Source organism: Capra hircus, chromosome 9 (assembly GCF_001704415.2).
Source record: "Capra hircus breed San Clemente chromosome 9, ASM170441v1, whole genome shotgun sequence".
NCBI classification, from domain to species: domain Eukaryota; kingdom Metazoa; phylum Chordata; class Mammalia; order Artiodactyla; family Bovidae; genus Capra; species Capra hircus.
The window spans coordinates 6,088,748-6,160,836 of NC_030816.1; the positions used below are offsets into that span (position 1 = coordinate 6,088,748).

Consider the following 72,089-nt stretch of genomic DNA (forward strand, 5'->3'; position numbering starts at 1 on the left):
ATACTTCCTGAACACCTATTTTATATCATTTCACACTTTTAACACCCAATCAAGTGTACTATTTTAATTCTCGTTTATAGACAGGAACTCTTAAGATACACAGAGTATAGAGAGACTAAGTAACCTGTCCATGGTTATATGGAGAGTAAGAAATAAAGACAGGACTTGAACCTAGGGAGTCTGGTTTCAGAGTTTACAAGTTTAACCACTATATTATATTGCCTTTGATATGAAGCACAGTTTTTCCTTTTGCACACCTATGACAGATACACCTGATGTATGCACCAGCCCACACCTACAAGGCCCATTCGTATTCATCCAATTTCCATTCAGTTTTATGGAAAATCCACTGCATTTTAGGCACTGCATTACGTGATTTCATAGTAACTACCTCATTCACCACTAACAGCTTTGTTGAACAGATATTCTATTTTAGGGATGAGAAGTTGAGAAGCAGAAGTTAAATGACCTGGCTGGCTTAACACAGGTGAGCAATGGTGACCTCCTGAAGTCCCGTGCTTTTAGTAGCCTCATAAATGTCATTTTTAACGGTGTACAGTCAGTGGATTTTAGTATAGTTACAAGGATGTACAACCATTTTTAAATTCCAGAACCGTTTCATTATCTTCCCCAAAGGAAACTGTTTCCACTATCAGTCAGTTCCCACTCTCCCCTCCCACTACCTACCATGAGTCTATTTTCTGTCATTATAAATTTGTCAGTTTTGGACATTTTGCATGCATGAAATCATACAATTGTTTTTTTGTGACAGCCTTCTTTCACTGAGCAGGATGTTTTCAAGGTTCATCCTTGGGAGAGTATGTATCAGAACTTCATCCTTTTATGTGGTTGAATAATATTCCACCACGAGGCACACTTTGTTCATTCATTCATCAGTGAATGGACATCTACACGGCTTCCACTTTGGGGAAAATAAAAAATACTGCTATAAACATATCATGCATCAGTTTTTGAGTGAATATTTTTCAGTTTTCTTGGGTATATACAGAACTCCTGGGTCATTTGGTAACTCTTTCATTTTCTGAGGAGCTTCCAAACTGTTCCCCAAAGATGCTGTACCATTTTACATTCCCACCAGCAACAAATGAAGGCTTCCATTTCACCAGGTGCTCTCCAACACTTATCTTCAGTTTTAAAAGTTATCCTAGTGACTGTAAAGTATTGTCTCCTTATGAGTTTCACTTGCATTTCCCTAATTATTTTGAGCACTCCTTCATTTAAATATTGGCTATTGATACAAGCTGGAGAAGTGTCTATTAAAATCCTTTGCACATTTAAAAATTTAAAATTGTTTATTGTTGGGTTTTAAATTTTTATTATATGTTCTGGATAATAGGTCCTTATCAGATGTATTATTTGTAAAAATATTCACCCATTCTGTGGATTGTACCTTTACTTTCTTGACGCTTTAAATTTTGATGTACAATTTATCTAGTTTTTTATTTGGCTGCTGTGCTTTGGATCTCATAGTTAAGAAACTGCTGCCTAACCAAGGTCATGAAGCTTACTCATAAATATAATCCTAAAATCGGCTTTCACTTTCTCTTCTCATACAAGGGAGAGATGTATAATCCCAAATTCCCTTTGCAGTTTTAAAAGAGCCTGAACCTCCACTTGGCACTGGAAAAAAAGGCTCATTTTTACTGAGGCATAGCAGCATCATATTAATATATTTGAAGAATTCACAAATTTTCTCCCAAATTAATTTATGAAAAGTGCTTATTACAGGGTAGTAAATAAATTGTGGCTACTTATAATTATTATCCTAATCATTATAATTATTGCAAGATATTTTATATCAGTGTCCTGGATAAAATAATAGAAAATAATAGAAGTTCAGAGCTCACAATTGAGAGAGGCATTCAAAGAGACACAGGAGCACAGGTGACGGCTAAAAATTGCGATGGCCTCCTTCTATCTGCCGGGATCGGAAACCCGAAGGGCAGCATTTATACCTCTAGCTGGGAAAAACATCTCCTAAAATTTGAGGAGAGGGGAAAAAAACTTTCGTTTCGTAAACCTGTTTCAAACTTAATCATTTTAACGTCCACCAAAGATGTTATAGAACAGCTCACCTGTCAGGCTGCTGTATCTGATGTATCTTTTCAGTTCACACGATCTTTTCACAGAACATAAAAATGGGAATCACAGAGCCACTTACTTCTCAAAGCCCACTCTTACTCCACCGCAATCCATGGGCCGGCCTCAGGGAGAATTTTAGGATTACCCCTTACGACTGAACAAGCAGTGCACTGCTCAACCACAAGGCCATGCCATTTGACTCAGAGTCACTGTAGATCCAAAGAGTTATGATTTTCCAGCAGCTGAGGCAGACAAGTGGGCTTTCCAGGTGGCTCAGTGGTAAGGAATCCGCCTGCCAAGGCAGGAGATGCAAGAGACAGAGGTTCAATTCCTTGATCAGGAATGGCAACCAGCTCCAGCACTCTCGCCTGGGAAAATGGGTTGCCATTCTCCCTGGAGTAGGAACTGGTGACCCACTCCAGTGTTCTTTCCTGGGAACCCCCATGGACAGGGGAGGCTGGTCAGAGTCCATGGGGTCACAAAGAGCTGGACACAACTGAGCACAGCACAGCAGAACACAAGCTGACAAGTGTTTTGGACAACACACATTTTTCTAACAGGTGTCCATTCACTGAAGGGGTAAGCAATGTGGCAGTGGATGGGATTCCCAAACCTTCACTGCATTTGCTGGCAGCGCACTCATCCCCTTGGCAGCACACCCTTTGGTCAAGTTCTTGGGGAGCAATGCGGGCTTCCTATTTGGGTAGCTGTCTGCTCGACAGTACTCCCTTGCTTTGTCAATGTGGCAGTAATAATACCCAGAACTTTAAGAGACGTAAACCAGGGGCCTACAGAACCCCTGATCTTTGTGTTTGAATAAAAAGTAACGACAGCAGCGGCCATGGCAAATAAGGACTTAAAACACACTGATTCCCTCAGAGAAAAACACCACAATTCATAGAAAAAATTGAAGCGACACTAAACATAGGAAAAGCTGTTTTACTGGTAATAAACTAAAAACTAAAACAGTACAGCGTATGTTTCATTCATGAGACTAACCAAAATAAGGGTGTTGACAAATCCAGGAAGAAATGGCATTTATACCCTGTTGATGGAAGTGGATAGGGGCCATTTTTTTGGCCACAGCAAGAACATCGAATGTATATTCCCTTTGATTCAGACATTCCATTCCTAGGAAATTATTTGAGTTGAAATATGTAAGTAGGCAAAACTTTGTGTACAAGAATGTTTACTGCAGTACTACTGGCGATACTGCACTGTTAGAGATAATCTTTATACCCAGTACAATTTATTGGTTGAATTCAATTCCAAATAGAATGCATAGTATGATTCCTTCTTTTAAAATTATATGCACATATGTACACATGCACACACAAGTGCTTATATATGCACATATACACAGTAAAATAGAGAAAATCATGGGACAGTGATTATCTCTGGGAGATATGAAGGGGAAAAAGGAGGAGTTTGACTTTATGTATCTTTGTAATCTTCTTTTTTAAAAGAAAGATCACCAGCAGCACTTTAGAAATTAAATGTAAACCTATGAACTTTCTACTTCACTTTGGAACTGGAAGCTAGCCAGAAATGTACTTCAACTGTGTATTAACTGCCATGATGAAAATATTTTTGTCAAGTGATCATAGGATACCAGCTATTTTCCTTTGGGGTAAAAGTTCTTGGCATATCTAACACTCATCAGTCAAGGTACATTTCATAATCAGAAACCAAAGAAACTATACATGAGATTATCCTCCATATAATACGGTTCCTACCTGCAGGAGATTTAATGCCAAACTTGGGACAACAACACAGGTGTAAATTCTGAGTCCTGAAATTATACCTTGGAGGAGGGAGCTTGTTTTTGTTGATGAGAAAAGCATGGAGGGCCCTAGGAACAACAGCCTTTGAGCAAGAGTCCCAGAGCAGCCCAGGCAATAACTATTCTCCATTTCTTCATCCAAGAGGAATCCGCAGATTTCAGCCTTTCTGGAGGTGTTCATGCAGTTACCCAACTTCTTAGGAATGCAAACAAATTTGCATTTAGAAAACAGCTCTTCTGCACCTCTGTCCTTCCAGAAACAAAAAGACATTGCTATGGCCTGAATGCCTGTGTCCCCCTCAAGTTCCTATGCTGAAGTTTCAACTCTCAAAGATGCTGGTAGTAGGAGGGGAGGCTTAATTCATGAGGCTGGAGCCCCTGTGAATGGCATCAGTGCTTATAAAAGAGAGATCCCCAGCACCTTGCCCCATGTGTGGACACAGTGAGAAGTCTCAGATCTGAGGGGGGCCTCACTCAATCCTGCTGGCACTTGATCTGACTTCCAGCCTCCAGAACTGTGAGAAAGAAATTTCTGCTGTTTATAAGCCACCCAATCAGTGGTATTTTGTTACAGCAGCTTGAACAGACTAAGACAGATGCTATTCAAAGATCACGTTTAACTCCTTTCCCAGAAGTGGCCACTTGGGTAAAGAGCGTCCAAAACTGTGAAATTCTCAATGAATGGGGAAGTATTTCAACATGAATGTAACTTAGTACTGGCTTCCCAGGTGGCACTAGTGGTAAAGAGCCTGCCTGTCAATGCAGGATATCTAAGTAACATGGGTTCCATTCCTGGGTTAGGAAGATCCCCTGGAGCAGAAAATGACAACCCATTCCAGTGTTCTTGCCTGGAGAATCCATAGGGACAGAGGAGCCCGGTGGGCTACTGTCCCTAGGGTCACAGAGTTGGACACGACTGAAGTGACTTAGCACAACACAGCACGACTTAGTTTTTTTTGAAAGTGGGAACATTTTCAAGGATGAGGCTGAGTTTACGGTTTTTCACTAGTTCTGGTTTAGCAGAATGCCATTCTATTTATAAGGATTTCAACAAAACAATGTTGCGTTAAGTGTTATTATATGGTTGACTACTGCTGGCCACTTCTGGTATTAAGGATATTAGAAATAATTCTACACTGGCACTCACAGATGAGTCTATTAAAATAACATTTTTAAAGGCCAGAAAATTAAGAAACAACCCTATATGAATTATTAGAGGGACCAGCATGGGACAGACTGTACAAATTCTTTCCATCTTCTGCAACAAGAAAACGAAACTGCCTAAATTGAGCAAAGACACTACTAAGGCAGGTATTTTGCAGGCAGGAAAACCTTTTATTTTAAACCACAAATAATCAGCAGGTGGCCACAACTATCCATGTTTCATTAAAATCACATAAAACCTACGTACAAAAGCACCACTGATTATTGCTCTAGAAAAACGGCATGAAAAAATTCAAATATGCACAGTAAAAGCACCACAGAATGCACAGGACTAAAATTTTAAAGCGAGAGCATGGAATACTGAAATCAATTTTATAGACAGCTTCCAATATTAAACTGGTATTTATTTTACTCAAGGATGATGGAAATTTCCAAAAAGCACGACTATGAGAAGGTAAAATGTCCATCCTTATATATTTTTGTATGCCAACTAGTAGAGTCCTAAAAAATTAGCATTTACAAAATACTCGGTAAAAATAGCTTTTAAAAGTTGTCCCAAGAGGTACATAAAATCAACCCCAATTTTCATGACCATTCATTCTCCCTCGTTAGCTACAGATTCAGTTTTCTGTGCCTGTGAAAAAAAGAAAGGAAGACAAAAAAGACAGAGTTACTATTAAAACTACCATAAGCCAAAGAAGACTCCACCCGAGCAACATGCACAGTTTGGAACGTCTGCTTTTAGCGGCTCTACTGCAAAACCAAGTTCAACTCTGGGTGTAAAAACAGACAAGGCAGGGATATATGACACAAACACTTGGCTGCATTTGCTGCTTTCTGCTTTGCAAACGACCACAAAAGCTTTGCCTGCGGGGCTCCCGCGGTTCACGATTAAAGAAAAAGAACACCACACTACTATCTGACGCTAGTCACTGCAAACGTGCAGAACTGTCTACTGTACCCTTAACTCTCACTGTTTCAATCTGCCCCTTTACTGACAGTGTGCCGGGTGGGGTACCTCTGGAGGCTGAGACATTAACAGTTGAGCGAGAGATGCGGATCTGCAATCACATTACGGGCAGTAAAGAGACACATTATGAACGGGCGGCCACTGGCTGAAGGGTCCAGCGACTGCTTTCATGACACTGATTCAATCAGCGGGAGGTGTCTGGGGAAAGTACCTCTTCAGCTTTAGTGTCACCATTTTCAGACGGTGCTGCGGGACCTTCCTTTCCAGCGTCCTGCTTCTCCTCCTTCTTCCCTCTAACACCTTTGCTAACCTTTGCTGCCGGTTCTTTCTAACAGAGGATCAAAGCACAAGGAGACAGAGTGTGTGAGACAGGGTGGGAGGCTGCGTCAACTCAGCCGGCCTCCATCCAAACGCAAGGGGAAGCACAAACAAGGGGGAGGGCTGGCTCTCAGGGGAAAAAGGGGACCCGGTTCTGCTGAGCTTTGAGGGGGTTACATGGAGGCTCCCGTGAAAATGAAACAGGCAACTCAGGAAATCCACCGGACTTTGACCTCTCCTCAAGTGTGTGTCTGGTGAGCATCCTCTCTTGATGCAGTGAGAAGCGGTCCTGACGTGGGGAGAGCAGCTGCAGGGGGACACAGTGAAGTCAGGGCAGACCCAGCGAGAGGAACCGCTGCACGTGAGGACCTGGGGCTAAAAGCTGGGAGAGCCCCTGAGAAGGAAGGCCCAGAGGAAGAAAAAATCCCGATTTTAAGACCAAGCTGGGACTGCCCTGGTGGTCCAGTGGTTAAGACTCTAATGTGCTCCCAAAGCAGGGGGCCCAGGCTCCATCCCTGGTTTGGGAACTAAGATTCCAGATCCCACAGGCCATGAGGCGTGGATCCCCCCCAAAAAAGAGACCAAAGCCACAAAAATGAGTTCCGCTTCACAATCGCCTTTTCACACCTCGATACACATCATTTCAAACAATGCACACACAACAAGGGGTGACGCTCTGAAGGGCAAAGTAAAGAAAGGCCATTTGGGGGTACACTTCCTACCCCCGATAATTCTGCAACGTATCCCTACCTTAGTAGGACTGATGTGAGTGTCTATCCGTAAGATGAAAGTGAAAGGCACTCAGTCATGTCTGACTCTTTGTGACCCCATGGACTACACAGTCTATGGAATTCTCCAGGCCAGAATACTGGAGCGGGTAGCCTTTCCCTTCTCCAGGGCATCTTCCCAACCCAGGCCTCTTGCATTGCAGGGGGATTCTTTACCTGCTGAGCCACCAGGGAGGCCCATGCATAGGATGAGGGTCTGACATAGGACAAGAGGCTTTCCAGGTGGCTTAGTGGGTAAAGCATCTGCCTGCAATGGAGGAGCTGGAGGTGAATATGGATTCAACCCCTGGGTTGGGAGGATCCCTTGGAGAAGGAAATGGCAACCCACTCCAGTATTCTTGCCTGGAGAATCCCCCTGGACAGAGGAGTCTGGCAGGCTACAGTTCATGGGGTCACAAAGAGCTGGACACGACTGAAGCGACTGACCACACACGCACACACGACAAGGGCTATGTAACTGCTTGTATTCATTATTTGCTGTGTGTTGTTATTATTACTGTGTGTGTTAGGCGCTCAGTCATGTCTGACTCTGTATAACCCCGTGGGGTGTTGCCTGTCAGGCTCCTCTGTCCATGGGATTCTCCAGGCAAGAATACTGGAGTGGGTTGCCATTTCCTTCTCCAGGGGATCTTCCTAACCCAGGGATCAAACCCAGGTCTCCTGCTTCCCTGGTGGCACAGCTGATAAAGAATCCACCTGCAATGCAGGGGACCTGGGTTTGATCCCTGGGTTGGGAAGATCCCCTGGAGAAGGGCAAGGCTACCCACTCCATATTCTGGGCTGAAGAATTCCATGGACTGTATAGTCCATGGTGTCACAGAGTCAGACACGACTGAGCGCCTTTCACCGACACTTAGCTGCACTGCAGGCAGACTCTTTACCGTCTGAGCTACCAAGCAAGCCTTAATTATTTGGTAGTATTGATTAATTATTAGTCAGCAGACTGGCCTCCTAAGACCAGTTCTAGGAAGCCAGAAGCCCCCACAAGTCCTCCACCAGCTGTTGGCAGCAGGCCCAGGCTCACTGTTCCAGAGAACCATCTGAACTGCGTGTCTCATGAGGCAGCTACCAAACTCCACCTTGGACGTGAGGCTTCTCAGAGCAGCATACGCTCTGACTCCCTTTGCTGCACGGACCAAACGGAAAACAGACTCCCAGTAAAGTGTAAGAACTGTGCTCTCTGCTTTTTGAGAAAGCCTGTCTCCAGCTCGGGTGAGTTTTCTGGTCCAGGCACTGAGCCTGAATCATTAAATGTGATCTTTCCTTGGATGACTCTGGGATATGGAATTATAATTCATTCACTGTTGAAAAAGCGAAAGCGGGGGAGGGAGCACCTCTTACCTTAGCAGATGTTTTTCTTGGTTTAGGTTCAGGTTTGGGGGGAGCAGGTTTCTGCAAAGATAAATGAAGTTATACAAATACTGAAAAAGACAACCCTCAGCACCAAAAGAAAGAGCAACAAGACCGCCAAAGACAACAGTCCATTTTGACTATGACGTTCATTTCAAAAGAAAAAAATGTCCTATTTTCAGCACCAGCAAAAAGACCTCCGCATTTCATGACTAGTTTCATCCTGGGCTCTCAAGTCGACGACAGGTGAGATCTGGAAGTCAATTCACCATTCCCTGGGCCAGAATAACTCTCCGGGAACACGTTTAAGCTTCTGTCTGATGTCTCTTTATTTCCTTTTATCACAGCAATGCAGCAAGAGGAACGACTCAGGCCCTCGGCCAAATGACTCTGTGAATTTGGTTCACACCGGCCTTCCAAACAGTCTAGAAATCCTAGCACCGTCACAGGCGAAGCCCATGTGGGAACGGAGAGAGCCGCCCATGAAGTATTCCAAAACCAGTTCCAAATTCTCCCACCTCTGATGTGGGTTTCAAATGCCTGTCTGAGCTTGAGCTTCTTCCTACTTTTCTCTTCCAAGGCCAGTTCAAGGTGAACAGAATCTCCTGGCCACCCAGACCCTGGGCTCCCTAGAGTCTGTTGTTAGGAACACAATTATAATGATGCAATGTTCGGTGTGTGCACGCTCAGTCACTTCAGCCGTGTCCAACTCTTTGTGACCCTATGGACTGTAGCCCACCAGACTCCTCTGTTCGTGGAATTCTCCAGGCAAGAATACTGGAGTGGGTTGCTGCGTCCTCCTCCAGGGGATCTTCCCAACCCAGGGATCGAACCTGTGTCTCTTTTATCTCCTGCACTGGCAGGAGGGTTCTTTACCACTAGCGCCTCCTGGGAAGCCCACAAGGTATACTGTTAGCTCCCAAAGTTCAAGATCTTTCACAGACCTTATTAGCTAAAGGGCCCACCAGGCGACTTCTTTTTTTTCTTGCCTTGTGTGTTTCTCCCCATTCCTGGAAGCAGAGCCCCCCTGCCCTGGGGCCCCAGGCCCCTCCACACAAGCCTTCAGCCTGGCTGCTTCCTAAGGACCTGAGATGGGTACAAAGAGACCCGGGGGAAGTTTAAACCTGTGGTTTTTCTAAAGCTATCTTAGGGCAAATATTTCTCTCTCATGGAGCTAGGAAAAAATTATACCTCTCTCCTGGCACCAGGGAGCATGGTTTTTAAATAGAAAACACTGCCCAGAGTACCTCCTTCACTCCCCCACCCCACCCCCACCCCCCATGGAGAAAAACACTTGTTTCGCCAGTGCCTCCAGGTGTCCAGGACCATACCGAATCTGGCCCTTTCCATCAAGGTCATAAACTGAAATTATAATCACTTCAATTCCAGAAGACTGGTCGTTGGACATAACCTCTCAAATAAAAAAAGGAAATTGAGCTTGAAAAGCAGGGGCTGTTTTCCTTTATCTTCTGACCACCATAAATTTGCTCCCCAAATATATCAGCTTGCATAGATCCTAAATTTTCAGGATATAAAACATTTCACTTCAGGCTTTGATACACTGTACTAACATGTCCTTGTTTTCTCAATTTACAGCAAAATGGACCTTTTCCTCCTAAACTCAGTATTGGTGTTTTAATGGGACAGGAAATGGTGATGTTTTTGTAGTCTGTAATCCCACTGGCTTCCGAGGCTCTGCGTCAGCACCGCGGGCCATGATGTCAGTGGAAGGTATTATATTGCTGGACCCTGGTGCTCAGGAAAGGCCTTGTTTTATATTTTGGTTTTTAACTTAAAGGTCTGCCCCCTCGCCCTTGATAAGATAGATATCCATGCAATACAACAGCTTTCAGCATAATCTACAGTGAAATCTAAAAGAGTTAAGACATAGCTTTTCAACCACAGTGAAAATCACACCATTGGACAAGCATAACACCTTTTGTGTTGGTGTATTGTATTGGTATTGTAGCAGAATCTGGATTAACTACGTACACACACAAACACACCTCCCAGGTCTTAACCTTCCAGGTGACTCTGATGTTGCTTCTTAGGTTGGGCCTCATGTGGCGCTAGTGGTAAAGAACCTGCCTACCAACGCAGGAGACACAGGAGACGTGATCCTTGGGTCAGGAAGATCCCTTGGAGGAGAAAATGGCAACCTACTCCAGTGTTCTTGTCTGGAGCACCCGTGGACAGAGGAGCCTGGGGGGCTGCAGTCCACGGGGTCACAAAGAGTCAGACACGCCCGAAGTGACTTAGCACGCACACATGCGGAACACTGGCTCAACCCAACCTAAACCCGGCTATACTTCCCAACTTGAGAATGGTTCCAATACCTATTTCTTTCCTTTTCTTTTAAATTTGTGAAACAAGTTTAGCAAAAATATATTGAGAAGAAAAGCCAGAAACTGATATATATTTTTTTAATTTGTGAAAAGTTTCCAATATCCATTTCAGCTTGGATTCCCTGCATTGTGCCAGGCACAGGTGTGGGCTGAGAAGAAAGCCAGGCTCCCCTGAAGGTCCCAGTGCCATCTAGTATGGGCTGTGAGCCAAGAGGTCAATGCCTTTCCCCCTGCATCTCAGTGGGCAGCGCACGTCCCCTCCAGAGAGCCAGGCTGACCGGTCTCAGCAGGAGGAGGCAGGGCACACCAGCAGGCTGGGTGGGAGGAGCACCAGATTCAGCCAGGAGCACGGCAGGGTGAGGAGGGCTGGGGCACAGTCTTGTCAAGGCTTGATCACTGCCCATCCCAGCTTCAATGCTCTCAACCCACGACCCTTCCTTGGGCTTCGCCTGGAGAGGGAGACCCCAGGTGGCAGACTGGAAATGGTTCCTTTAAAAAAAAGATTCTCTGCTTCTGAAGTAAGGCGACAGTCTATGGATTCAGAGGACTTCCAGAACATTCTGACTAAGGTATGGATTTTCTCTTTCTCGTGGAGACAGAATCAAGACTTCTTGTCTCCTTTGGTACATCAGGTGTAGAATAGGAGATGAGGGCTTTGCTAATAACGTCACTCTTCATCGCACAGCTCCAGCCATATCAAACAACTTCCTGGGCTTCGTATGCTTGCTTGCTGGGCTGGCCACTGTTCTTCACCAGTCTATTTGATTAAGTGAATTGCTTGGCAACACTTGTCAAACCTGCTCGAAATTCTGACCCAGGTAATTTCCAAAAAGGAAATTAAACAAAGCTCAAAGGAAACACCACCTTAGTCTTCATTCTGCTGCCGCGGACAGAAGGAATGTGTGTGTAAGAGCTAACAACAGTGGGGCCCAAAGTACTCACCGCTGACAACCTGGCTGACCGTCTGGTGGGCTGCAAAGGAAAAGAAACACAAAACATAATTCTTCGTGATCTTGCACAATCAGGCTGATTTTTTAAAAAAATTCATTCTTACTGTCTTACTTTGTTGAAAGAATAGTACGCATGAGTCCTATTAATCCCCCACCTCAACCCCCCGTGAGCACAGTTAAACATACCCCAAGTGCCCTGCGCACTGGAACATTCCAGAAGAAGTGTCTGTAAAGAGGTGCAGGTGCACTGTTCAAAGAAATGGCCTCTCGCAGGGGAGGGCGCCATGGGCAAGGCCGGGAGGACGTGTTTAGGCTGCCACCCAAACCATCATCTACTGTGTGATAAAACGGGCTGCAGCAGCACCGAGGCGCTATTTCAGAACCAGTCCAGTCTGACGCGCATTCCTTACAAGCGGAACCGAAGCTTATACACTTATACAAAAAGAGACTTATATAATTGTGCAGAAACCGAAGTAGCAGGAGTCCCCTCCCTGGTTACTATGTTAGAAAAGAGAATGACTACAAATCTTAGGCAGTTAGCAACCACAGCTTCCTTTTACCTGTAACAAAATAAACACGATGACTGATCTATGAAATGCACATCGCTGAAAGATTTAAATAGAGTATAAAGCTCTTTTCATTTGGAAGTTTACAAATTTAGAGAATCTCTTGAGATCAGAATTTTTCAAGGAAATCTTCCCTAAGGATGGTGCAACTTCACAGCAAAGGAGATGGCAAAGAAAATTACTAAGAGCAGAAATGCTCTACATATTTCAGAAAAACGCACATACAACTGATACTCTGCTCCTCACCAGCCAAAGACAGAGCCTCAAGGGATTTCACTTTCTACAACTTCCTTTCTTTGTAAGTGTTCCAGGAGCAAATACTCCTCCCGTTCTCTTCGGTTCGTAGCTCTATTTCTACTAGAACCGTGTACCACCTCACATACAGTAGATATGCAAGAATACTCATTAAAAAAAAAAAAGGAACGCAAGCTTTTCCCTAATTTGCTGCCTTATGCGGACTCTGCCTCATGACAATAGCTTAAAGTTCTCAAATAATCTTTTTGACGGTCAGCGCAAATCATCAGCAGGAACCTGCGTCACAATTCCAAGGACATGGAATTCTCAAGTCAGTCTGGGTAAGCTGGTCAAGACCAAAGGGCCTTGGAGTGTTTCTTGCCATCTCGACACGGAAGAATTTTCTTGCTGAATATAGCCAGAAGAAGCTAAAGCCGTCTTTCTTTAAACTACATAAGGAAATGAAAGGCCAGAGCCTCCAGGAATAACTTTAACCTTGGTTTCGTGTGCACAGCTCAGAGCTGGACTTCAGGTAGGCGGGCAGAAGTGTCGAGCCAGAAGACTGTGCAGATACATCACTGCACAGGGTCAGGGGGTGCACAGCGCGACACACAACGTGGGCCCTCCCTCCTGCCCCTTGTCTGTGCCCCTTCTGCACGGAACCATCTTCTCTAGCACTTCTGAAGCTCTGATGCCTCGCGGGGGCCCTCAGCAAACATGGAAGTGATTGGACTGGGTGAGCACCAGACACGCACAGCAAGAATGAACTTGCAGGGAACAGTGCCAAGGCCACTGGCTACTTAGGATCCAGTCTGGAGCCTGAAAAGGGGCCAACAGGTTAACCATTATTTACAATTGCCTCCCTATCAACCAACGAGCTGTCCTGAGTAAGAGCTCACTGAAGGGAAGCCAGATCTTGTGAAAAATTCCCCAACTCGACGGTTCTCTGCCCCCTCCCTCTCCAAGCAAGAGGGAACACATGAAGAGGCAGAGTGATGTCACACCCCACCCCCACCCCGGGATTTCCAGAGGCGTTCCAACAGAGCACTGGCCTGCCAGCTGTTCCCATCCAAATGACTCACTACCTTTTCATAATTCAGGTCCAGCACAAGAGTTTCAAAATGAAAAGTCTAGAAAACGCATGCAAAACAAAGTCTGCCTTTCTAGGCTGTCTAAATGGAGCCATATTGAAAAAGCATATATTTTACAGTAAAATGGTTTTATGACTTCCTGCCTAAAATTTACCAGCTCTTCTTTCTATGTCAGGGAGGGGAAAAAAAAAACCCCAAACTTCTCTTAAATATTCTTCTCTTAAACCATCCTAAGAGATGCTCTTTCTCACTGCAGAGAGGGGAGGCTCAAACAAACTTGCGCTCACAGTCAGTAGTACTGACTTTGCAGCAGGTGTGTATACCTTCCTGCAAAGTTTCATCACATTTCACAAATCTCCCTATAAATGACTGGACTGTATTTACTGGATATATACTAGACCAGGCTGCTCTTCTCCCTTCTTTCAAACACTAGAATTCAAAGTATTCATTTGAGACTCACACTGTGGGGCAGAACTACTATTTTAAAAAAAGATTTAGGAATTTCTTTCAATAAACAAGGGTTTACTGCATAGCACAAGGAACTATATTCAATATCTTGTAATATAGTGGAAAGAATTTTAAAAAAGAATATTGACATATACATATATGTGTATCACCAAAGCATTTTGTTATGTGTCCGAAACACAATATGGTAAATCAACTATACGTCAATTAAAAAAAAAAAGTCTCTCCATTTGTTGATTGTGAATCCGCAGGAAAAGTGGCCGAAAGAGCAGTTCTCAGGGGAAAAAAGGCAGGCTTTTAGAATGATGGGTCGTTAAGAGTTATAGAAACCACGTGAAGGTTTGTTACTGTGGTACACAGGTGCTGGACAAAATGGAATTATTCAGTAGGCATTGACTGCTTACCTGACAAACTCCCTAGGCTGGACAAAATTATAGTGAGGGCTACTATGAAAGATACGGAGTCTTTAATGTCCTGCAAAAGCAACATAGAAGTCTGATCTCAATATGACAGAATTCCCTGGGAGAGCTAGGGACAAGTAGAATCACTGGACTTAGCTGAACACTGCTCAAAACATATGGGCCATTCCAGTGGAATTCAGAAGTACATTTACTTTTATGAGACTTCTTAATGCCTCTGTGCTTCACCATGCACTTCCAAGCAAAGCCCACAAGTCAAGTTGCTTTTAACTTTCAAAAACAAATGAAGAGCTAGGTCGAATTTCCCTTCTTTGCAGAATTGAGAAGTGGAGCAGGATGCGTATCAGGGTCTTGACTGGAGGACGGAGAAGACAGAGAAAAGGCACTGGGTGACCAGATTCGATTTTTTGGGGCCATGACGTGTGGCATTGCGGGATCTTATAGCTTCCTGACCAGGGACTGAACCCGGGCCCCCTGCACTGGACCACCACGAAGTCCCATGACCAGATTTACAATGACCCCAAAAGTGGCATGAGGACAGGGGATTTTGAGTCAGAAGACTCAGATGGCTTTCCTGGTGCCGCAACTGACAAAGTGAGGGAAAAGTATGTTATTTCTCTGAGAACCTTTTTCACTCTTGTTAAATGGGGATAATAACTTGTGCCTCTGTTGACCAAAACAGTGCTTCTCTGACATAAATTGCTCCCTCTGATTGCTTTCTTTTTCTTCATAGCAGATTTCTGATCATTTTATTTGCTCTCTCTTTCTCCCTTCTAAGTGGAAGCTCCATGAAGGCAGAGACTTTTGCTCCTTTGTCACTACGCAATCTGCACAGCCTGGTGCATCAAGTCTCCATACATCTTTCGGTTGCTTTGGTAGGAATGCTCTTGCTGTTGTTCGGTCATTAAGTCAGCCGTGTCTGACTCTTTGCAACCCCCTGGACTCCAGCACATCAGGCTTCCCTATTCTTTACCATCTCCCAGAGTCTGCTCAAACTCATGTCCACTGAGTCAGTGATGCCATTCAGCCACCTCATCCTCTGTCGCCCCCTTCCCCGCCTGCCCTCAATCTCCCCCAGCATCAGGATCTTTTCCAATGAGTCGGCTCTGTGCGTGGCCAACTAGCTCTATGGAAATCCCGAAGTGCTCTCTCCCCTTGTTCCAGGGTTAAATTAAGGGTCAGCTCAAACAATGGAGGTGAAAGGGCTTAGGAATCTGCCCAGTGTAATGACTGTAGCCTATCACTTTGGTCATTTATTGTCCAGATACTATACTCTGCACTATGACCTTCAAATACCACGGAGAAGATTTTCAAAAGGGGATCCTCCTTTGTAACTGATATTTATTGACTGTAGACTAGGTTGGGCACACTCAGTGACATAACTAGAAAACCCCATCAATTCAGCAGGGAAAATCAATCAATATATGATTAAACAGTTCTTATCCCAAAGCACTTCTAATTAACCAACGTTTTCACTTTTTAAACAATTGTGTTGGTGTCCTGAAGACAAATCGTAAGTTTTAATCTGATCCTGATTTAAATGATAGGAAGAGTCTTTTCTAGGAAAGATTTCTGATAGCAGCAAGATAATACATGCAATCAGATAAAACATTAAAAATAATAATGTAAAAATATAAGTAGTAAAAATTCTGAGGCTAAAAGAATATGCATAAGACAACTGTATGAGCAAGAATCTTGTCCATATATTCTAACCAGCTTGCTTCTAGTGTTGAAAGGAGGGAAAAGTTCTCACTGTCCACGATCTGTTGTATGTAATGGTTTCTAGGTTTTCTGACAGATCAATTTAAATAGCAGTCCCCAAGGAGAAACCCAACTGCATTTGTGCCAAAACCTAAAAACATTAAGGCGTATTACACTTAGTCAATTGTCCTACAGATTATATTTCACCATTTTCCAGAAAATTCAAGCACTGGAACTTTGGTATAACATTTTTTTGTTTGGTTCTACCATTTGTTTGGGCTTCCCTTGTGGCTCAGCTGGTAAAGACTCTGCCTGCAATGTGGGAGACCTGGGTTTGATCCCTGGGTTGGGAAGATCCCCTGAAGAAGGGAAAGGCTACCCACTCCAGCATTCTGGCCTAGAGAATTCCATGGACTGTACAGTCCATGGGGTTGCAAAGAGTTGAATACTACTGAGTGACTTGCATATGGCAGTCCACCCCAGCACTCTTGCCTGGAAAATCCCATGGACGGAGGAGCCTGACAGGCTACAGTCCATGCGGCCGCAAAGCGGCGGACACGACTTCTCTTTCACTTTCACCATTTGCTTAGTGACTTGACCTTGGATTGCCAGTTTTACCCCCCAAGCTCCGCTAGACACTGAAAACTGGGTAAATGCATGGCGGGGACTTGGCTATACGCAGCTCTGTTTGTTCTGCTTTTGAAGTATTTCTTTACAGATTCTGTTGAAGATTTTCCACTCGGCAGAACGAACTTCCTTTTACAAATCATGTGTAGGGGTTTTGCGCTCATGACAACCTCTGAATTATTAACACAATAAGAGTCACCCAATCAAAGACTCTGTAACTAGATAGTGTTTTCGTCTCTCTCCTGACCCCTTTGAGTTTGTAAGTTCAAGGGTTAAGAGCTGCAGTGTTTCTACACACTGTAAGGCTCTGTGCGAAAGGGAATGGCTATCATCACAGCTACCATCTCATTCTAGCTCGTCTCCTTTTAGAAGCTCATGATATTGCCATGGAAGGTCAAAGGCAAGTATCTCTTCCAAGCTCCTAGCCTTTTGGAGTTTTCTGTATTTTCACACAGAGCTTCTTTGACTTATTATCTAATTATCCCAAAACCTAAGAATTTTCCTGGTTAGAAGTAAAAAACTTCAAAATTCTGGCATTTTACATATCTTTTGTAGTTTTTGACTTTAAAAGACGACTGCTTTTAGGCAAATATTCAGAGCCCAAACGGTAATTTATAGTTCACTCACTGGAGTGGAGAATTTATTAAATCAACAGTCTTTCATTTCCTTACTGTGAAAGGCGGACTTTGTTCTCCTTGATGAATTTACCTATTATCTCACTCTTTGCCCAGAAGGAATTCTCAGTATCTGCTTTAACAGACAGCAGTACGGACAAGTAGAAACATAAACATGGTAAGTGGAAAACACCTCCTGAGTGCCCCTAACTGAAATCTGCCCGGGCCAAGGGCGGAAACACAGCCACACTTCTATCTCTGGTTTACGTAGTCTCAACAATCCAGTTTAGAAGAGCAGTCATTCAGATGCAGACAGTCATAACAATACTAGAAATTCCAGTTAATAATTGAATACAGGATGTCAAAGACACACTTACCTCCTGTTTAGTTACTTTGGATCCATCCTTGCCCTCTGTATTCTCTGGAGACTAAAAAGAAAATATTTGGGTGAATTGTATTTAAGTTGGAAAATGCATATTAAAAGACTACATAAGCCAATGATAATTTCCAGGGAAAAGTAAATTTGTAAAAGGATACGTTTTACACACACACAAACACACACACACACACACACACACACACACACACACAGCATTTATCTGCATAACTGCTCTAATATTACACCAGAATTGTTGCAAGAACTGATCTGAGCCCCTGTTCTCAATGTACATTCACTTGAAGCAATTTTCATTGATTTCTCTTGCCACCGGGGGGAAGAACAGGGAGCCAATAGTCACTTTGTTCCCTAAGATGAGAGCAGGAAAAGCCCAGGCCAAGCGCAAAATTGTTATTTTCACCCCATACTCAGCTAGCTTTGATTTCTAGCCCATTTCCTGATAAGACTTGACACATTTATCATGAATTCCCATTTTTCCATCAGTAACTCCAGGGTCTCTCCCACACTCCCAGCCCCAGCGGAACGGCCCAGCACCCAGCCACGCTAGCTGATTTCTTTCCAGAGTTTGATCCATCCCCCCGGGGAAGCATCTGCCCACTCTTGTGACAGCTCCTTTCCAGACTCCATAAATACACTTAGATTTATAAGACAAATCAATTATGTCAATATATTTTTATTGGCTAGACAATAAATAAGATGAAAACACTTCAAATAATCAGAAAATTAAAACTATTTGACACAACACAGGGATAGAGTGGGCTTCCCAAGTGGTGCTAGTGGTAAAGAACCTGCCTCCCAGTGCTGGAGACCTTAGGGACGAGGGTTCAAGAGCCCCTGAAGAAGGGAACGGCTACCCACTCCAGTATTCTTGCCTGGAGAATCCCATGGACAGAGGAGCCTAGTGGGCTACGGTCCATAGGGTCGCAAAGAGTTGGACACAACTGAAGTGACTTAGCAGAAAGCATGCAGAACAGAGGAGTGGCTCAGATGCTAAAGAATCTGCTTGCGATGCAGGAGAACCAGGTTTGACCCTTGAGTCGGGAGGACCTCCTGGAGAATGGAAGGGCTACCCACTTCAGTACTCGTCTGGAGAATTCCATGGACAGAGAAGCCTGGTGGGGCTACACTCCAAAGGGTCACAAGGAGTCGGACACAGCTGAGAGACTAACACACACAGGAAGAGTTCCCAGGACAAAAAAATACAGATAGCGAACTGACGTTTGACGCAACGCACGGCTTAGGAGAAGAAAACAGCTGTGTGGTAATGCCTAGTCTGATAAAATGAGAAAAACATTTAAAAGCTCCTGAAACCCACTGTTTGCTGGGGTTGGTGACACTGTAAATCAATATATTTTCAAAGAACAATCTGGCAATATAAAAAGGACACAGAGGACTAATCATGTAATGATGGAGTAATTCTGATTTTGGAACCAAGAGTCAGAGAAAGAAACAAGAAGCTTTGTAAAAATACCGTTTTATTTGTACTCTAATATGAAATAATTGGAAACAACTCACAGGATCAGTAAATCACAGACAAATGTTTAGATAAACAATGTAATTATTAATGTTATGGGATTAAAAATAGTTAAGCTATGTGAACATGTGGAAAGTCCACATAAAGTAAGATTAAATTTAAACACTTAGGTTACAGGAAAATCCCTGGCAGACCAGTGGTTAGGACTCCACACTTTCACTGCGGAGGGGCTGCGTTCAATCTCAGGTAGAGGAACTAAGATCACGTGAGCTGCACAGCGCGGCCAAAAAACTATTAATAAATAAACGCTTGGGTTATAAAGTAATATGTAAAAGTCAGGTCAGAAGTAGATAAAGTCTTTGAGAAAGACAAAACCTTTTCTTCAATGCAAACAACACAGTAAGCTCTTCTTCCCTGGGGCTACCTGTCAGCCAGTTTACGGATTTCTCTCTCTTCGGAACCTCCCAGATCCCTGGAGTTCTCTCCTGTTTCCACACCAACCCCTTTCCCCCTCATCCGTGCAATCCTCTCTATCATCAAGGAAAACAGAGCTGCTCTTTCCTCTCCCCACTCTCTGGCGCAGGATGTCTGGCTCACAGGCCTTGTGCTGCATCAGCCGGCTGAGTTAGAGACGGGGAAATCTTGAGAAAGTCTAACAGGCGAGCCATTTGGCTTTGCCCACTTCCCCAGGTACCAATGTGACCCGTGTGGCCACAACCAGACGCTGTGTTGTCTGAAGCGCTGGGCTCTCATCCTTACTTATCGGGCCACTCAGTAGATCTGATCTGGGCTACCCTCTACCTGTAACTGACAGGCTTCTAAAGCAGCAGCACATAGCTACTACTTGTTTTTTGGCCACGTGGGATGTTAAGTTTCTTGACCACGGATTGAATCCACCCTCCCTGCATTGAAAGCGCAGAGTCCTAACCACTGGACTTCCAGGGAAGTCTCTACACAGCTTCTACTGACATTAAATGACAGTAAATTTTTTTTTCCTGAAACTGATATTATCCACAATTTTTTTCCCTTAAACTGATATTAATGACATTATGTTCAATATGCTTCCAGGCAGTGGATTTGTGACAGCAATATGACTGATCACTCTCTAAACTGACCTAATATTGTTCGTCTTGGATGCCAATTATTGAAAAAGAGAAACCTGGAAACCTCCCCTCCACCCCCTAAAAAAGGCAGGTATAACTGAATATGTTAATACTTCCAGATGAATGAATGAGCCTAAGCCTGGAGACGGAAGAGACGCAACTGTAGCAAAGCTGGTTTCTCTGGCAACTACTCCCCGAGATCACTCTATACACAAGCACACAGCAAACTGGTAGGCAGGAACAACCCAGATGATCTTCACCCTGGCGCCAGCGGGGTTCCGCGGCACACACGCGGGTCCAGACGCCACTTCCCTCTCGGCTCCCTAGCTCGGAGCCGCGTGGTCTGGGACAGTGACCTGATCATGTGACTCCGTCTCTTTCTCTGGTCGATGATAGTGACACCTAACTCAAAGGGTCATCTTTACGATCAAGTGAGATACTGGGGAGAGCATTTCATAGACCGAATGGCTAGACAAATGTTATACAACAAAACACATAGCAGGATACTGGCTGCTTGGGGCCGGTGCACGGGGACAACCCAGAGGGATGGTACGGGGAGGGAGGAGGGAGGAGGGAGGAGGGAGGGCATTCAGGATGGGGAACACGTGCATACCTGCGGCGGATTCATGTTGATGTATGGCAAAACCAATACAATATTGTAAACTAGTTAACCTCCAATTAAAATAAATACGTTTATATTTAAAAAAATATATATAAGGCCTTAATGAGTCTTTTTATAGCAACAATTTTTATTTGAGTATAGAGGTAAAATAACCACCTTTTAATCCTGAAATTCTAGACTTCCATATTTGTGACTAATATCTATTCAGCCATATTTGTCATTATTAATGAGTCTGTAAATTATCAAATATGATATATTAAATTCAATGGAGCCGTGAGGTTGAACGCAATTCCTTATATCCAGATTCCCTGCAACCCTGGCATCTGCTTCTGTTACACAGAGTAACAGGCATACAATTTCAGAAGGACCCACCACCTTTCAGGCTGTCTTATCACACTGCTAACACTTAGCCATGAGGCTGGAGAGAGCAGGAGGTCATGGTATAAAGGAATCAAAAGAGAAGCCCAAAGCGTTCGTCCAAGATTTTGAGGAATAAAAATGAAGAAAAGGGAGAAATAAGGCTTGGGGGTGTACACAGATGATCTCAGATATACTTCAACCACCTTGTGAGCAGAAGGGAAGGATGAAGTGAGACAGACAGGCTGCAGGGGGTTCCAAGGCAGACGGGTTCTTGCCCACTCCCCTAGACAGGGCAGCCTCACGCTAATCTAGTTTGAATGCAGAATGGCCAAGAAGGCAGAGAACCATGGCTTAACAAAAAAGATCTTATTCACACATCTGAGGCTCCTTCAGCATCCAACTGGATGGGGGCTGAACTAAGCACCAGCAAGGGGTAGGGGACACATGTGGTGGCTTGATGGAAGGCACAGCGGGGATTCTGGGGGGTCACTGGGTGGCAGGCGACGCAAGTCAGCAGGCAGCTGGATCACCTGGTAACCCAATGGAAAAGGAGAACCAGCCGAGAGCACAAACCGTGCACGGCAAAAATCAACAGGTAGTTGAACTTTTTAAAACTGCAAGTTCTGAAAATGAAAGCAGGCTCCTTGAAATTAAAAAGAACTCAAAAGGTAAAGTCTAGACCAGGTACAGCAGAAGAAATTATGAATCGTCACGGAGTGCCGAGGAACTCGCCCAGAATGTACCAAACAGCAATAAGAGATAAACAGTGTGAAGGAGAGGTTAGGAGACACGGTGGCTAACTGCAGGATCCACATATGTTTACCAGACTTTCCGAAGCAGAGAACAGAGACACTGGGAGGAAGGCAAAGGCATAACGGGTGAGAAGTTTCCCAAACTGAAGTCATGAGTCTCCAGACGAAAAACTCACACCAAGGAGCAAACTGGAAACAAAGCAAAGCAAACATATACAACGAGACATGATGAAGCCACAGAAGGTCGAAGAAAATGAAGAAAGCCGTTAGAAGTCTCCAGGATTAAGAGATGGATTATTTTCAAAGAATTAACTTCTCACCAGAATCTGTAAACAGGAAACTCCAGAGAAATGTTCAAGGAGTCGAGGAAAACTGTCAGCCTAAAATTTTACACCCAGCTATCATTCAAGAGTAAAGATACATGAAGGTATGTCATAATATAAATACTAAGAGAGTTTACTGCCAGCAGAGTCTCTCTTTCAACAAGGATCTAAACCTAAAGGATCAAATTCAGCAAGAAGAAAAGTGACACGAAAGAAAAATGTATAAGAAAAAAGTATAAAATATATTGGCAAATCTAATATCTATTTTTTGTGTGTTTAAAATATTTCAATAGAAATCAGACTAGTGTTGCCCTATAAAATTATAAAATGTAACTTTAGATTTTCTAATAGCCACATGAAGAAAGTAAAAAGACAAAGGTGAAACTAATTTTGATAATATATTTAGCTGAAGATAACTAAAACTTTATCATTTCAACATGCTATCAAGATTCAAATTATTAATCAGATACGTGACAAACGTTCCTCACACTAAATCCTCAAAACTTGGCATGTATTTCACGTTTATAGCACACTTCCACTCAAGTGCCAAGTTTTCACTACGAATATCTGACCCACATTTAGAGGTCATAAACTATATTGTATTTTCACATATCCAGGTTGTTGCAAACATGTTTAAAACCTCCCAGTAACTGAATCGAATATCAGCTTTTAAATTTAAATTGATGAAATTAAAATTTTTTAAACTTGGCTCATTCTTTCTCATTGGCTAACAGCCTCGTGTAGTTAGTGGCTGCCATCCTGGGTGGCACAGGTCTAGACAATAACAGCCATAAAAGATGAGAAGAGGGGGAAGAGAGCATCTCCACCTCCAGCATGGGAGGGTCCTGGTTTTGTTCTGGAGGATTATACAGACACAGAATCATTTTAGATCACACTAAAATAAAAATTTAAAGACAGGCATTATGTTTTTTAAGAAAATAAAAAGAATCTATACACTTAACAAATCAGGAGGAGTGAAATAAAGCAAATTTTACAAATCAAAGGCAAGGAAGAAAAGAGGAAAACACATGATAAACATAAACCACAAAACAAGTCATTAGAAAAAGTCCACATATATTAGTTATCATAATATACCTAAACAGGCTACACTCATTCATTATAATGTCAAATAACAAAAGAAACAGAATGCAATACGTGATTACTTATAAATTTCATAACATGCACAAATCAATTATCATGGATTTACATATAACATACACATCATGAACATCTAAAATCATGACCTGCAAAGATATACAATCAATTCATGATCAAGGTTATCTTCAGGAAGGTTCACAAGGGAAGGGAATCAAGGAGGTGTTTTGAACTTAAACTTCATAACATTTTATTCTTAGAAAGATCTGAAGCAAAGAGGATTAAAAATGGTCAAATGTGTGAATTCTGAATGATGGGTTAATAGGCATGCCATATTATTTTCTGAATTTTTCTGTATTTAAAACTCCCAAAGTATTACCAATATTCAGGGGGAAGAGGGGTGGAAGTAAAGCCCAATGGCAGTGCCACACCCCCTGCCAACACAAATTCCACAACTATTAGTGTTTCTTGTGTTTCTTACAAGTCTGGGCAGACACCACCTCTTCCTCTTCTGGCCAAAACATATAATTCACAGTCATTTCATTTGTGCTGATATGAAGGAATCTGGAGTCGGGCAAGATGGGAAGCCAAGATCATCAGAAACCCGGATTCAGAGCTGTCCTCTTGAGCGGGCGTGGGAGGAGAGCTGGTGAAGGAAGCCAGGGTTCCTTCAGCAGCTAACCAACTTCACTTTCTCCACTCTCCCATCTTACAAAGATGCCGGAGTCCTGCATTTGAGGACACGAAAATGCACTGACGGGGACAAAATCGTACTTCCTTAAGACTGCAACAGGACGAGGAGTCCTTGGGAAACGAAGGAAATGAAATTTGGAATTTTCATTCTGCAGACCATCCACAGGAATCAACAGAACAAATGCCCATTTATTGAGATTCTCACTGAATAAACAGCAGTTACCACTTTACTTAGGGGTTCTTATGGGGACCATCAGCCCAGCTTTCTCTCTCCAAACTCAGGAAGGTATCTGCAGAGATGAGAGAATTATTACGGCCCTCAACAGTTGCTTGGAAACAGCGCTGGATGGTCCTAGCCTCCAAATTTGTCACTTCGAGAAAAATACTGAGGGTGTGGCAGGAAGCTGGGAAGAATAGTACCTCCTGGTGCCATCTTTTTCAGATGCAGAAGAAAGACAAGAGCTCGGGATTCTTAGCAACGAGTGCTGGACCCTGTGTTAAAGTTCCAAATAGTCTTTACCGGTTAAGTGCGGGCTCTCGGAGTTTTCCTTCCAAGACATTAAGTGACAAGGGTTATTGTTTTCTAACTTCAGTGAATTCACTGAAATCTTAAGAGTGTGTACACAATTCAAGTAACCCATTAGCCAGCTGCCATAGAACAAATCCAGACTCAACTCCTGGATTATCTATGCTGATGCAGGAAAGTTGGGAGCAGATATAACACTGCAAATAAACAAAATCACTTCTGGGGGAATGTATTACTTTGAGTGGACTCTTATTTAACTTGCTGGTCAGTATGTTTAAATTAGTAGCATTTCTCTTTCAAAATTAAATTTTAAACATTTTCTTTTGAAATTAATCTACATTTTCTGTTACAAATCTAAAGCTGGAGAAAATAAAGCAGTCCAATAGTGAGCTGGTTAGCAGAGGGAAACCATTTGATGACAAAAATCCAAATAACCCACCCCGAGAAAGACTGAAATGTGTCTGTAACTAAGCTTTCATGCTTCTGCTAAAACTGACACATAATTAAATTATTTAAGGCAGCATTAATTTCCCTCCACAAATGAGGGCACTGTCCATGAAATTCTCATGAAGTTTTCCAAACAACACATATTTCCCTTAAACTCAAATATGCACATATTTGAATTTGACATATGAAACAGATTCAAAGCCATAAGGACCACTGCTTAACATCACTATGGCAGTTTTCCGTTCATTCTCTGAGTGTGTGTTTGGGATCTTCCAATATGGTCATTTCCTTCTCCAGGTCTTCCCAACCCACGGATTGAACCCGGGTTTCCTGCATTGTAGGCAGACGCTTACTGTCTGAGCCACCAGGGAAGTCCAATACTGCCTTGCTTGTTAAAATAACCCTTAAAAAACCCAGTTATTTGGGAATGAGAGGTCACATGCAAATGACCTTCTTTAATAATGAAACCAATGTCAAAATTTTTTCTTACTTCCTCCTTGGCTTATGTCTATTAATTTCATCAACTTCTATAAACCCAAATAGCTTATTAAGGCCACGAGGCTAGTATGTCTTCCCAAAATAAAATCTTGTTGTTCACGATAAAAGTAATGGAGTAAGGACTCTGCTTTAAAAAGACTCTCAATGAACTGAAATAAACAGCAATTCTCTTTTTTCTGCTGCTGCTAAGTCGCTTCAGTCGTGTCCGACTCTGTGCGACCCCATAGACGGCAGCCCATCAGGCTCCCTGTCCCTGGGATTCTCCAGGCAAGAACACTGGAGTGGGTTGCCATTTCCTTCTCCAATGCATGAAAGTGAAAAGTGAAAGTGAAGTTGCTCAGTCGTGTCTGACTCTTAGCGACCCCATGGACTGCAGCCTACCAGGCTCCTCCGTCCATGGGCTTTTCTTTTCTGAGGGATACTTTTAAGGAAAAGTATCTCACAGATTCCATTACAAAAGATAAATGAAAGCAAAGAAAAAGCTGTGTTTAAGTATGCTCAGCAAAACTTTCTTCGTATGTAGTGAAGTGAAGTGAAGTTGCTCAGTCGGGTCCGACTCTTTGCAACCCCATGGACTGTAGCCTACCAGGCTCCTCTGTCCATGGGATTTTCCAGGCAATAGTACTGGAGTGAATTGCCATTTCCTTCTCCAGCAGATCTTCCCGACCCAGGGTTCAAACCCAGGTCTCCCGAATTGTAGACAGACGCTTTACCATCTGAGCCACCAGGGAAATCCTTTCTTCATATAAATGTACATAATTTAAAAATGGAAATATATCATTAATACGAAATAACTTAAAAATTATACGCAGCTCTTTGGTCTGAGCTGCCTTTTTCAGGAGAGTCACCTCTTCTCATGTTGGGTGAATGGGATGGTGCAGGAAGTTCCTGGCTGAGGCTGGAAGCCTGACCCCAACCTGGCTTGTATCTTATGTCCCTGGGCCTGAGTTTCTACATGAGGAAGACTAAGAGGCTGGATCCAAAGATCTCACTCGCTTGACTTAGTGAGATACTCAAGTATATACTAATCACACTATGGAATATATATCACAGAGATGTCAGGTACTGAAGCCTTGGAAAGGGATACGAGAAGAGACCCAGAGCAACCATCATCATCTCAACAAACATGGATTCTGTACTGCAGTCACGTGCAAAGCAGCAATCTAAATGAGTTAATCTCCTTCACCGCAGTCCTGTGAGGCGGGTAAACAGCATCATATCCATTGTATGAAGGAGGAACTGACGCCAGAGAGGTTTAGGTAACTTGCCTGAGACAACACAGCTGGTAATCTCGCTGGTAAGGGTAAGAGCTGGGATTCAGACCCGGGGGGATGGGCTCAGAGTTCATCCTCTCATCCACTACAGGCTCTAAGTGCTTTCTTCTGGCTTTGCTAGATTCAAAACTGGGTGCATATCTGGGACGTTAGGGCAGCAAGAGGGTTCCAGTCCGGGAAGTATCATAACCTGTAGACCTGGGCAAGCAGCACATTATATGTAATGGAGTGTTTCCCCCTCTGCCTCATTTGGCTGCTGCCGCTGCTAAGCCGCTTCAGTTGTGTGCAACTCTGAGCAACCCCATAGACGGCAGCCCACCAGGCTCCCCCGTCCCTGGGATTCTCCAGGCACGAACACTGGAGTGGGTTGCCAGTTCCTTCTCCAACGCATGAAAGTGAAAAATGAAAGTAAAGTTGCTCAGTCGTGTCCGACTCTTAGCGACCCCATCGACTGCAGCCTACCAGGCTCCTCCGTCCATGGGATTTTCCAGCCAAGAGTACTGGAGTGGGGTGCCATTGCCTTCTCTGCCTCATTTGTGAGCCTCTTAGAATAACATGGAGAAGGAAATGGCAATCCACTCCAGTACTCTTGCCTGGAAATTCCCATGGACGGAGGAGCCTGGTCGGCGACAGTCCATGGGGTCGCAAAGAGTCAGACATGACTGAGCGACTTAACTTTTAGAATAACAAGAAACAATTTCCCATTAGAAACATGACATGTTAATTGCTTCCAAGTTCTGGCTATTTGCAGTGAACAATGGGGTGCATGTATCTTCCCAAACTACGGTTTTCTCTGGATATATGACCAAGAGCGGGACTGCCGGATCATATGGTAGCTCTGCTTTTAAGTTTTTTAAGGAACTAAATGTCCATTTGAATGGATAAACATGTGGGGACTTCCCTAGTGATCCAGTGGCTAAGATTCCTCTTTCCCAGTGCAGGGGGCCCAGATTTGATTCCTGGTCTGGGAACAAGATCCCACACGCTGCAAGTAAGAGTTCACAGGCCCTAATTAGAAATCCTGCACGTCCCAACTAAGACCCGCAGAGCCAAATAAATGAAGACTCAAACAGGAGAAGATGTGGTACATATATATACGATGGAATGTTTCTCAACCATAAAAAGAATGAAACAATGACACCTGCAGAAACATCGATAGACTCAGAGATTATTACACTAAGTGAAATGTCAGGCAGAGAAAACTATCATACGACATCATTTATGTGTGGGCTCTGTAAAAATGAGACAAATGAACTTATTTACAAAACAGAAACAGACTCAAAAACAAATTTACAGTAAACAAAGGGGAAAGGTGAGGGTGCGATAAATTAGGAGTTTCGGATTAACATATACACACTATTATATACATTAATAAAACAGATAATCAACAAGGACCTACTATATAGCACAGTGAACTTAATTCAATATTTTGTAATAAGCTATATAGGAAAAGAATCTGAAAAAGAATAGATATATGTACACGTATAACTGAATCACCTTGCTGGATACCTGAAACTAACATAATATTGTAAATCAACTATACTGAAATATAACTTATACTGCAAATAAAAACATAAAAATTTTAAAAAGACTAAACCTATCATAAAATAAAACTTAAGATAATTCTGAAAAAATAAAAATATTACATGTTGAGATGCACCTAAATTTACTATTCTAGGTTTTTATATGTCCATACACATGCTACAAGTTCTTTCATCTTACTATTAAAAGTAAAGACAAAACAAATCATTTCTATCATTTTCGTAGCACTTTATGTTTCTCTATGTACATTCAACTTGTTGCTGTATTTGATCATCTCAACAGCACTGAGATACACAGGACTGTCTCATTTTACCGATGAAGAATAGAGGCTCAAAGAGATCAAACGACGTTCCCCCATTAAAGAGTGGGGGACACCACCCTAGACCCCAGTCTTTCAACTTTTACACCAGGGGTTTTAGAGGGATGTTACCAAATCTCTTTATTTTCCTATTTGCTCAGATATGAATTTACTTCTACTAAATGGTAAACAAGTTATGATGCTCCTTATATTTTTGCAAAATGAATCAAGCTGGCTCTGATGTGATGGACGTGTGACCATTAAAAGGGGGAACAGTAAAATTAAAAACTGTAAATAAGAGATAAAGGAAAGCAACGAAGAGGAGACATAAAAGATAGAGTTCAAAAATGTATTCTATGGCATATATATGGAAGTCTTTCAAGCTTCACACTTAAGTCTTTGGTGTGTTTACCTCCCACATACACTGGGTCTAGGACTCACAGCAACTTCCCACAAAGTAGAATTTAACTAATTGTGTCCAGTATTTTAAAAAGCCACAGTTTATACCCAAAAAGAGAAAGATAGAAAAGAAAAGAAAAAAAAAACCTATCTTTTGGGGTAATCTTTGTATTTATCTTTGGATGGAATCAAAATAATAAAGATATAATTTTAAAATAATGTCACTTCATACCTTTTAAAAATAACTTTTGTAATTAAACATTAATCAGCTGGTAATACAGAACTCTGAAATAAAAATCCGTTCAGTTCTAGGTCCAACAGCGTTTCTAAGCTATGAGGCTTTTATTCTTTATTTGATGAGTTCCAAACACAAAAGCACCTGCTTGTTTTAAAATCCAATGCCTAAGCAATGGGGGCTTCATACATGTATTACAACCTGTCACTATTACTGTATAATATGCAAGTGTTCATCGGGTTCTCAGCTCTCTGAGACTCAGATTCCTCATCTGCAAAACTGGCCTAAAAATATATTCTACCTTGTTGGGTTACTGGAGACATTAAACGAGAGGGTGAATGCAAAGTTCTTAAATAGTCAATAGCTGTGTCATACCGTGAGGCCAGTATTTTTTTTTTAAATTGTAGTATAGTTGTAAACTATACTTTGGAAAAGACCCTGATGCCAGGAAAAGACTGAAGGCGGGAGGAGAAGGGGACGACAGAGGATGAGATGGTTGGATGGGATCACCGACTCGATGGACATGGGTTTGAGCAAGCTCCAGGAGATGGTGATGGACAGGGAGGCCTGGCGTGCTGCAGTCCATGGGGTCGCAAAGAGTCAGACACAACTGAGGGACTGAACTGAAACTGATGCAAGTGTATTTACATATTTCTGGTGACAGGCGAATATCCCTGTTAACTGAAATATAACAAAGATAATATATCTTGGAAATAGTAAATCCACCAGTTCATGGTGGAATTTGAGAAAATATGAAGCTTTAGACTTTCAATACTCGAAGATGCCAATGCTTAGGGATGGAAACTTCACATAAATACCTTGCATAAGAGCCTGCAGTCCATGAGTTCCTGAAATACCCAGAAGGCTTCATGATAATGGGCATCTTTCAGAAGCCAGAGGTCTGGACCCTGAGGGCAGCCTTAGGGTGTGATCACAGATAATGATGACTTGTGGGGTAACTTCCTCTGACTGGTGCCTAGAAGCAATGGTATCAGCCTATATCTTAATAAAGAGAACATTTTAAACAGATGGACACACATATTTACATAGCTTGAGTCCTTGTTTCATTCATTGGGCGCCTTTATTTAAATACCTATCACTGACTCAATGGACAGGAATTTAAATAAAAATTCACTAGCTCTAGGGAGCTGGTGAAGGGGCAGGGAAACCTGTCTTGCTGCAGTCCATGGAGTCGCAAAGAGTCGGACACGACTTAGAAACTGAGCAAGGACCGCCACTGAGATTATGAGAAATGAAGATGTCTGGGAAGTACCGTGCTGTCACAGCTAGGAGTGAAATGCCTGAGGGCCGGGGTGGAATTCCTAGTTCTGTCACTTCCCGGCCGTGTGACCCAGGGGCAATGCCTTCATCTGACTAAGTCCCAGTTTTCTCACTGTGTCTGGGGCTGAGATCCGCTGCAGGCTCCATGGTTCTGGAAGCAGACCCGTCTCGGCCACCCCCTACCTCGGAAGATGTCATTGTGGAGAACACACCTGACCAGGTGCTTAGATGATTCAGGTTATTAATGCAAAGTGCTGGGAACAGTGCCTGAGTCATAGAAAGCTACCTAAATGTTATTTATTGTGGCTGTCAATATCATACTCTGTGAGACGAGACCAGCCTTTCAGAAGTGCAGGGAGAATAAAATGAAATAATATGAAATTACTCCGTAATGCTTCCCACCCAGGTTTATTTCTAACAACTTCACATATTTTTATTTAAAAGAAGGTGCCTAATGACTATAAAGCACAAAGCTCAGCCAGGCATTCAATAAATGGTAGCTATTTAACTTTTAATGGTAATAAATATACGTATATGTTGTTACTGGTAAGTTACTCTTAAAATATTAAATTTTGGAACCAATTTTGAGATTTAAAACATTTTTACTCTACTTCCCTACTTCTGATTATGCATATCATTTCCTTTTGTGACTGAACAAGCATTCGCTTTGGGCAGATCTAAATGGCCCTGTTTTCTGGATATGCCCATAAGATATAAAAATACTGGACTCAGTAAACACCTTGACCAGCAACCAATACATGATTCGATTGAATTCTTCTAAGAAGGCAGTGAAATGCACAATAAATGAGCCAGTGGGGGGAAAATTCAACATTTTGATTTGGTTTGTTATCTTCAACACTGATTTTTAAATTACTCAGGAGACTAACATCGTATTTCAACACACTAGGTACTCTGAAAGCAGACAGCTTAAATGGTGTTTATGTCAGTCGCCATTTCCAAACTGTAACCTGCAGAAAAGTGGAATATATTTAAATTTGGTGTAAACAAAGGCAGTGGTTTAGGGGGAAAAAATATAGAAGAAGTGGATCACTTGATAACTGATTTGCCAAGGGAATTTTAATGTTATATGGCAATATTTTTAAGCATAATTTTTTCTGTGAGAAAAATCAACCATGTAAAAATGCACCGGATGAAAGCTTGTGCTCTCTTAAAAACACTACATTTGTTATCTGGTTGTTGAACACTGACTCCTATAATTGCAGTTAATTGGACACACAGGTGAGATCTATGTGCCACCGGTCCTCCTGTAAAATGAAAGCTTGGATTACTACAAGGCTATTATTTCACTGCAATTCTCTTAACAATTAAAAATTATCATTCAGTATCCCATGATAAACTATAATGGAAAAAATATATATATTTCTATGTGTAAAAGATAGATATATATACATAAAACTGAATCACTTTGCTATATAGCAGAAATTAACACAACACTGTAAATCAACTAAACATCTTAAAAAAAAAACAAACCTGTCTCGCAATATGGACCACCTACTGACAGTTTCACACATGCTAGGCCCTGTGCTAAGAACTTTTCATTCACTATCTCATTTAATGTCTCCAATGACCCAACAAGGTAGAATATATTTTTAGGCCAGTTTTGCAGACGAGGAATCTGAGTCTCAGAGACCTGAGAGGCTTACAGAGTTAAGCAACCTACCCTAAAACATACAGCTAGTAAACAGTAAAGCCAGGTCAAACTGGACGATCTCCCCAACAAAGACATGAAGTAAGTCAAGTTACTGCTTTCTTTTTTTGAAAATGATTCATTCATGAACTTGTTCAACAGTTACAGTACCTGTGCTAGGTGCTGTGGCAGGGATTAAAAAAAAGACCAGAGCCCTCAAACACTCCATGGTCAAGTGAAATCAGAAGGACTACAAAATTAATTCAAAATTAGGTAATCAATCAAATAATATATGTCAATTTAGAAACATGGTCCTCACCTTTTAAACATCAGAGGGTGGTTACAAGAAAAGCATGGGGCCAGGAAGTCACAGAATCTTCACTAATGAGGGTACCTACTGCGCACAATCTAACCTCAACTGCTAACAATATGACAGGCCTTGAATTTAACTTTCTTCTACTTCAAAGAAAGCCAAGACTTCACAGACCACCTCTATTAACAAACTAGCAAGATCCCCTTGAGATCAAAAAAAAAAAAAAAAGTAACCCCCAACCCTTTTAACCAAACAACGTTTTGTCAGTGTTTTTCCTTTGGACATGCAGTCTGGCCAAACTTTTGAATGTTTAGAGCTCATGGTTTTTCTTGTGGCTCATTATCATTTCTTGCCATGAATTATAAATACTGTCATATTTATATTACTTGCCCTCTCAGACTGAAAGATCCTTAAAAACAAGGGCCTTTACTCATTCATTTCAGAAAGAGTTTGTAATGTCAATAATTCACTTACTTTTCCAAGGTAATGGTACTCTGCATTAAGGTGATGCCTGATAAATGTTTATGTCACATGAAGTGAGTGAAGGGCTGAACAAAATGTATAACCCTGACATTTTGGAGCCTTTACTCAAATATAGGTTTCATATAAGTATCAACTCAATTAAACTCAGCAGGTATTTATGGATGGCATACTACATGCCAGGCCCTTTCACATTCAGACTGGGTAGCTCAGAATGGCATGCGTGCATGCTCAGTTGCTTCCATCGTGCCTGACTCTGGGTGACCACATGGACTGTAACCTGCCAGGTTCCTCTGTCCATGGGATTTTCCAGGCAAACAACACTGGAGTGGGTTGCCATTTCCTCCTCCAGAATGTCTTCCCAACCCAGGGATAGAACCCATGTCTCCTGCACCGCCTGCATTGCAGGCAGATTCTTTACCGCTGAGCCACCAGGGAAGCCCAAACCAATTTATAGATTCAATTCAAGCCCTACCAAAATCATGGCAGGCATGCTGTAAGAATTGACAAGCTGATTCAAAAATTTGTATGAAAGACAAAACAATTTTGAAAAAGTACATAGTGAGAAACTGATATTACCAGTATCAAATCTTACTATACCACAGTAATCAAGATAATGTGGTATTAATAAATATATAGATTATGAACAGACATCAAACCTTTACATTTATGATGAACTGATTTTCAACAAAGGTGCCTATGCAATTCAGTGAAAAAGGATGGTCTTTTTAACAATTGAAGCTGTGACAAGTAGATATCCACATATACCAAAACGAAAATAATATAAAACTGAAACCCTTATCTCACACTATTTACAAATTTAACTGAAAATGGATCATAGATCTAAACATCAGAGCTAAAATTATAAAACTTCTAGAAGTAAATATCTGTGACCTTAGATTAGGCAAAGATATATTAGATAGGACATTAAACAGATTTCATCAAAATTAAAAAAACTTCTATTCTTCCAAAGACATCAAGACAATACTTTTTAAAAAGCCACAGATTGGAAGGAAAGATCTATAAATCATTTATGATAAAGGACTTGTATCCAGAACAGGTAAAGAACTCTTACAAATCAATAATAAGACGAAAATCCAACTTAAAAATGGGCAAAACATTTGAATAGACATTTCACCTACGGTATCTATTATGCTAGTAAACACATGAAAAGATGCTCATCATCATTACTTATTATGGAAATGTAAATTAGGCTAATTAAAAACCTATACGCAAAAAACCCCAACAATATTAGCTATGAGCACAGATGCAGAGAAAACTGGAACCCTCATGCACTGATGATACAGTTACCATCAAAATCAGTTTGGAAGTTTATTGAAACATTAAAGACAGACTTTCATACCACCTGTCAGTTCCACCCTTAGGAAACTTCCCAAGAGAAAATGAAAACATGTCCATGCAAAGACTTACATATAAATATTCATGACAGCATTATTTATAACAAGTCAAAATGAAAACAATTCAGATGTCTATTGACCTGCGAAAGGGTAAACAAAATTCAAAAATCCATACAACGGACTACTATTTGGCAGTAAAAGAGAATGGAGTATGGATACAAGCTACTCTGTGGATGGACCTCAAAATCATTGTGCTGAGTGAGAGAAACCAGACACTATTAGACTACATATTGTTTGATTCCAATTTCCAGAAAAAGCAAATCTATAGAGAGAGTAATCAGTGGTTGCCTAGGACTGGGGCGGGGGGAGTAGGGACTGTCTGCAAACAATGGAGAAGACCTTTCTGGAGTGATGGAAGTGGTTTAAAACTGGACTATAGAAATGTTACACAACTCTATAAATGTATTAAAAGTCACTGATTTGTACACTATGGTAAGTACATCATACCTCAATAAAGCTTTTTTTTTTTAAGGAAATTATAGCCCCATCCATATTGCTTGGGAGTTGCTGAAATGTCAGTGCCACTCAACACTGCACAGTGACACAATCTTTTTTTAAAAAACAAGACTTTTAGAAAACTCACATCTCATTATTCTTAATAATATACATTTATTTGACTTCTAGTTAAACATTTTCATCTATTGGGTCTGTTATTTTCTTATAAAGACATACATCTATTTCATAAGGACATCTTTTTTAAAGTAGCACGCTTTTTTCAGTGGTATGTGGTAGAAATCCTTTTTCCCAGTTTTACATGAGTTTTAAAATTTTGTTAACATGGTTTTCTTTTTCTTTGCCATACTGACATATTCATTTTCATGTAGTCAAATTTATCTGTATTTTCATTTACAGAGTCTGTCTCTGGTGTTACAATATGCAATCTCCTTTTGAAAGATTAATCAGAAACCTTGAGTATTATTAGGTAAGCATCCCTTGTCCCAAGCCCAGCGTTACTAGGCCTTTCCATTTTATGAAAAGAGATAAAACATAATTTCAAATCTCAAAGCTGGAGGCAGATGGACTTTTCTGCCTTTACCCTTTACGGGTAAAGAGGGCCTAGTGTTGACATCCCAAATTCCTGGAAAATTGTCTCATTAGAGAAAACTTCTGATGTGATACACTTGACATTTCCAATAGTTCCGGTGATGAGGAATTGGAAAAATAAAAAGAAGGATGTGAAAACGTGCCCGCTGCTGCTGGTCATGCCAGGACCTTGGCTAGAGGGCTCACTGGCTGAGGCCTCTTTGTAGACCATCAGGTCATTCCATAACAACGTGATCACTGCATTCAATGTGATCAGGCATTTGTGGATGTCTGACCGGAACAGTCTAGAACTCAGTCACTCACTGTCCCACCACCACCTGGGTCCAGGAATATTATCATTTTTCCTGCTGCTCCATTCACTATTAGTGGGTGGTCACTCACTATCCATTAGGTAATGCATACAGGAAACACAACTGTATTTAAATCTCACCGACTCAGGAAGAGACTAACACTAACTGAAGAACTCGTCACTACTGAGTGATATACTCATCGAAAAATACTACTGCAGTTCCAAAAACCACTTGCTTTCATGTAGCTATGACTACCACACAAAGATGCAGAGAAAACTCATAAAGGTAAGAGAGGCCCAAGGATGTACTGTACAACACAGGGGCTACAGATAATATTTTGCATTAACTGTAAATGGAACATAACCTTTATAACTGGATAAAAATTTTTTTAAAATAATACAGTATTTAAAAAAAACAAATGCCATAAAAACATTTTATATTAATGCGGACACTATGGACTTTAAGGCATATACCTGAAGCCCAGTCATGTTAGATACAATCAGAAGAGGCATTCAAATGCCTGAAAATAGAAAATGACTGATTTTTTTCTTTGTATATGTGAGTCTCCCCCACACACATACACTTTCAAGACTGGCCCCAATTCAACCTCTTTCCTTATCTATCCTATAGTTTTTGGAATCTATACTATATATTCTGGGACCTATATACAGGTTTAATATTATTTAATTGTTTTGTGCCCATTACTCATCAAATTAAACATAAGCTCCATGAGGGCAAAATTTGTATTCCTATGGCATTCAAGCAGTGCTAGGATTCCAGAGGCTTCTACTGACTTTGTTAGTGCCATTTCTTCCTCTGCAGCCTCAACAGTGCTCATTAAATAACATTTCTTGATTTCTGGAAAAAGCTGAAAAAAAAGGGCCAAGAAGGTAAAAAAAAAAGTATTGTGAGGGCACTTTGAAAACTTACAATGTAAAACAGGCAGTGCTTTAGCTAAGAAAAATACCACGGAGTAGTATGTAAATGCTTTGGCAGATACCCCAGCTTTACAGATCTCGAAGAGCAAAGCACAGATTGTCTCCAGTTCTCTTCTTTGCACCTAGGCAGGCTTTATCTAATGACTATAGTTTCCTATATAAGTTTCAGGGACCCCCCCAGGGTTGCATGAGGTAGTTCCAGGGTTCTATGGGGCAGCATCAAGGTTTGCCTGGTGAACAGGATGGCCATGGGAGCCACGTTTAATTTGTGGTTGCTCCTATCCAAGTAACAACCCAGGTCTTTGAGCTGTATGTATAAATGAAAAGAATTTCTATTAATCAAGGAGAGGTTTCCTATCTCTGAAGAAGACTGACACACAGGTGCCTGCACACCGGTCCACCCTTAGTCCCAGGATGCCTGGCTAGCTTCTTCTCTGCTTTCTAGGGAAATAAAACAATAATCAAAGGCCAGTTTCTCTATTGCTCTTCTGTTCTTCCCTTCTGTTCCCTTGAGAGAGGAGGGTAGTGAGAAAAAGTAAGAGTAATGGTTTCACCAACTCTGACTCCTGGACAACAGGATTCCAGCACATCAGGATCTCTTATAATAAAGACTTTGTACCATCTAACTATTTGTCTACATTTGTTAATAATTCCCAGAATGGAGATGATATCAACTGACTCTGGAACCCAGTTCTTGGTGACTCTACTAGAATTCCCAACCTCATCATTAAACCAAAGTTAAAATGCCGAAAATGGTGGCATCATTCTAACATCCTCATTGTAGCACTGGAAAAACCGTACTTTCATAATAATTAAGTTTAACTAATGAATCTGAAATATTAGTACTCTTAATATGCCATTCATCTTCTCAGGCTGGGCGTTTCTTTGCATTTCAAATTCCTCACTACCCATGAATGAGTAAATAAAGAGAATGAGTAAACATGTCTGAAAGAAAGGTCTTTACCTACAGCATCTAATTAAACCTTTGGTACTAGTTATTGGTATCTGAGATTCTTAGGTAATTCCTGTCTTATAGTCCCAGTTCAATCGCAATACCACCATCTCTCAAGGGATTTTGAGGTTTAAATGCGACGTTAAATCAAACTCCGCCCACAGTATGAGGCATATAGTATGTGCACAATAAACTCTTTTTAAAAAACTTTTAATTATAATATTTATTTTTCCAAATGGAGACAAGTTTCCATCAACTTCTAAATAAGGACAGATAAAAAGGCAAAAGCCTCTGTATTTTTAAAGCTGCAAGATTTTGAAAACAATGAGATCACTTACAAACACAAATCATTCCACCATCTTTAACTGATATAGCAACATACTCTTTGCCCTTTTGCTTCCAATTTAATACCCTCACTGCTTAACACTGTTGGACACGCGAGGCCAGGCGGTGGGAGGGTGCAAAGTATTTTCTCAGCGACAGCCGCCACACTGCATTTCTCCTCGGGGTGGAAAAAAGCCTTCCCCTCCTTCCCTGGGACAATGACAAGTCGCAGCCGGACTCCGAGGGAAACGTGCGTCCCTGGTGCGAGTCACTTGGGTGTCCGGGGCCTGCGCGGAAGGGGACACATAATAGTCCTCCAGGAGGGACCCCAGGTCCCCCCTCCGCACCCAGGGGCGCGAGAGCACGCGCAGCCCGCCTTCCCGGACCGAGTGTGAGTTCGGGTCGCCGAATCGGACCCGGTGACCCCTGCCCTTTGCAAACACAGTTGCGCGCGCCCCCGGAGGCGTCCCATTCCTGCGCAGGGCCAACTCCGCGAGTCCCCGCCGCCAACTGCACGCAGGTCCAGCCGCCCTGCCCTGCCCGACACTGGAATGGGCACATACGGGTCTGCAGCGGGGGCGGCAGCGGGGTGAGCGCTCTGTTAAAACATGGCTTTCCCTCTCCCGTGGCCTGAGCGCCTTCGCGGCGCACCGGCGTGGGCACTGCCCACAAGGGAATAACCCCGACATCTGCCCGACTTACTGGATTCATTTTCGATCTCCCTCTGCGTGTTACTTGTTACCCCTCCCTTCCCCTCCGCCCCCCCACCCGCGCCCCGCCCCCGGTCTCGCTGCTTTTTCCTGCACACTAACCTCAACCTGGCAGTTTTGGAAAGAGAAAACTCCCCTTCTGGAAGCGGGGGGGTGCAAAGCGCTTTTGCTTCTTGTTCGAGGTAGAAACCATTCCGGCTAGAATGAGTTCGAAAAGAAGGGAAGTCGCGTCGCCGTAAAGAAAGTAACATCCAGAGATCGATGAAGACAGAGGGAGGGAGCAAGATTTGCAACAGGCACCTGAAAACAAGCCTGAAGGAGCAAAGAGAATCGCCGCCCCCGAGTTACTACCGAGTGCATTCCGCGCCATCCATAGCAATGGCAAGATTTGCTCTTCTCACAGTCTGAAGGCCTTTGAAATCTTTTTGGGTAAGACTTACCTTTCTCTTCGGCATAATGACTGTATTTGTGCAGCTTAAAAGTAAAGCAACGGGCTGGAACTACTGGCACCGCCGCTGGATGCTGCCGCCGCCGCAGCTGCTCACGCGCAGGTCTTGGCGTAGCCCGGCCTCCGGGACCTCAACCTCGGCGGCTCCCTCCAGGGGCCCTCTACTCGCTGGTCTCCCCGCTCCTCCAATGAGGAGCCCCGGCAGCCGGCCGCGAGGCCCCATTGGCTGCGGCAACGTTCTAAATTCCACGAGGGCACGCCCACCTCCGCGCGCACGGTACGCGCTGTTGTAGTTTCCACTTCACCGAAAAATCTGCCTGGCGACTGAGCATGCCCAGTTCAACTAGTAACCCCCGCAAGCCACGGGATCTTGGAGTTTCATTGTTTTGTTGCTCCGTATTTGGATTGTTATCAGTAGGAAGTGTGGGCCTTCATAAGAAGGAAAAAGAGTAAGGATGGACACATTAACTTTATAAGGTAAATGTATACGCAGCAAGCATTTTATGTTTCCTGTAAAAGCTTGTAATGAGTGCTATGTGGTGCAGAGCTTTGAAAGTGGGAAGGTACTCTGTTCTGAGACAGTCTGGCAGTCTCTAAGGGTCTCAGTTTCCCCTTCTAGATTTCTAGTGACAGTAAACTCTAAAACTGCTAAGGAATAATTTCCTAAAATCTGATTTCATATCGCTTACTAATCAGTCACCAGCAAACTAGGCTTGAAGGTGAATAGGGTGTGTTTACTATGGAAATTCGGAGAAGGCAATGGCACCCCACTCCAGCACTCTTGCCTGGAAAATCCTATAGACGGAGGAGCCTGGTAGGCTACAGTCCATGGGGTCGCTAGGAGTCGGACAGGACTGAGGACCTCACTTTCACTTTTCACTTTCATGCATTGAAGAAGGAAATGGCAACCCACTCCAGTGTTCTTGCCTGGAGAATCCCAGGGACGGGGGAGCCTGGTGGGCTGCCGTCTATGGGGTCGCACAGAGTCGGACACGACTGAAGCGACTTAGCAGCAGTAGCAGCAGCACTATGGAAATTAGAAAAGACTGAACAAGGTCAGATAGGATTATTTTATTTTTTGGAACATATTTAAATGACAACTCAAATATGCACAATTTAATATTTCTCAAAGTTCTGCAAGGCATTCAGTAGGCATTGGATGCCGGGATTAAATATAAATATAAAATATATAAAATGAAATATAAAGTATTTTAATATAAAATAAACACTCTGGATTTATTTTATGAAATCATTCTTACTCTGATACCTGCTACCATAACCAGTGATAAAACCTCAAAAGTAGAACTAGAGATCACTTTCCTTCATAAACACAGACATGAAATCTTAAATAATATTTTAGTAAATTAACTGTAAATGAAATGTAAATTTTAAAAATTGTGAATCACCTTTATGTTGAATACTTGGAATCTATATAATATTCTACATCAGCTCTACCTCAATTAAAAAAGGTCTTTTTAGGAAGTCAAATCCAGCAACATTTAAGAGGATAAGACTTCATGACCAGTGAAGTTTATCCTGGGAATGCAAAATTGGTTTAACATCTGAAAGTCAAATCAGAGTAGTTCAACATATTAATAGAATAAAGGAAAAAAAAACAGTTTTTCAACAGATACAGGAAAAGCAGTAGTGAATGGTTAAACAAAGTTTAGTAACTATATACAATAGAATACTACTCGATGAAGAGGAATAAAATATTCCTCCCTGGATGGATGTCAAAAACAAAATGCTTTGTGAAAGAAGGCAAGTATAAAAGACCATACTGAATAATTCCACTTACATAAAAATTTTTAAGGCAAAATTACACATAGTTAGTTTTATAATCATGTTGGAAGGCAAAAGTTCACATTATAGGAAAACACTAATGAGACCTTACGCTACAAATATGGCCAAATCCACTTTAGTTACCCAAAGGCTACAAATATGGATTAAATAGCATCATCAAGTAATTAATTTTAATGTTTGACATTTTTCTTTGTTAATTTTCACAATAATGAATTAGTATCCTAGAAAACTACAGAAGTGATCAATGACTTTCTTTTTTGTAATATCTTTAGGAATGCATGGATTTTTTGGCATGGATATTTTTTTGGCATGCTTCAACCTGTTGCCATTATTACTCTTTTTGATACTCATATTGCTCCAATGTGAGAGGCTTTTTTCAAATTAGTGCTTGTATACTTTTGACATGATCCCAATTGTTTTTGATAGACTCCTTATTTTCAGGTATTCAGTAGATCACAATACACTCAAAAGAACTGGGATAAAACCAGTTCTTTGCTTCAACACTGGATGGAATTTGTTTATAATTTTACCATGGTAATTAATTTATAATGAAATTGTTTTGAAAGACAGTTAACTTGCAAAGTGCTTTTTATTTTTATTTTTTCAGTTAAAAATTTTTGTTTTGGCTGAACCACATAGCATGTAGGGTCTCAGTTCCCTGACCAGGGATCAAACTCTGCATTGGAAGCACAGAGTCTTATCCACTGTACTGTCAGGGAAGTCCTTGCAAAGTGTATTTTAAACCAATGAAAACATTTTAAAATAAGGTATGTGTGGGAAGGATGCTGAGTAGCACTTGAAATCTGGGTTGAATTGTTTTTCTTTATGGAGATAAAATGATGTCACAACAACAGTGGGACTGGAGTGATTTTTTTTTCCCCTCTCTGATGAAAAGTGATTCATGAACTTGGCTGCTTTAGCTGATGTTTGTCAAGACTAACCACTCAACCAACAACAGCAAACACAACTGGGACTTTTTACTGCATATAATTAAATAGTGGCACTGGTTTATGGAATTCTTTAAGCCCGGTACTGGAGTGGATAGCCATTCAGTGAAAATGAGCATTGCTAATTGGATAAAGAGGGTTGATTGTGGGGACCTTGGGTCCTTTGAGCCCCAGAATTCATTTACAAGTGATGAGAATAATTGCTTTAGTTGTAAAAATAAATAACAGCATTGGTTCTTTTTACTTTGAAGGCACTTGTACCTGCCTGAGCAGGATGTTAGGGAAGGAAGGTCTCTCCCTGTGCCTTCAATAGCCTTCACTGGCAGCCCCAGGGGTGAGGAGGCAGGCAAGGAGAATGATTTTGCAGGTAGCTGCGATTCCAGATTAGGAGGTAAAGACAGCCAAGCAGAAGTGAGCATGCCCTTTGCAAGTCAGCGAGAAGGCCAACCTGGTAAGAAGACTCCTTGGTTTATCAGTAAATTCCTCTGAGTGTTCCACTTACTTTGACCGATCCACCTCTAAGACTGTCAAGTCTTCTCTGTAGGTTGTGGATGCTGTTTTAGCCAAGATAGACAAAGGATAAATGAAGAGGGTTACTGCCTGAGGAAGGAAGAAGGAAAAATGAGTGAACAGACCTCTTTTCCAATTCCAGCTCCTCTTGCCTTCTTTCCTTCCCATAATGGTTGGAATCTTACATGGACCCCAGCACTTTTCAAACACCAGGGTGAAACCATATGTGGTACCATGACTGTCATTAAAGAAAATAGGGGAGGGAGAAGGGAAAAGAAAAAAGGGCAGAGGGTAGAAAGTACTAGAGTGCACGACGTCACATGATAAAGGCAAGTCATGTTTTAGAAAGTGTTTCCATTTTCCATATGTTTCCACGTAAACACATGCCACACTTAGATACACATATGTGGAGTGTGTCTGTGTGTGTGTTTTCTAGGTTGTGACTTGAAATTTATTTTTAGGAGGGGTCTTGGTGAAAAATCTTAAAGCTACTGCACAGCCCTAATAAATATTCATTGGAAGGACTGATGCTGAAGCTGAAGCTCCAATACTTTGGCCACCTGATATGAAGAGCCAACTGATTGGAAAAGACCCTGATGCTGGGAAGGATTAAAGGGAGAAGGAGAAGGGGATGACAGAGGATGAGATGGTTGGATGGCACCACTGACTCAATGGACATGAGTTTGAGCAAGCTCCTGGAGATGGTGAAGGACAGGGAAGCCTGGCGTGCTGCAGGCCATGGGGTCGCAAAGAGCTGGGCACAGCTGAGTGATGAGCAATAATAGCCCTAATGAATCTTGTGGTTTTGGGGGCTCCGGCAGTTTCTTCCTCTGGAGGAAAGATGCTTCATCTTCAAGTCTTGGAAAGAAAATTTGAAAGGGAGAGCTCACCTCCTTTTTCTGTCCCTCCTTCCCTCTTTCAGGCAGGCACAGACAGGTTTTGCTTGAAGTAATGGCAGCTGTGGAGAAATCAGAAGTAGAATCATTTTTGTTGCTCCTGATAGCTCTGTAATTCCTGGATAAGTTACTGTTCTTCAATGAATAGGCCAAAGAACTCCAGAAGTAAATGAACAAGAGGTGGCAAAAGAGTACTCCTTTGTTGGTGGTGGTGGTATTGTTATCAGTCAAGTCTCTAATTGGACTGAGTGCTTTTTTTTGAAGAGACCATAGTTTTTACAAAGTAACTAGAACGGTCCATGGCTTCCCAGGTGCGCAGTGGTAAAGAACCCGCCTGCCAATGCAGGAGGTGCAAGAGACTCAAGCTTGATCCCTGGGTCGGGAGGACCCCCTGGAGTAGGAAAGGGCAACCCGCTCCAATATTCTTCCCTGGAAAATTCCATGGACAGAGGAGCCTGGGTCACAAAGAGTTGGAGTTCTTTGTGACGTTTGTGGGGTTCTGTCACTCTAACCCCAGTTTACTGAATCAGAATCTTATATGGCTAGATTTGGGAATGTGCATTTCAAATAAGCTTCTCGTTCTAGTCTGGGCCTGAATGCTGGTACTTAGACTGTATATCTGTGAAAGCCTCTAAAGTTAACTTCCAAAGTAGGACCTTCATTCTGTGGGTGAAATTTCGCCCCCCAGACCTCATCTTGTGCTCGGGCTTCATCCCTGCTCAGTTCCAGTTTTGCCAGGCACTACCCACCACCTTCTCTAGTTGCAAGGAGAGTAAAAATGTCCCACCTTGAGATCTTAGAAATGCGCCTCATCCCAGCTTCCCAGGCAGCTCCTCAGCCTCTGGCAAGGTTAATTTCCGTGGCCTCGCATCCTCAAAGGGTACCCAATCTGAGCAAAACCCCACAAGTCATGCCTCCAAGGCTCTATTATTTCAGCAACTGGACAAGCACACCTTGTAACTGCATTAATGAGGAGGCCCAGGGTGTTCTGTGATCTTCCAACAGTAACCCCCTTTTTGTTTTCCCAGCCTTCAACAAATGTGGTTTACACAGTTTTCCCAACCTCCCCCCACCCCCTGGTCCTTTTCAGGTTCAATCTCTGTGTTATTTACCTCTCCTCCTTCTTCTTGCTGCTGCTTAAACTCACAGGAGTGTAATTAATTTGCTCTTTGTAGTTCTCCAAAGACTATTTGGGCAGAAATTAGCCATGCTCTGTAACTAGAACCAGGGATTGGACTGCATTTGTTCAGCCGTCCCTTTCGGCTTGGATGATCCCTGTGTCCTATGCCAGGAGCCAGCCAAGTTCAAGGTGGTGAAAGTGGGGGAATCCCAAGGTTCAAGGCAAGGACACAGCCAAGTCAGGACACATCCTATCCCTTTAAGGCAGAAGCCACAGCCTGCCAGGTGCCCAAGGCCAGCTAGGGGTTGTTGTCAGGCTACCAGGCAGAGCTGTACTTTTTTTTTTTTTAATTGGTGTCTTAATTTTTATTTATTTATTGTTTTGGCCTCACTGTGAAGCGTGCAGGATCTTGGTTCTCAACCAAGGATCCAGCCCGGGTCCCCCTGCATTGCGATTGCAGAGTCTTACCCCCTGGGCTGCCAGGGAAGTCCCCTGAGTTGCACAGTCTTGCAAACTATGGCCAGGGCAATGCACTCTCAAGCAGACCCACCTCTGTCCTCCCAGCTGGGATCTTAGTACCCATTTCTGATGTCTCCTGCATTTTCTTCAAACCTCAGTATCCTTGTGAGCTTGTACAAAACATCCAATAGCTCCACCCCCGTCACTACTCACAGGGCTCCTGTCTTTCAGGGCAGATCAAACCATTTCCTTTCCTCAATGGTAGCAAAAACAAAACAAAACAAAAAACACCAACCAAGAAATAAAAATATCTAGATTTAGGGAAATGAGAATCAAATGAATCATTCTGGAAAACACCATATAGCAACTGGAGAAGTTCTTCGGGTTACTTGGTTAAGAACTGCTCTAATTCTCGGGCATTAGTTTAGAGTTAATAGAAGCAATAAAATGACTGCCAGGTCAGAATGAGTTCTAGCCACAAGGCAGTGAATTTTTTACCCACAGTAGGGAACTAGCCTGAAAATATGCCATAATCTTTAAGCTTGCTTTTAAGCATGGAGGGTTTTTATCGTTGTTTTTATTGTTTAAGCATGAGATTGTGCTATTCCCACCAAAAATCTCATCCTTTCCTCCTTTCTCATTCCTACTTCTACTTCTCCAGAATATTTAGCAAATGGTTTCTTTTTTGTTTGTTTGTTTTCTGAATAATTCAGTTTATCCCTTTATAGGTCAAAATATTTTTGATTTAACTATTTTAAAAGTAAATTCTTTCACAGACATGGAAAACAAATTTATAGTTACCAAAGAAATTGTGGGGGAGGGGATAGATAAATCAGGAGTTTGAGGTTAACAGATACACCCTACTAAATAGGAAATAAACAAACAACAAGGTCCTACTGTACAGCACAGGGAACTAGTCTCCGTATCTTGTAATAAAGTATAATGGAAAATAATCTGAAAAAGAAAATGTGTATGTATATGTACAACTGAATCACTTTGCTGTACACTTGAAACTAACACAGCATTGTAAATTAACTATGTTAATTGTTCAGTCAAGTTGTGTCCAACTCTTTTTGATCCCATGGACTCTATAGCCTGCCAGGCTTCTCTGTCCATCGGATTTACTATACTTCAATAAAAAAAATTCCTCCTGCCAAATAAATAAATTCTTATCAGAAAGCCCTGAATTTGCACTTAACAGAGCTTGAATTCCCAAGTCATTGAGCTATGATCATGTTACTCAACCTCTTTGAACCTTGGTTTCCTTGTTGTCGAATGAAAATAATGTTTATCTGAGCCAGACACTACCAGTTACCTGACCAATATTCAAAGTGGTTTTCTTTCTTACTAACAGAATTCTGATTTTGGTAATAGCTGTCACCAAAACAAAACCTTGAGTCCCCCCAATTCCCCAGAAAAGAGAGGTTGCTATGTAACACTGTTTTGGAAATAAGATGTGTGAGGAAGTCAAGAGGTTGTAGTGTAAACACCACCTGTAACTGGGTGGACCTAGCCCCACTGCTGCCTTCTGCCTTTGAACCTCCCCTTTCCATTCTGGAAGTTGCTAGTAATGTCTGGAGGTGGTCTTATATCCGTGAGGATCAGGGCCAGAAGATTGGAACTAAAGAAAAGAAAGGCAGCTAGCTCTCTATATTAGTCCTGGCTTGCTCCCCTGCAGACTGCTTACTGGGACTTCCCAAGTGGCTCAGTGGTAAAGAATCCACCAATGCAGGAGACATGGGAGATGAGGGTTCAATCTCTGCGTCAGGAAGATCCCCTGGAGTAGGAAATGGCAACCCATTCCAGTATTCTTGCCTGGAGAATCCCATGGACAGAGGAGCCTGGTGGGCTACAGTCCACAGGGTGCCAACAAGTCAGACATGACTGAGCATAACACATAGAGACTGCTTATTACATATGGAAAATTAACACTTTGCTTGTTCAAGCCGCTGCAGCTGGGTGCCTGTGACATACAGCTAAACACAATCCCTCACTGATGCACGACCTCATAGAATTGGTGTCAGAATTGGAGACTAAGCTATGAGAATGCATAAAAGCCTGAAGCACAGTCCTTAACATGTTGTGTTTGATGAAACTGTATTATCAGGTCTTCCCTGGCCTAGTGGTTAGGACTTTGTCTTCCAAAGATGGGGGAGGCCAGCAGTTTGATGTTTGGTTGGGGAGATAAGATCCCACGTGCCCAAAAAGCCAGAACAAAAATAGAAGCAATATTGTAATAAATTCAATAAAGACATTACATCAAAAATCTAGGGTTTTTAAAGTATATTATCTTCCCCATAGATTGTAAAAGATAACACAAAAATTTTTAAGTTTTCCAGAATCCCTAAGGCCCTGACTTTGGATGTTCAGTGTAAACCTCTTAAAGTAGGTGGGGCCTGGGGGTATGTGAAAATTATAAACAAGCTTTATTGTTGCTATAGCACCTGCTGCCCTACCAGTGGCCTGCTGCCGAGTCGTAAAGGATGAATGTGTTGCCTAACAACCTCATCTTCGCTGTGGTGGGCCCCCATGTGTATAAATGCTAGAGTCTAAAAACCAGATCCCAGAGCCCACTGCAGCTCGGGTTCTGGGTGTGCTTTGAATCTGGCCAATCAGATTATTTCTGCTTTATTGACTATGCCAAAGCCTTTGACTATGTGGATCACAATAAACTGGAAAATTCTGAGAGAGATGGGAATACCAGACCACCTAACCTGCCTCTTGAGAAATCTGTATGCAGGTCAGGAAGCAACAGTTAGAACTGGACATGGAACAACAGACCAGTTCCAAATAGGAAAAGGAGTACGTCAAGGCTTGTCACCCTGCTTATTTAACTTATATGCAGAGTACATCATGAGAAATGCTGGACTGGAAGAAACACAAGCTGGAATCAAGATTGCTGGGAGAAATATCAATAGCCTCAGATATGCAGATGACACCACCCTTATGGCAGAAAGTGAAGAGGAACTAAAAAGCCTCTTGATAAAAGTGAAAGAGGAGAGTGAAAAAGTTGGCTTAAAGCTCAACATTCAGAAAACTAAGATCATGGCATCCGGTCCCATCACTTCATGGGAAATAGATGGGGAAACAGTGGAAACAGTGTCAGACTTTATTTTGGGGGACTCCAAAATCACTGCAGATGGTGACTGCAGCCATGAAATTAAAAGACGCTTACTCCTTGGAAGAAAAGTTATGAGCAACCTAGATAGTATATTCCAAAGCAGAGACGTTACTTTGCCGACTAAGGTCCGTCTAGTCAAGGCTATGATTTTTCCAGTAGTCATGTATGGATGTGAGAGTTGGGCTGTGAAGAGGGCAGAGCGCCAAAGAATTGATGCTTTTGAACTGTGGTGTTGGAGAAGACTCTTGAGAGTCTCCTGGACTGCAAGGAAATCCAACCAGTCCATTCTGAAGGAGATCAGCTCTGGGATTTCTTTGGAAGGAATGATGCTGAAGCTGAAACTCCAGTACTTTGGCCACCTCATGCGAAGAGTTGACTCATTGGAAAAGACCCTGATACTGGGAGGGATTGGGGGCAGGAGGAGAAGGGGACGACAGAGGATGAGATGGCTGGATGGCATCACTGACTCGATGGACGTGAGTCTGAATGAACTCCGGGAGTCGGTGATGGACAGGGAGGCCTGGTGTGCTGCGATTCATGGGGTCGCAAAGAGTCAGACACGACTGAGCGACTGAACTGAACTGAGCACGGGTTTAGTAAATTGAGACTAGAAGGCCATGCTTGCGTCTCCTGTCCTGGCTGCTACTTTCTCGTCCTGTGACAGTATCAGCAGAGATACCAGGCACCAGCTCTGTGGGTTCTGAGAAGCGGGCTTCCCGGCACCCAGCCTGTGGACCTAGACGGTGCCAGGTGTGGTGTGGTGTGGTCTGGAACTAGTGGCAATGCTGCTTTCCTGATGGAGAGGGGGAGTTTTCATCCTCAAGGGGTCCTGATGCTAGTGGACTCCTGATTACAGGGGAGACACAGCTCCGTTGATGACCTAGTTCTGGGGTGTGACTTTGGGAGACTTTTCTGAAAGCTCAACCTACAATCTATTTCTTTATTGCTCCCAATTGTCCACAAACCACTGAACCTTCGAATCCCTCTCTTCCTCCTTGAATTAGATGCAGTGGGTTCTGTTCCCTGCATCTGAACTCGGAGCTATAGAGCTTCTATTCTTGTGTATGTGTGCTCAGTGATGTCCCGTTTTTTTGTGACTCCATGGACTGTAGCCCTCCAGGCTGCTCTGTCCATAGGATTTCCCAGGCAAGAATACTGGAGTGGGTTGCCATTTCCCACTCCAAGGGATCTTCCTGACCCAGGGATTGAACCCGTGTCACTTGCACCTCCTGCAGTGGCAGGCGGATTGCTGCTTACCAAATATTTCCAGCTCTAAGAGGCGCCCTCTCTTCCCCCAGAGCTCTGCTTAAGAGAGCAGTTGTTGAGATGGAAACTGGCCGTGTGTTTTCCCGAGTGACCACCTTGAACAGAATCATCTCAAGACCCCTCCAATGGACATGGGACACAATAGAAAAGAAACCTCTTATTTAAGCTGTTGATATTGGGAGGGAAGTTTGTCACCATGGAATTATATTATCCTGAAATGACACAGAATTTGAAAGAGTGAGCTGCTACTTTAATAATAAACCCTAAAATATGTGGCATTTGGCTTAACCACTGGTCAAAGGAATCAAGGTAACTATTCTTGAAGGACTGAAAGTCTATCCATGTTATTTTTTTAAATAAGTTTTTCCCATGCCCCCTGCGGTGAATGCATGGAGTCCTAACCACTGGGCCACCACGGAAATCCCTGGAAATCCATGTTCTCTAGTGGGCAAAAAGTCGGTAGTGTTGCCAGCGGTCAACTGGAAAGTAAAAGGCATGCCTAACTTTAGGGAAGAGACTGAAAGCAAATTATTATCATTACTGTTTATTTGCTTGCCATTGACTGCATTTGACAAGATATTGCAAGAAAGAGATATGAGGAAGAGATTGGTCAGTTTTGGTAAAGATGCATAAAAGAGACAGAGTTTGCAAATTCAAGGACTTACAAGGTTGGAAAGGCAACGGCTTCTCAACCCAAACAATAAAAGGTAAAACTGATACTTTGAGCCATGAAGTCTATTAAAACCCAGCATTGCAGTGAGGATCAGAACAGTGGAATTGGATTAGGGCATGGTGGCTGATATCCCCTTCAGCTGGACCAAATGGCTCCAAATGACTTAAACACGGTTCAGGGGAAGACATATTGCTCTCACTGCTGAGCTCAAGGAACCCACAATTAGGGAGGGAGGCAGAGAAAGAGGGAGAGAGAGCAGGGAAATATGGCAAAGAAATATGTCTAGAAAGGAAACATGGGGCTAAGTAAGAAGGCAAACAAGGTTTAATCTGAAAAACGGTTTTACTGTTAAAAGAGGTACCAACTTGGATTAAAGGCAGTTGGAGCCTCTTGAAACTTAAAATGATCCTTGATTCCTATCAGAATGGGTAAGAAGTATGCTGACAAGACAGCTCAGCCTCTACAATAGATAAAATCATTGTCCCTGGGTATCCACTGGGCGACTGGTTCCACAGCTCCCGTGGATACCAAACTCCACAGTGATCAAATCTCTTGTATAAAATGGTGTGGTACCTATAGCCCTCAGATGCAGAACCCCCAGATATGGAGGGCTGACTGTATTTCTCAATACCTACTTCAGACAGGGCCAAGAAGAATTATGGAAAGGGAAGAGCCTCCCAAAAGGAAAATCCAAGGCCCTGTGGAGATCAACAGACAGGGGACTCCCTCCTAGGAAACTCGAATGAAGCCTCTTCAGGGAAAGCTGCTCACCCTGCCGGGTGGGTCCTACACCTTTGATGCAGACTAATGTCAGGATTGTCATAGGCCAGTGACTGCCGTGTATTTTCCATCTGTCTTATTTTTACTTTTAGTTTTTGAAACATTGTTTGTTTATTTGGCTGCACCAGGTCTTAGTAGTGGCACACAGGATCTAGTTCTCTTAGCCGCTGGACCACCAGGGAAGTGTCAGTAAAGTTGATTACAGTTATCCTGATTCTGCTCTACCACTGGAGTGTGTGTGTGTGTTAGGGGAGGCTTGCCTCTGTGGATCAAGAGGAGCTGCACCTGGCCCTGTGAGAGAGGCTGGTTGCACATTCTCCTCTGATACAAACTCCCAGGCATCACCCAGAGACCCTGGGCTTTGAGCTTGATGCCATCACTGGGACTTCCTGGAAAGCGAGTGAATGAATGCATCTCACATGCAGGAAGGAGGGTAGAAGAATTATTTCATATGCAGAAGAAGAGCTTGTGATAATAATACTGTTCACCAGTGCTTCCCTGGTGGCTCAGTAGTAAAGAATCTGCCTGCTAATGCAGGAGATACAGGTTCGATCCCTGGTCCGGGAGGATCCCACATGCTTCGGAGCAACTAAGCCCATGTGCTTAGTTAGGGTTAGGGTTAGGGTGTATTGAACACCTATTGAGCCTGTACTGTAGAAAACTGGGGCTGCAGCTGCCGAGGCTCAGCACGCTAGAGCCTGTGCCACAGGAGAAGCCGTGCACGCAACCAGAGTAGCCCTCACTTGCTCTAACTAGAGAAGAGCCTGTGAAGCAACGAAGACCCAGCACAGCCAAAAATAAATAAAAATCTTTAAAAAATAACTGTTCACCAAATGGATTTGCATTACTGCTAATGGGCCCATGCTAGGTTTATACCGCCCCTCCCCCTACTGTTAAAGTCAGGCGCAGCTACTGTAACTTACTTTGCTAATTAACTGTGAACAGAAGCCACACTTTTCCTAAGCAACATTTTTTAAGTTGTGGTTAAAAACCCGGTAGTGTATAGTTTACCATTGTAGCCGTTTTTAAGTATACACGTCTGTAGTGTGAAGCATACTCATGGGAATGTCAGTAAAACAGGTCTCCAGAACTTTTCCATCTTGCAAAACTGAAACTCTATGCCCATTAAACAGCGACTCCTCATCCTCCCCTCCCCTCAGCCCCATATAGCCACCATTCTGCTTTCCATCTCTATAAATTTGACTGCTCTGGGTAACTCACGTAACTGGAATCAAGCGTACAGTATTTGTCTTTTGTGACTGCTTCTTTTACTTAGCATAGTGTCCTCATGGTTCATCCACATTGTTGCATGTGATAAGATAGCCTCCCTTTTAAAGGCTGAATAGTATTCCACTGTGTGTGTCTCTTGCATTTTGCTTATTCATTCATCCATCAATGGGTGTTTGGGTTGCTTCCACCTCTTGACTATTGTGAATAGTGCTGATTTGCTGAGCACCATTTTTAAGAGCCCCTTTTCCTGCTGTGACAAGCAAAAAGGCACATGTTAAGATGAGCGTTTCTCAGCCTGAGTCCCTGAATTATTAAAATGAGTGGTGCTCCATGCTGGCCCACACTGAACATGTGCAGTGAACAAGAAATAAGCCTTTGTTGTTTCAAGGCACTAAGATCTTGGGGTCCTTTTTCCCCCAGTGAAAACTGGTCAGGTTTTAACTTTTAAAATGAAAATTTAACTCCTGGAAAGTTTGCAGAGAGAGACATTGATCAGAGTTTCCCCCAGTGTAGCTTCATTTGAACCCTGTTCTTCTGTTGTATCTCTTCAGTTACGCTTTCCTCCTGAGGTTTTGTGTTTTTGTCATACTCATGCCTTTTTCTTCAGCTGGCCAAAGACTGGAGAAATTTCAAATCCCTTTTTCTCATTTCCTTTTCATTTATCTCGTCTCCTATACTTTGGATTGGCAGTGTCTTTGCATCCTGTGTATTTGATAGGAGCAGGTTTGATTGAGCATCCAAACCCGCTGATAAGAGAAGCTAAGAAGATAGATGTTAATTCCTCCCCCCCGCCCTGCCGCTTGCATTAATGACATAGGGTCAATGGGGTAGCTCACAGTCCACTGGGACGCCGTCTCCCGTGACTCTCTCATCCTCATTATGCACCTCCTCTGTCGTATTCCACAACGCCTGATCCAGCATCATTCTTCACGTTTGCGTTTTGGCCAGCAGAAAGGATAAAAAGAAAGGAAGGGAAAGATATGCCCTCTTTCTTTAAGGCAGCTTCCAGAAGTTGCGCATATCACTTCCACTTCCATCACATGGTAGAATTCAGTCATGTCAAACATATCAGAGGAAACTGGGCAACATGATCTCTGCTCTGGGCAGTGATAGCCCCTGCTTTTGGTAAATAACATGGAGGTCTTACTTCTGAAGAAGTGGAAAATAGATATTGAGATATATGCCTGTGGTAGACAGAATAATTATCCCCCAAAGATACCCATATCCTAGTTCTCAGGGTGTTCCTGTGCATACGTTACTGTTTAGGGAGAAATGGCCTTTCAGTAGGAACCTTAAGATGCGGAGATTCTCCTGGATCATCCAAGAGGGCCCAATATAATCACATAGACTCTTAAAAGTGGAGAACTTGGGCTTCCCTGATGGCCCAATGGTAAAGAGTCTGCCTGCCAATGTAGGAGACACGGGTCCTATCCCTGATCCAAGACGATCCCACATGCCACGGAGCAGCTAAGCCTGTGAGCTGTAACTACTGAGCCTGTGCTCTAGAGCGTGGGAGCCGTAGCTACTGAGCCACATGCCACAGCTACTGAAGCCTGACTGCCCTAGAGCCCACGCGCTGCAACAAGAGAAGCCACCGCAATGAGATGCCCATGCACAGCACCTAGAGGGTAGCCCTGCTCGCCACAGCTAGAGAAAAGCCCTGCAGCAATGAAGACCCCGCACTGTCAAAAAATAAATAAGTAGGTAAAAAAAAATTTTTTTTTAAAGAGGCAGAGAACTTTTCCTGGCTGTGGTCAGAAAGCAGGTCAGAGATTCCATACAGGCTTTGAAGAAGATGGATACCATGAGCTAGGGAATGCAGGTGGCCTCTAGAAACTGGAAAAAGCAAGGGAACAGATTTTCCCCCAGAGCCTTCAAAAGGAACACCTTAACCTTAGTGCAGGGGCAAGAATGTTGGACTTCTGACCTGACTGTAGGATCATAATCTCCTTGTCTTTAGCCACTAAACTTATGGTACTTTGTCACAGCAACAGTAGAAATCTCAGCCACAATGCCCTCCATGGGCCACCCAAACACCTGTGTCCAGTCTTTTCTTCACACACAGAACAGATTCACCTTCTGGGAGAAACCTCTCAAATTCCACTCATCTCTTCCATTTTCATTGTCCAGCTCAAAGTCCAAGACTCCCGGAGCTATTCAGTCCTCTCCATCAAGTCTGGGTGTAGCCAAGCTACCTGCTTCCCAAACACCTGATATATTGCTACTGGTAGACAAGGCTTATTCTCTAGCACCTAAGTTCTTTGACTGACTCATCTGGCAGCCTTGATGACAAAGTCTCATATCCAGAAGGATCTCCCATGCCCACTTTCTCTATATACTCCCTGACTCTGCCCTCTGAAAAGGTCTTCCTTGTGCTACGTCTTCCAGGGCCAATATTATGTGGGCATTGAAAAGATTGTACCATTTGAAAGCCACTAAAATTTAGTATAAAAGCAAAGACATCACTTTGCTGACAAAGGGCTGTATATTCAAAGCTATAGTCTTTCCACTAGTTGTGTATGGATGTGAGTGTTGGACCATTAAGAAGGCTGAGCAGGAAGGAATTGATGCTTTTGAATTGCAGTGCTGGAGAAGACTCTTGAGAGTCTCTTGAACAGCAAGGAGATCAACCCAGTTGATTTCCTTAGGAAATCAGCCCTGAATATTCATTGGAAGAACTGATGCTGAAGCTCCAATACTTTGGCCACCTGATCAAAGAACTGACTCACCGGAAAAGACTCTGATGCTGGGAAAGATAGAGGACAGGAGGACAAGTGGCAACAGAGGATGAGATGGTTGGATGGCATCATCGACTCAAAGGACATGAACTTTGGCAAACTTTGAGAACTAGTGTAGGACAGGGAAGCCTGTGTGCTGAATTCCATGGTATCACAAGAGTCAGACATGACTTAGTGAGTGAACAACAACAATAAACTTTGGTATCCCACCTTTTCTTGGCATGGGTTTGAGTGCCCAAGGATTGCTCTGCAGATTAAACAGTTTGAGGTTTTCTAAGTTTGCTCTTTCTTTGACAATCTATTTCTCCCAAATGCTTGATAGGCATTTATTTACTTTCAGTTAATTCCATTGGCAATTAACAATAGCCATATGTGTCTAGATATAATTATTAAGCCTCAAGGTTATTCTTTAGGGCTACCGTCCGTAGCTCAGTGGATAAAGAATCTGCCTGCAATGCAGGAGACCCAGTTTCGATCCCTGGGTCAGGAAGATCCCCTGAAGAAGGAAATGGAAACCCTCTCCAGTATTCTTGCCTGGAGAAGCCCTTGGACAGAGGAGCCTGGCAGGCTACAGTCCATGGAGTTGCAAGAGTCAGACGTGACTTAGCCACTAAACTGCTACTAAGATTATTCTTCAAACCTTAAGATTATTAATTCACTGGGCATATAGAAACAGAGGTGTTGGGCTGTGCGTGGCAGCTTCCCAAAGACCCTGATGGGTTTTGCTTTAATTGTTGACCTCATGAAAGCTAGACAGTGTGCTTCCTAGTTTACAAATTCTCCAAAACAGGTATAAGAGCCACAGTGGCCTTCACCATGGTCACCTGTCACACAAATACATCATTCTGACTGCCCAGGGGACCAGATGCCAGGAGAGTTCCTTAATATCAGGTCTAACCATGTAATACTAGATACAGTATAACAAGCTTTTGGCTTCTCTTAACGATGGAGAAAGCCTTGAGCACTTTGGTTAAGTTCAGAAGGACTTTTGTAATCGATTCAAGATGGCGGAGTGGAAGGATGTGCACTCTTCTCCAAAATTACAACTAACCACTGTACAACCATCGACAGGAGAACATTGGATTCCACCAAAGAAAGATACCCCATGTCCAGCGGCAAAGGAGAAGACCCAATAAGACAGTACAAGGGGTGAAATCACATTTAGACTCAAACTCCATACTGTCCAGAAATACTCGCAGGGCTCAAACAAACCTTGTGCTCACCAGGCCCTAGGGACCCCACAAGAGACTGAACCAGACCTGCCTTTGAGTGTTTGAGTGTCTCCTACAGAGGCATGGGACAGCAGTGGCCTGCCATGGGGACAGGGGCTCTGGCTGCAGCAGACCTGGGTCACACAGTGTTACCCACCATAGAGTGGTCGAGTAGACAACCCACAAACTGGAGAACAGTTACACCAAGGAAGTTCTTCCACTGTTGCAAAAGGTCTACGGTCCACAATGATTCCCCAACCGGGGATCTGGCAAAAGTACTGAGAACCACCAGGGGATTTGACTTTGAAGGCCTATGGGATTTGACTACAGAACTTCCACAGCACTGGGGAAACACTCTTGGAGGGCACAAGCAAAAGTTTGTGTGTACCAGGACCCAGCAGGAAGGAACAGTGATCCCACAAGAGGCTGAGCCAGACTTGCCTGTGAGTGTCCAAGAGTCTCCAGCAGAGTTGTGGGTTGGAAGTGGCCTGCAGTGGGGTCAGAGGCACTGAATACAACCATCCTGGCATAAGCCCTTTCGAAGGAGGTCCCTGTTACTGCCATTACCTCTACCATAGTTTGGCCTCAGGCCAAAACTATGGGTGAGGGCACAGCCCCACCCATCAACAGAAAATGAGATTAAAGACTTACTGAGCATGACCCCACCCATCAAAGACCCACTTTCCCTCACTGCCAGTCCATCCCATGAGGAAGCTTTCACAGGCCTCTTATCCTTATTCATCAGAGGGAGAACAGAATGGAAACCACAATTATAGAAAACTAACCAAACTGATCACTTGGATCACAGCCTTGTCTAATTCAATGAAACTGTAAGCCATGCCGTGTAGGGCCACCCAAGATATGAGTCATGGTGGAGGGTTCTGAGAAAACATAGTCCACTGGAGAAGGGAATGGTAAACCACTTCAGCATTCTTCCCTTGAGAACCCCATGAGCCGTAGGAAAAGGCAAAAAGATAGAACACTGAAAGACGAACTCCCCAGGTGGGTAAGTGCCCAATATGCTATGGAGAAGTGAAGTGAAGTTGCTCAGTCATGTCCGACTCTTTGCAACCCCATGGACTGTAGCCTACCAGGCTCCTCTGTCTACGGATTTTCCAAGCAATAGTACTGGAGTGGATTGCCATTTCCTTCTCCAGGGGCTCTTCCCAACCCAGGGATTGAACCCGCATCTCCCACATTGTAGACAGACGCTTTACCGTCTGAGCCACCAGGGAAGTCGCTATGGAGAAATACCTCCAGAAAGAATGAAGAGGATGACCCAAAGCAAACAATAACACCTAATTGTGATACCTGTAGTAACAGGCAAGTTTGGCCTTGGAGTACGAAATGAAGCAGGGCAAAGGCTAACAGAGTTTTGCCAAGAGAAGGAACTGGTCATAGCAAACACCCTCTTCCAACAACACAAGAGATGACTCTACACATGGACACAACCAGATGGTCAATACCAAAAACAGATTGATTATATTTTTTGCAGCCAAAGATGGAAAAGCTCTTTACAGTTAGCAAAAACATGATCTGTAGCTCAGATCATGAGCTCCTTATTGCAAAATTCAAACTTAAACTGAAGAAAGTAGGGAAATCCACTAGACATTCAGGTATGACCTAAATCAAATCTGTTACGATTATACAGTGGAAGTGACAAATAGATTCAAGGGATTAGATCTGATAGACAGAATACCTGAAGAACTATAGACTGAGGTGCATAACATTGTACAGGAAAGTGAAAGAAAGTGACTGAAAGTTGCTCAGTCGTGTCCGACTCTTTGCGACCCCATGGACTATCCAGTTCATGGAATTCTCCAGACCAGAATACTGGAGTGGATCCTTCACTGGTAGATCAGTTGGTAAAGAATCCGCCTGCAATGCAGGAGACCCCAGTTTGATCCCTGGGTCAGGGAGATCTGCTGAAGAAGGGATAGGCTACCCACTTCAGTATTCTTGGGCTTCCCTTGTGGCTCAGCTGGTAAAGAATCCGTCTGCAATGTGGGAGACCTGGGTTGGGAAGATCCTCTGGAGAAGGGAAAGGCTACCCACTCCAGTATTCTGGCCTGGAGAATTCCATGGGGTCGCAAAGAGTTGGATGCAACCGAGCAACTTTCACTTTCTCCTGCACTGCAGGTGGATTCTTTACTAACTGAGCTATCAGGGAAGCCCATAGGCAGTGATCAAAATCATTCCCAAGAAGAAATGCAAAAAAGCAAAATGGTTGTCTGAGGAGGCCTTACAAATAGCTGAGGAAAGAGAACTGAAAGGCAAAGGAGAAAAGGAAAGATTTATCCGTCTGAATGTAGAGTTCCAAAGAATAGCAAGGAGAAATAAGAAAGCCTTTCTCAGTGATCAATGCAAAAAAATAGAGGAAAACAATAAAATAAGAAAGACTAGAGACCTCACAGGAATTTCATGCAAAGATGGGCACAATAAAGGACAGAAATGGTATGGACTTAACAGAAGCAGAAGATATTAAGAAGAGGTGGCAAGAATACAGAGAACTATACAGAGATCTCAATGACGCAGATAACCACGATGGTGTGATCACTCAGAGCCACACATCCTGGAGTGCAAAGTCAAGTGGGCCTTAGAAAGCATCACTACGAACAAAGCTAGTGGAGGTGATGGAATTCCAGCTGAGCTATTTCAAATCCCAAAAGATGATGCTGTGAAAGTGTTGCACTCAATATGCCAGCAAATTTGGAAAACTCAGCAGTGGCCACAGGACTGGAAAAGGTCAATTTTTCATTCTAATCCCAAAGAAAGGCAATGCCAAAGAATGTTCAAACTACCTCACAATTGCGCTCATCTCACATACTAGCAAAGTAATGCTCAAAATTCTCTAAGCCAGGCTTCAACAGTATGTGAACCAAGAACTTCCAGATATTCAAACTGGATTTAGAAAAGGCAGAGGAAACAGGGATCAAGTTGCCAACATCCATTGGATCATAAAAAGGCAAGAGAATTCCAGAAAAACATCTACTTCTGCTGCATTGACTATGCTAAAGCCTTTGACTGTGTGGATCACAACAAACTGTGGACAATTCTTCAAGAGATGGGAATACCAGACCACCTTAGCTGCCTCCTGAGAAATCTGTATGCAGGTCAAGAAACAACAGTTAGAACCAGACATGGAACAGTGGACTGTTTCCAAATTGTGAAAGGAGTACATCAAGGCTGTATATTGTCACCCTGCTTATTTATCTTATATACAGAGTACATCATGTGAAATGCTGGGCTGGATGAAGCACAAGCTGTAATCAAGATTGCCAGGAGAAATATCAATAACCTCAGATATGCTGATGACACCACTCTTATGGCAAAGAGCAAAGAGGAACTAAAGAGCCTCTTGATGAAAGTGAAAAAGGAGGGTGAAAAACCTGATTTAAAACGAAGATCATGGCATCCTGTCCCATCACTTCATGGCAAATAGATGGGGAAACAATGGAAAGATTTTATTTTCTTGGGCTCCAAAATTACTGCAGATGGTGACTGCAGCCATGAAATTAAAAGACGCTGACTCCTTGAAAGGAAAGCTATGACAAACATAGACAGCATTTTAAAAAGCAGAGACATTAACTTACCAACAAAGGTCCGTCTAGTCAAAGCTATGGTTTTTCCAGTAGTCATGTATGGATGTGAGAGTTGGACCATAAAGAGAGCTGAGTGCTGAAGAACTGATGATTTTGAAATGTGGTGTTAGAGAAGACTCTTGAGAGTCCCTTGGACAGCAAGGAGATCAAGCCAGTCAATCCTAAAGGAAGTTAGTCCTGAATATTCATTGGAAGGACTGATGCTGAAGCTGAAGCTGCAATACTTCAGCCACCTGATGTGAACAAAGAACTGACTCATTTGAAAAGACCCTGATGCCGGGAAAGATTGAAGGCAGGAGGAGAAGGGGACGACAGAGGACAAGATGGTTTGATGGCATCACCAACTCAACGGACATGAGTTTGAGCAAGCTCTGGGAGTTGGTGATGGACAAGGAAGCCTGGTGTGCTGCAGTCCAAGGGATCATAAGAGTTGGACAGGACTGAGGGACTGAACTGAGAAGGACTTTTTGTATTTTGGGCCCTAAACAAAATTGGAGTTTCATTCGGCCTCCGTTTCCCAAAGTATTGGGGATAGGAGCTTATAGAACTTTACTTATGCCACTGGTCTTGAAGGGAAGCTTTGAGAAATGAACAGCGGTTCCCAACAAAATTTTTAAGGCTTTAGTGTGAATGAGGTTATAAATAAATTAAATCTTATTTATATAGCAAAATGATTATGTATTTTTTTCCTATTCAGAGTTTTTTAAACTCAGTTTTCAGCTAACTCATCACTTCATTTGGAATACAAGAATGTATCAGTTCAGGGAAATGATCACACCACTTCCCAAGTCTCCTCTGCCTAACTCTGGGCCTTTATAACCTGTGCTCCACACAGGGTCACCCAGTAGGGACATTAGAAACCCCTTTTGAGATCTTTAATCTACTCTGACATTTTACACTCTTTTGACCAACATCTCTTACTAGACCAAAGAGAAAAGGCTCTCAGAAGACTTCATGTTGCCCTAAGAGGAAACCATGGGAAATGTTAGTTATCAGCTGAGGATCAAGTGACTTTATCTAAGAAGGATTTGAAGAGCTTTTGCCCCACAGTCTGAGCATCACTGTGGTTCCCAGTGTTGTAACCCATTTTTTTTTTCATTTATTATTTCATTTAATATTTTTATTGGGGTATAATCTGCCTGCAATGCAGGAGACCCTGGTTCAATTCCTGGGTCGGGAAGATCCTCTGGAGAAGGGAAAGGCTACCCACTCCAGTATTCTGGCCTGGTCACAAACAGTCGGACATGACTGAGTGACTTTCACTTTCACTTTTCATAATTGCTTTACAATGTTGTATTAGTTTCTGCTGTACAACAAGGTGAATCATCTATGCGTGCATGCTAAATTGCTTCAGTTGTATCTGACTCTTTGTGACCCTATGAACTGTAGCTTTCCAGGATCCTCTGTCCATGGGATTTCCCAGGCAAGAGTATTCATGTGGGTTGCCATTTTCTTCTCCAGGGGATCTTCCTGACCCTTGGATTGAACCTGCATCCCCTATCTCCTGCATTGGCAGACAGATTCTTTACCACTAGCGCCATCTGGGAATCAGCTATGCTACTGCTACTGCTAAGTCACCAGTCATGTCCGACTCTGTGCGACCCCATAGACGGCAGCCCACCAGGCTCCCCCATCCCTGAGATTCTCCAGGCAAGAACACTGGAGTGGGTTGCCATTTCCTTCTCCAATGCATGAAAGTGAAAAGTGAAAGTGAAGTCGCTCAGTCATGCCCAACTCTTAGTGACCCCATGGACTGCAGCCTACCAGGCTCCTCCATCCATGGGATTCCCCTCCCTCTGTAACCCATTTATAAATATTTCATTTTGGATACTTCCATGTCCTAAGACCCCTTTCAGAGTAACCTTCCTAGTGTGTTACTAGGCTGGAGAAGTAATCCTCACCTCAGATGCTGGCATGCCCCTCCTGATTTAAAGGCTTAAGTGAAGTCACTCAGTCTTATCCTACTCTTTGCGACCCCATGGACTGTAGCCTATCAGGCTCCTCTGTCCATGGGATTTTCCAGGCAAGAGTGCTGGAGTGGATTGCAGTTTCCTTCTCCAGGGGATCTTCCCAACCCAGAAATCGAACCCAGGTCTCCCACATTGCGGGCAAACGCTTTACCATCTGAGCCACCAGGGAAGTCCAAAAGTACTTGGACACTATGCAGTGGCCGGGAATTGAACTTGGGTCTCCCGCATGGGAGGCGAGAATTCTACCACTAAACCACCAATGCGCTGAAGGATTAGATTGAACATAAAATCCCTGGATCAGTTCAGTTCAGTTCAGTTCAGTTCAGTTCAGTCGCTCAGTCGTGTCCGACTCTTTGCAACCCCATGAATCGCAGCACGCCAGGCCTCCCTGTCTATCACCAACTCCTGGAGTTCACTCAGACTCACGTCCATCGAGTCAGTGATGCCATCCAGCCAATCCCTGCATACCATTTATTTTTTTCCCTTTTCCCTGGCAAAATTAAAATAAATGGCATTTTGCCCCAGATAGGATGTAGAAAGTTGTGACAAAAATCACTTTCATCTTTAAAGAGAAAAAAATTAGATAAACTAAGAAAATCATTTTAAAAAGATAAATGGTTGTTGAGTGCAAAGAAGTTTAAACAAACTAAATTCCATAGAGGGGACAGATCCTAAATATGTATACATACATGTGTGTGTCTGTGTGTACATGTATGTGTATATATGTGTGTGTACATGTGTGTGTGTGTACATGTGCATGCTCAGTGGCTCACTTGTGTCTGACTCTTTGTAACCCCATGGGCTGTAGCCTGCTAGGCTCCTCCATCCCTGGGATTCTCCAGGCCAGAATACTGGAGCGGATAGTCATTCCCTTCTCCAGGGGATCTTCTCAACCCAGGGGCTGAACCCACATCTCCTGCGTCTCCTGCATTGGCAAGTAAATTTTTCACCACTGTGCCACCCAGGAAGCCCATACATATGTGTGTGTGTGTGTGTATATATATATATGTAATAATATATATTATATGTACATAATGATAATAGCAATGTAACTGAATATTTTTAAATCACTCAAAAGTGTTATTTTTCTAGCAAAAAAAAGCTATTGAAAAATTGTTTCTTAATTATTTAGTAAGCTCTTTTTTTAACTTTTTATTTTGTATTGGGGTATAGCTGATTAACAGACAATGTTGTGACGACTTCAGGTGAACAGTGAAGGGACTCATCCATATACATGTATATGTATCTATTCTCTCCCAGACTCCCCTCGCATCCAGGCTGCCACCTAGCATTGAGCAGAATTTCATGTGCTATATATATTAGGTCCTTATTGGTTATTCATTTTCAATATAGCAGTTTGTACATGTTCATCCCAAACTCCCTAACTATCCCTTCCCCACATTAACTAAATGTTTTCTAATATTTAAGTTTCTTATTGAAATATAGTTGATTTGTAATATTATATTAGTTTCAGGTATAGAGTGTAGTGATTCACTACTTTTATAGATAATGCTCCATTTAATGTTATTATAAAATAATGTGGAGAAGGAAATGGCAACCCACTGAAGTATTCTTGCTTGGACTGTATTTTCCTGTGCTGTTTAAAATTAAGCTTAGACTTTTGCTTGATATGAAAATATAACTTTTAATTTAGTTGCTGGATATTCATGCCAAGATTGTTGACATTTTTCTTTTCAGCACTTGACATCATTAAAATTGTATCACACAATTTTTGTCAAGTTAAATAATGAAAGAGAAAGTATTCTTACTTAGTTCTGAAAGTCCAACTCACATACAAGAGCATGGGGAACAAACAGAAACAACTATGCCACTTGAGAAGCCCTTACACCACTCATAGAAAATATTTACAAAGTGAATATTTGCAAGAAAGACATATTTCCCCTTGAATTGTATAATTTAAAATATTTTGACGTCTTATATGTAGTTTTATATGCACAAGGGATAAATTGCCCACCTCTAAAAAAGTTTTCCCTAAGTTGATTACAAAAGTCAGTGATCCAAAAACTCATTTAACAAAATTTCATTTTGGAGCACGCTTTTCCTGGGGGATCACCTTGTGCAGTGAGGTCTATCTAGCCTTTGATCTTTAAATAATTACAAAAGTAGTTAATGGATGTCATGAGCTATTTTCGATATTGCAAAATGCAATCATACTATTGCTGGGCTTTCCCTCCCCACAATGTGCACAGTTTTATAGGTCTTTCTTCCATAAAAACAGGGCATCAAATTGTTGCTTAATTACCTGGTGAAACTGACATGTCCTTCTGGCCCAATTACCTGCCTTACCCTGTGCCTTTTACTGTTTCACCAGTTTTTGCGTCACCACCATTTCTAATTCCCCTTAGAGGTTTGTCACAATTAAAACAAACAAACAGAAAATGAAACATTTAATTATTGTTCACTAAGTGATTTTTCTAGACACAATATTTTGGAACACAAAGTTCATGGTTAAAAATTATGAGCAGAAGAGCTCGGTAGTGAAAATGTTTCAACTGCTTATCTGGTTTAACATTCTACAGAGGTCTAAAGAGGTCAAATGCATTTTCCAAGGTCATGCAACTGGTTAATGACAGAGGCAGGACTCTTCCCAATTTCTAACTAAAACCTGTCATGCTTTTCATTAGTGCTGTCCTCAGAGTAGACAGCATTAAATGCTGTGCCGTAAATGGCACGAAGGTCATTTTCTGTGGGTGGAGGTCAGTGGCTGTCTTCACCGCCTAAGGCATGTGAGAGCTACATCTGCTTGAGCTTGTACTCCAGGGCACAGTCGTCAGCCCAGACACAGCAGAAGACTGTGAAGCAAAATACTGCTGCAGCATTCTTCACAGATCCCTGGAAAAAAGCTGGCGTTGTCCGTGACTGCTGAGTCGTGCTGTGATGATAGTGGTTCGCAAATGATGTCCCCAAGGCACTGCAGGTCTCCAGGATACAATATGCAGGATCAAGGAGTTATTATATTTGGAACTCTTGCAGCATTTACTGCACATGATAGCATTCTAAGGTGACAATATGGCAACTCAACAACCAAACACAGTTGTTTAATTGGACTTGAAGACTTCTGGAATACAATTTAAATGAAGACTAAAGGCCTAGAGTCATAATGCTTGTTTTTATAGTTTATACTTGTTATAATAGTTTCACTTTTGCCTCATCAAGCCTTTGTTGACTATTATGGTATGGCTTTCCTTGATTTTTTTTTTTACTTCTTTGAATTACTGAGTTCATGAAAATAATCAATTCATCATTTATGCATTCATTTAATATGTTCATGGAGCATTTACTATGGGCCAGATTTATGCTAAATACTGGCAAAAAACCAGACATAAATTGTAGAGACTATAGAACTTATATTACAAGTAAGTATAAAATTACCCATTGATGAGCGCTCTTAAGGGAGGGTATGGTGATATCACAGTTTATTAAAGGCAGATTTGATGAAATTGGAGATAACAGAAAAGGGTGTCTTGAGGAAGGGATGATTAAACAAAAGTCTGAAAAAATAGCCTTTAAATAAGTGAAAAAAGCAGAGAAGGGGCTTTCAGGCAGCACAGCATGTGCAAAGGCCCTGTGGCTAGAGGGTGGTTCACTGAAATGAAGATCAGTGCGGCTGAACTGCAGACAAGTTTGGAAGCTGTTAGATGAGATTGATGTGAATTAAGACCAGGTCATGAATGATTTATAGGCAGTGTTAGGCATCTTGGCTTTATTCTGAGGGCTGTTGAAGGCACTGAAGGAGGTGGGGTGATCAAGGTTTATGTTTTGGAAAATCTTTCTATACTGTGAGGAGAGAACAGATCGGAGAGGCAAGAAGGAGGTAAGGTAGACCACCCACTCCCCTTATTGATGGGGACTACATTCCAAGACCCCCAGTGGATACCTGAAATCTAAGATTGTACTGAGCCCTATATATGCTAAGGTTTTTCCTATACATACATACCTACGATAAAGATTAATTTATAAATTAGGCACAATAAGAGATTATCCATAAGTTCATTTTCTATGTTTGTGAGTCTATTTCTGTTTTGTAAATAAGCTCATTTGTCTCATTTTTCTAGATTCCAAATGTAAGTGATATCATAGGATATTTGTCTGACTGACTTTACTTAGTATGATAATCTCTAGGTCCATTCATGTTGCTTCAAATGACATTATTTCATTCCTTTTTATGACTGAGTAATATTCCCCTATATATGTGTGTGTGTGTGTGTGTGTGTGTGTGTGTATGTGTAATCTCACATCCTTTTTATACATTCATCTGTTGATGGACACTTACACTGCTTTCATGTCCTAACTATTGAAAATAACGCTGCTATGAACATTGGGATACATGTGTCTCTTTGAATTATGGTTTTCTGTGGGTATATGTCCATGAGTGGGATTGGCGGGTCACTTGGTAGTTCTATTTTTAGTTTTTTAAGGAACCTCCATACTGTTCTCCATTGTGGCTTCACCAGTTTACATTCCCATCAACTATGTAGGAGAATTCCCTTTTCTCCACACTCTCTACAGCATTTATTATTTGCAAACTTTTGGGTTTGTTGATTTTTGGATGATAGCCCTTCTGACCTTTTAACTTGGGCATTTTTCTTAGCCATTCTTAATCCTCTACTGAATATAAAGAGTAAGTTTTATAATTACTCTTTTTATATATAAATTACAGCTGTCCAGTATATTTGTGGTATTTACACTTCATGGGTGGAATAATAGGAAAAAATTAGAAAAAGTGTCTAAAAGGTCTTCTTGAAACATAATAATAAAATAAAGTTTAATAAAAGTGGTTTAGATTATGGTGATGAAAGTAGAAATGCAGAAATACAGAAAATTGGGGGATGGGGAATCTCTAGGATCCAGTGATAAATGGGATTTGAAGAGGGAGCGAGGGGAAGGTCTAGTTTACACAACAACGTAGGTGATTCAGCTAGCCACTTGATTGGGAAGCACTGGAGGAACCCCAGGAATTTGTCATATAGTTTATTTTGTGGAGTCTATTAGTGTATATGTTTGTGGGCATACATTTAATGAAAAGGTCTGGATATTTTGACTTTCAATGGTAGATAGACTAATGGTCTTCTCAAAATTTCCACATTCAAACCTCTGGAACCTGTGAATAAATGATGTTACATGGCAAAGAGGAATTAAAGTTACAGGTGGAATTAAGGTTGTTAATTAGCTGACCTTAAGATATTAATGGTAGGGACTTCCCTAGTGGTCCAGTGGTTACACCTCTGTGCTTCCTCTTCAGGGGGCATGGGTTCAATTCCTGGCCAGGGATCTAAGATCTCACGTGCCGTGCAGCATAGCATAGGCAGATAACAAAAAGAAAACAAACAAAACCAAAAAGATATCAGTGATAATCCCCAGAAAAACCACTAAGAAAACTCAGAAATATATACTAAGAGATAAATACCACAAGGACATTTTAATACTACACTGCTGCTAAGTCACTTTAGTCATGTCCAACTCTGTGTGACCCCATAGACGGCAGCCCACCAGGCTCCGCCGTCCCTGGGATTCTCCAGGCAAGAACACTGGAGTGGGTTGCCATTTTCTTCTCCAATGCATGAAAGTGAAAAGTGAAAGGGAAGTCGTTCAGTGGTGTCCGACTCTTCGAGACCCCATGGACTGCAGCCCACCAGCCTCCTCCATCCATGGGATTTTCCAAGCAAGAGTACTGGAGTGGGGTGCCATTGCCTTCTCCTACACTAGCAAATATCTATTTGGCACAAAAGAAGGCAGTAATGGAGGAATTGAGAAATGCCAAAGACATAAAACATATAGAAAACAAATAGCGAAACAGAAAGATTTTATTATGCATAGAGTATTAGACACCTATAGATAATAAATTCTATATTAGCAATAATTGCATTATGTAAATTAATTAAAAACTTCCATTTAATTTAAAGGCAGAGATTGGCAGATAAATTTTTAAAATACATAAACCAACAATATGCTGCCTAGAGAGACTCCCTTTAGATCCAGATATTAAATAGGTTGAAAATAAAAGGGTGGACAAGAGAGAACTGCAACTCAGTAATCAACTGAGACTAAAACTAGACAAAACAGACTCAAAGACAAAAAGTAATACTAGAGACAAAGATGGATATCTTATAGTGATAAGAGGTCAATCTACCAGGAAGATATCATAAATGCAAACATACATGTACCTCACAGAGACTCAATATATATGAAGCAAAAGCTGACAAAGTTAAACAGGGAAATAGTCAACACAGTAATATTTTAATTTAATACTTTAATAACACTTTGATAATAAGACTTTAATGTCCTACTTGCCATAATGAATAGTTGAGTAGATGGAAGGTGAGCAAGGAAATAGATTTGAACAACACTATCAACCAATTAGATCTAATAGACATCTGCAGAGCACTCCACGCAAAAACAACATAATGTACATTCTTCTCAAGTACTCATGAAATGTTCACCAGGATAAACCATATGTTAAGCCATTAAGTCTCAATAAATTTAAAAGGATTGAAGTCGTATAAAATATGTCCTTTCAACCACAATAGAAGGAAATAAAAAACAAAAGGAAATTTTGAAAATTCACACATATGGGAGAATTAATCAACCCACATCTAAAGAACCAATGATACAAAGAAGAAACCACAAGGGAAATTAGAAAATGCTTTGATATGAATGAAAGTGAAAACACAGCGCGTGAAAACACAGCGCACGAAAACTATGGGATACAAAAGAAGTGAATCCTTTGTATCCCTGTTACACTAAGGAAATGTATAGCTTGAAGTATCTACATTTAGAAAAGAAGGAATATTTCAAATCAATAGCCTAAACTTCTGCTTTAGGATATAAGAGAACAAAATAAAAAGAGAAAATTAAACCCAAACCAATTAGAAGGGTGGAAGTAATAAAGATTAAAGGTGAAATCATCAAAATAGAGAGTAGAAAAATAATACAGGAAATGAAACAGACCAGAAATTGGTTCTCTGAAGAGATCAACAAAATTGACAAAATTTTAGGTGGATTAAATATGGTAAAAAGAGAGGAGATTCAGTTACTAATAGGGGGAATGAAAAAAGGGATTATTATTACCAACCTTATAGAAATAAAAAGGCTTATAATGAAATAGTGTAAATAATAATGCTATAAATTAGATCATCTAGATAAAATGGACATATTTCATTATGTGAAGTGAAGACATAAATTACCAACACTGACTCAATCAGAAATAGAAAATATGTATGATTTGTAACAAGGCGATTGAATCAGTAAACCTTTCATCAGAGAAAAAACCGGGACCAGATAGCTTCACCTGTGAATTCTACCAAGTGTTTAACAATAATTAGCACCAATCTCGGAGAAGCAATGGCACCCACTCCAGTACTCTTGCCTGGAAAATCCCATGGACGGAGGAGCCTGGTGGGCTGCAGTCCATGGGGTCTCTGAGAGTTGGACACAACTCAGTGACTTCCCTTTCACTTTTCATTTTCATGCATTGGAGAAGGAAATGGCAACCCACTCCAGTGTTCTTGCCTGGAGAATCCCAGGGACGGGGGAGCCTGGTGCGCTGCCGTCTAAGGGGTTGCACAGAGTTGGACACGACTGAAGCGACTTAGCAGCAGCAGTAGCAGCAACACCAATCCATTACAAACTCTTCCCAAAAATAGAAGAGAAAGGTCATTTATAAGGCCTCATTCTATAAGGCCAATATTGCCTTGATACCAAAGCCAAATAAGAACATTGTAAGAAAATTACAGACAATATCTCTTATGAATAAACCAAGTCAACAATGTATAAAAAGGAATATACACCATGACTAAAGAGGATTTATTTGAGGAATCCAAAGTTATTTCAGTGTATAAAAATGAATCAATGAAATATACATAGAAGGAAAAAACCTCCCACAATCATTTCAACAGAAGCAAAAAGAAAGAAAAAAAAAGAAAAACCCAAAAGCATTTAACCAAAATATTTTTCATGACAAAAAGACAAAACAAACTTGGGGCAGAAAGGAATTTCCTCCAACTAGGAAAGGGCATCTGTGAATAAGCTACAGCTAATATTATTGTTCATGGTAAAAGACTGATACACGCTACCACATGGATGAACTAAGTGAAAGAAGCCAGAATCAAAAAAGCCATATATTGTATGCTTTCATTTATATGAAATATTCATAATAGGCAAATCCATAGATTAGCTACTACTAGTCCAGAGTAAATTAGTGGTGTTCAGCGTTGCAGAAGGGAGAAATAAAGAGTCTCTGCTAAGAGCAGTTGGACATCTTTTGGGGGTGATGGAGAAATTTTGGAATTAGGGGTAACACTTATACAACTTTGTAAATATACTAACCACCACTGACTTTTCTATTTTAAAATAGTGAATTTAATGATATAGAATTACATCTCAATTTTTTTAATAAGTGAAGAAGGAGGCAGAAGAGAGTCAGAGAAAGAGCTGCAGTGTTGCTGGCTTTGCAGATGGAGAGTGGACTGTGACCCAGGGGATACAGGTGGTAGACTTTGGAAGCTGGAAAAGGCAGGGAAACAGATTTCCTTCTTGGGCTTCCATAAAGGAAATTAGCCCTACCTTCCCCTTGATTTTAGATATGTGTGTGAGCTCGGTTGCGTCTGTCTCTTTATGACCCTATGGACTGTAGCCGCCAGGCTTCTCTGTCCGTGGGATTTTCCAGGCAAGAATACTGGAGCGGGTTGTCATTTCCTCCTCCAGAGTTTAGCCTGTATCAAACTAACCTTTGTCCTCTGTCCATGGACATTTAGGTTGCTTCCATGTCCTTGTGAAATTGTGCACAGTGATATAATGAATGTTGGGCTGCGTGTATCTTTTTAAATTAGAGTGTTTTTTTTTTCACATCTATGCCCAGCAGGGGGATTTCAGGATCATATGGCAATTCTACTTTTAGTTTTTTAAGGAACCTCCATACTGTTTTCCATGGTGGCTGCACCAGGTTATATTCCACCAACACTGTAGGAGTACTTCTTTTTATCTACACCCTTTCCAGCACTTGTTATTTGTAGACTTTTTAATGATGACCATTATGACGCTGTGAGGCGATAGCTCATTGTAATTTTGATTAGCATCCAAAGAAGTCATTTTTAGATATTTAAAACTTTTTATTATTTAAAACTTTTTATTGTTTAAAATGTTTAAGAACTCTTTCTGATTTTATTCTGATGGGAAGTGCTGATGGAGGGAGTGAGGAAATGGTGAAGAAAAATGTAAGGAAGAATAGGCATCTCTAAGAATTCTGAGCAAGAAGGAAGGAGGAGAGGTTCTTCTCGCTGTGGAAGGATTGCTCTTACACCGAGAAGGGGCGGGTCTTTTACTATATCAGACTGGAGTGAAAGGGAAGGGAGTGGGTTAGCACACTTGGCTTCAGGAGAATGAGGAAGTTGCTGAGGGCTTCTGTGTTTTCTCCTCTCTTGTGAGGTAGCAGTCAAGGTCACACGGGGGGGGGGGGGAGGGGAGGTACCAGGAGCACAAGTGGGCCTAGTGACTGCGGCTGTGGCAGCACTGAGCCCGGAGCCTAAGGAGAGTGGAGGCTGGCCCGCTGCCTGGAGAGCAGGAGGCGCTGACTGGAGGGATATGGGGGGATTCTTGTCAGTTTCAAGGGCCTATTTAAGGTTTTATCTGATTTGCTACTATGGTCTTAGGTTGACTGTAAATTATTGCATGTGTCTTAAACTTCTCGTTATGCTCAGTTGTACTGTAAAATTCTTCTGACTTCTCAATGTCTAGGACAGTGTTGAGAAAGCATTTAGGAAATATTTTTGGACTGATTAACTAGAATGCTCAATTACTCAGACTATCTCAGTTCCCAACATTTCTGGACAAAGGAAGTTTATTATAACTAGGTTGTAAAAGGCAACTGTAATAATTTGTATTTCTCTCCCCAATCCTGATTTTAGTAAAAGTTTTCCATTAAAAAAAAAACAAAGCAAAAAAAAAAAAACCAAGTTATAGAGTATCTGGTTATCTTTTTTTCTAGTGTTTACAATATTTATATTGTATTTTTCACTTTTTCATTTTTATTTGGTTGTTCTACCTTTAGGCAGACACAGAAATGGAATAAAGAAAGGCCAAATTTTGACCTAATGGCATAGCATGGGAATTGTAGATACATTTTCATCCTCTTCCTGCATTTAGAGTATCTGTTTTCAAGTTTAACAGGAAAACAATAACAGAAAGACCTTCTCCTCCCACAAACGTTAAAAAAAAAAACTTCAACCCTCTCTTTTATGGTGAGGATAATAAAAACCACCTTGCCATTTAATTTTATACATCTATTACCAATGGAGTAAATATTCAAACTGGAGTGTGGAACAGTGAGAAACTGTGGTCCTTTCAGGGGAAGTAGATGGTGAAATAAAACAGGA

At 42.1% G+C, this 72,089-nt stretch overlaps 1 protein-coding gene and 1 non-coding gene across 9 annotated transcripts; both read right to left on the minus strand.

Annotated features, from left to right (window-relative positions):
- Nucleotides 5,199-39,554, minus strand: HMGN3 (high mobility group nucleosomal binding domain 3). 8 transcript variants are annotated; one of them, XM_018052893.1, is made up of 8 exons: nucleotides 39,365-39,473; nucleotides 17,866-17,916; nucleotides 11,764-11,793; nucleotides 8,468-8,518; nucleotides 6,572-6,645; nucleotides 6,232-6,348; nucleotides 6,025-6,111; nucleotides 5,199-5,684 (listed from the first exon to the last, which is right to left on the minus strand). In XM_018052893.1, the coding sequence occupies exons 1-7, from the start codon at nucleotides 39,377-39,379 to the stop codon at nucleotides 6,042-6,044; spliced, it is 408 nt and encodes a 135-aa protein (XP_017908382.1). In that variant the 5' UTR covers nucleotides 39,380-39,473; the 3' UTR covers nucleotides 5,199-5,684; nucleotides 6,025-6,041. The 8 variants fall into 8 exon arrangements, with proteins under 8 accessions (XP_017908382.1, XP_017908381.1, XP_017908384.1 ...); XM_018052892.1 differs by having other exon boundaries at nucleotides 6,012-6,111; XM_018052895.1 differs by lacking the exon at nucleotides 6,572-6,645 and having other exon boundaries at nucleotides 39,365-39,554.
- TRNAG-CCC lies at nucleotides 61,891-61,961 on the minus strand. Its single transcript has one exon. It is a non-coding gene; the product is annotated as a tRNA-Gly (tRNA).

Coding starts and splice junctions, on each gene's coding strand:
- HMGN3 (XM_018052893.1), bottom strand. Junction 11,794..17,865: donor CCAAAGTAACTAAACAGGAG/GTAAGTGTGTCT, acceptor TTTCCTTTGCAG/CCCACCAGACGGTCAGCCAG. Junction 8,519..11,763: donor GGTCAGCCAGGTTGTCAGCG/GTGAGTACTTTG, acceptor TTATCTTTGCAG/AAACCTGCTCCCCCCAAACC.